At 47.8% G+C, this 56027-nt stretch overlaps 1 protein-coding gene across 1 annotated transcript; it reads left to right on the top strand.

Moving 5' to 3' along the window:
• Nucleotides 1-7972: 7972 nt before the first annotated feature.
• BEND3 (BEN domain containing 3) lies at nucleotides 7973-51398 on the top strand. The gene is made up of 5 exons (XM_025383790.1): nucleotides 7973-8523; nucleotides 16065-16150; nucleotides 24478-24525; nucleotides 25020-25222; nucleotides 49049-51398. Exons 3-5 carry the CDS (start codon nucleotides 24489-24491, stop codon nucleotides 51293-51295), a joined length of 2487 nt encoding a protein of 828 aa, XP_025239575.1. The 5' UTR covers nucleotides 7973-8523; nucleotides 16065-16150; nucleotides 24478-24488; the 3' UTR covers nucleotides 51296-51398.
• Nucleotides 51399-56027: the final 4629 nt, after the last annotated feature.

Below are 56027 nucleotides of genomic sequence, written 5' to 3'. Positions count from 1 at the left end.
TTTTTGAGACGGAGTCTCGCGCTGTCGCCCAGGCTGGAGTGCAGTGGCGCGATCTCGGCTCACTGCAAGCTCCGCCTCCCGGGTTCACGCCATTCTCCTGCCTCAGCCTCCTGAGTAGCTGGGACTACAGGCGCCGCCACCACGCCCGGCTAATTTTTTGTATTTTTTTAGTAGAGACGGGGTTTCACTGTGGTCTCGATCTCCTGACCTTGTGATCCGCCCGCCTCGGCCTCCCAAAGTGCTGGGATTACAGGCGTGAGCCACCGCGCCCGGCCCCAAAAACAATTCTAAAGCCCAATAGCCTTGAGTAAGCCACCCTTTCTTTTTGCCCTAGTTTCCTTAGCGGTAGATCCAGACAGTTGACACCTGCTATTTCTCAGGCCCTCATGTGCAATGATTAGAGGGAAATGCCTACATATATTCATAGCGACCTCTTAAAATACCATGTTGACAGTTCAGCAACTTGAAAAAAAGAGGCTTTGGATTCTGTAACCAAATGCCATATTTACTTTGGGGTCATTTTTACCAGGATTTATTCTCTTCCCTTTTTTTTAAGCCATAAAAAGATGTAGAGAAAGTGAGGGATTGGCGATGTGTGTAAGTCTAGGCTCTCACACCAGCTAAGCATAACTTAGCTCCTCTAGGGGGACTTCTCTTTAGGCCATGGTAATGACTGTTTTTAGTCTGCATGAGGGGAAAGGGCTGCGAAAGCATAGGTGCTCAAACATCACACATATGTATAATGTGAAAAAGTCCCTCTCTTGTCTCTATCTGATATACCTCAGGGGTCACCTCTATTACCTCTGTATTTCCCAGAACATTTTTTTTTCTTTTTGACACAGGGTCTCACTATGTTGCTCAGGCTGGTCTGGAACTCCTGAGCTCAAGTGATCCCTCTGCCTTGGCCTTCCAAAGTACTGGGATTACAGGCTTGAGCCACGACGCCCGGCCTCCCAGACCTTTTCTATTCACAACCCAGATACAGACATGATTTTCTTCTTGACAAAAATGAGATTACACTATATATAAATCTGTTGGCCGGGCATGGTGGTTCACCTGTAATCCCAGCACGTTGGGAGGCCGAGGCGGGCAGATCACGAGGTCAAGAGATCGAGACCACTCTGGCCAAAATGGTAAAAACCCATCTCTATTAAAAATACAAAAATTAGCTGGGCTTGGTAGCATGTGCCTGTAGTTCCAGCTACTTGGGAAGTTGAGGCAGGAGAATCGCTTGAATCCAGGAGGCAGAGGTTGCAGTGAGCCGAGATGGCGCCACTGCACTCCAGCCTGGCGACAGAGCGAGACTCCCTCTCAAAAAAAAAAAAAAAAAAAAAAAAAAACTGTCATTTTCTTCTTTTACTCAACATGTCATCAACATTCTTCCATATCCATAAAAAAGAGCACCTCCCTCTCCTCTTTCTAAAGTTTACAGGCCATGCATGATGGCTCACACCTGTAATCCCAGCACTGTGAGAGGCCAAGGCAAGGAGGATCACTTGAGCCCAGGATTTGAGACCAGCCTGGGCAATACAGCAAGACCCTGTCTCTACAAAAAGGAAAAAAAAAAAAATGAGTCCGGCATGGTGGTTTAGGCCTTGTAGTCTCAGCTGCTTGAGAGGGTGAGGTGGGAAGATGGCTTGAGCTCTGGAGTTTGAGGCTGCAGTGAGCCATGATCACACCACTGCACACTAGCCTGGGTGATAGAGAGACCCTGTATTTTTTTTTTTTTTTTTTTGAGACAGAGTCTCGCTCTGTCGCCCAGGCTGGAGTGCAGTGGCGTGATCTCGGCTCACTGCAGGCTCTGCCTCCTGGGTTCACGCCATTCTCCTGCCTCAGCCTCCCAAGTAGCTGGGACTACAGGCGCCTGCCACCTCGCCCGGCTAATTTTTTGTTATTTTTAGTAGAGACGGGGTTTCACTGCGTTAGCCAGGATGGTCTCGATCTCCTGACCTTGTGATCCACCCGTCTCGGCCTGCCAAAGTGCTGGGATTACAGGCTTGAGCCACCGCGCCCGGCCGACCCTGTATTTTTTTTAAAAAGCTTACATAGTATATCATGGAAGGTATTTTTAACTATTTTCCAAGTTCTCTCCGATTTCTTTGCTATCACAAATGATCCTGCAATGAACATACTTGTCTCTGTAGACTTTTTTTTTTTTTTTTTGAGATGGAGTTTCGCTCTTGCTGCCCAAGCTGGAGTTCAATGGCACGATCTTGGCTCACTGCAACCTCCGCCTCTCGGGTTCAAGCTATTCTCCTGCCTCAGCCTCCCGAGTAGCTGGGATTACAGGCATGTGCCACCATGCCTGGCTAATTTTGTATTTTCAGTAGAGATGGGGTTTCTCCATATTGGTCAGGCTGGTCTCAAACTCCCAACCTCAGATGATCTGCCCGCCTTGGCCTCCCAAAGTGCTGGGAATACAGGTGTGAGCCACCGTGCCCGGCCCAAATAAGACTAATCTTAACATATATCCTATCATTTAGAGTCTTTGTTTTGTTTTTCTGAGATAGGGTCTTTCTCTGTCATCCAGGCTGGAGTGCAGGGGTTCTATCATGGCTCACTGCAGCCTCAAACTCCTGGGCTCAAGCAATCCTCCCTTCTCAGCCTCCCGAGTAGCTAGGCGTATAGGCATGTGCCACCACACCTAATTTTTTGATTTTTTTTTTTTTTTTTTTTGAGACAGAGTCTTGCTCTGGTTGCCCAGGCTGGAGTGCAGTAGTGCGATCTCGGCTCACTGCAACCTCTACCTCCCAGGTTCAAGAGAATTGCCTGCCTCAGCCTCCTAAGTAGCTGGGTTTACAGGCGCCTACCACCCCGCCCGGCTAATTTTTCTATTTTTAGTAGAGATGGGGTTTCACCGTGTTGGCCAGGCTGGTCTTGAACCCCTGACCTCAGGTGATCCACTTGTCTCGGCCTCCCAAAGTGCTGGGGTTACAGGTGTGAGCCACTGCGCCTGGCCATTTTTTGATTTTTTGTAGAGACAGGGTCGCATTATGTTGACCAGGCTGGTCTCAAACTCCCGTGCTCAAGTAGTCCTCTTGCCTGGGACTCCCAAAGTATTGGGATTACAGGCTTAAGCCACCACACTCCACAGCATACAGTAATTTTTAAAACATCGGTCAATTGCAAGAGCAGTATGTGTCTCCTTTTTCTTCATTTTTAATGAGCTCTGATTGGCTGGGAAGCCAGCCAACACTTGCTCCCTGCTTCCTGCCTGTCCCTGCAGCTGTGTGATCAGTTGGGGAAGGCCTAAGTGCAGGCCCTTGGGCACCCCTCTGGGTGCGGGGGCCCTAGTGGCTACAGTGCCTCCAGCCAGCAGCGAGGGCTCAGAATGAGCTACAGTTCAGATTGCCATTTGTTTTCTCAAGGGCTTGAAATTGAGAGTGGGACTGCAGCAGTTTTCACTCTCCCTCATGTTTCTTTTTGCAGAATCCTATTGTGCAAACCAGATATTCAACAAAAATCAGATCCTGATGGCTGTATTGTGTGTTTACAATCTCAAGCTACTATAAATTATTAAATAGTTCTTCTACACATAAGGAAAATGTCCAGCACAAATTATCTGTAACTTTTCATTCAAAACCTCATTTTTTTCATGTTGGGTCATGGTATGCCACTTACCTGCTCCAGATTCCAATAAAGATAGTTGTTGGCCGGGCGTGGTGGCACACGCCTATAATCCCAGCACTTTGGGAGGCCGAGGCGGTTGGATCACAAGGTCAGGAGATCGAGACCATCCTGGCCAACATGGTGAAACCCCGTCTGTACTAAAAATACAAAAATTAGCTGGGCATGGTGGCTCGTGCCTGTAATCCCAGCTACTCGGGAGGCTGAGGCAGGAGAATCCCTTGAACCAGGGAGTCGGAGGTTGCAGTGAGCCGAGATCACACCACTGCACTCCAGCCTGGGTGACAGAGCGAGACTCCACCTCCAAAAAAAAAAAAAAAAGTTGTTTTTTTCAGCACACAGGGGTTAACCATTGAGGCATGTCTTTCTGTAGGTCCTATTTAATAAAGTTAGTACAACCTTTCATGCCCCTCTTTTTGTCACCCTCTTACTTTTCTGTTGTGAGTATTCACAGAATCTGGATCTGCCAGCTACTCTTCTGTTTGAAGTTGAAGACTTGGCAAAATTATACATCCAGCAGGCAAGAAATAAAGTGGAAATGTCTCACAAGTAACAGTGAAATCTGTTGCGTTGTTTTAAGTCTTTATGAAAAAAAGTCCTACTAAATATTGTCTTGGCAACTATAAATATATTTTAGCAATGAAAAGCCTTTAGAGTAACAGTTAAGATATCTGAAACCTAATGTCTGTCTGTCTGCCACTCTTAATTATATATATTTACGTTTTATAGCCCAATCTTCATTAAACGCCATGCAATTTTCCATTTGAGTTTTTACATTTAGTGTCTCAGTGTTTTATATGGTCAAGTAGCCAATTTTCCCCCTGCTACATTTTACTGAGGTACAATTGAAAATGAGTTGACTAGATCAATGGCAGCAGCTCTAATTTGAAATCTTGAAAAATGCATTTTTTATTAAGCAATTTCAAATTGAGCAGACCTCTAAAAAGCGGGTTGTTATTTTTCAGGGTTTTTATACACACATCCGTATGAACCATGAACTGTTACTGCACTTTCAGAACTATTATGTCTTGAAGTTTTCAAAATTATATACAACTATTCCAATACACTTTTCACCTTTATGCATTATTTTCCTTCTCCATATAAAAAAGAAAACCACATAGAAAACCATTTGAAGGTAGGTGATTTCCTTTCTTGGATAGCAATGACTTCTATTTCTATTAATAACTTATTTGAAACAAGCCACTTACTTTGTTAAGTAGATAGATCCATTTATGCAAATATAAGATACATACTTTCACAATAATATTCAAGGTCAGTCTGAGTTTCCTCAAAGTTGTTTTGAAAAGTCAACTGCATGAGTACAATTATTGTATTTGACAGAAATCTTTTGTTTCAAGCAATATGAACAGAGAAATGTTAATTTCTATTGTTTTATTATTTAATTTCTCCTTAAAAACTTAAAAACCTGAGTCACTGTGAAAGATTGGTTAAATATATATCCCCTCACTACATACATTTCATCTAGTCCTCTTTCCAAAAATTTAACAAGGTCGTTTTACATTCTTAAAGCACCACAGCAAAGTGGTTTAAATGCAAAATGTGCTTAAGTGCTACTTAACTATTCCTAACTCTTCTACTGGGAAATCCTAGAAAACAGAACTAATGAAATGCAACTTCTACTTTAAAAATTCTAATTATAACTGTCACATTAAATTGAAGGTGAGAATAAAACTGGTGTATCTGTTAACTAAGTCAAGCGATGTACTGTGCCGTACGTGTTATTTAATGTGCAAGTGTAAAAGTCAAGTTCCCTGCAGAAATCGAAGTGCCTCCCCTCAGTCTTCTGAGAATGTATAAATTAACCATTCTCCCCTAAGCGGTCCTCCTCCCTGCCTCCCTCCGCCCTATTTTAAATGTAGATAGGGCGACCTAAGTCTTTTGAATTTGAAGGGCTGCTATCTCGGCCCCATTCTTTTCATCATCCTGTTTTGAATGACACTGAGCACGTATAGATTCTTCTATAAAAGCACCCCCTGGATGCAGGGCTTGGTTTTTCAGACTGCTGGCTTAATTTTGCATAGCAATTAGTACTGACTTCTCTAAACCAGCAATCCAAATACAACTCGAGAATGTTCCACGTAGTTCCTCAAACTTAACCCTGTGCCTTTTGATTTCAAGCCCGAAGGGGAGGAACTTGCATAATTACTAAATTCCCAATTGGAGTGGTCAGGAGGAGGGTACGGTAATCCCAAACTATACGTTAATTCAAACCCTCGCCGCGACTGGGCAGCAAGGAGCCAACATATGCTTTCTTTAAAAAATCTATTCTACCTATTCACTGCCCGCGCAGGGCCGTGCCACATGGTCCTCCCTTGCAACCAGTCAGCTGTGAGCAGCAGATGGGATCATTTGCATTTTTCTTTTTATACTTTCTTTGATCGGCAAATTAAAGGATTTTTCTTAAATTTACATCCTCATTGTTTGCCTAAAATACAAACGTGGCTAAACTGTTGAATTGGGCTTCCCTGACTCTCACCCAACACCTCCCCCTCCCCCCACCCAGCCACTGAGACTTGAGAAAATACCCGAAGGGTAGATTTCATATTTTATCAACTGGGAATCTACAGTCCAAGAGTTAGGAGTAGACAGAATGAGCCTTTATTGAGTTGGTGACTCGTGTTTTTCTATTTTAGGCGCTCGGCGCAGACAGCCCGTGGGTTTCTGTTTGTGGGGTGTGTGTCTGTGAGCGCGGGCGCTTCCGAAGCTCTCGCTCCGCAGCCTCACCCCCCAGAACTTCGGGTTGCAAGTAGCAGGCAAGATTTTAGCTCCCAGGCTCACAACAGAGGGCGGCCACCGTGCAGGGGGAGTGGCCAGAGCCAGCTTTTCCCAGCGCCAGGGTCGCTCTCCCGCGTCCCGCCGGACTCCATGCCGCCCCGCGGGGCCGCAGAAGCCACCCAGGCCCTCGCACCCCAAGGTCTTTGTGCCGGTCGCGGCGCGGGAAGACCGGCTTCGGGGGCCTGGGCTGCGGCCCAAAAGCCAAAAATGCGGGAGAGGCGTGGGCGCGAGGCGGGAGAAGCTCCGCACAGTCGCCGTCCCGCAAGGGGCAAAAAAGTAGAAAAAGAGGCGTTTGGGGCCAAACTCTCGGGTCTGAGAAACCACGTTTCCGAGGACGGACTCGCGGTGGGAGGACATATGGGGTACAGGGGACATCGTTCGCGGCGCCCGCCCGCCGCGCCGTGGGTGCCCGGCCGCCGCCCCCGCCCCCGCCCCGGGCAGCCAGCGTGGGCCCACGTGGAGCGACTGCGCCCGCCGAGCGCGCCTGGCCGCCTGGGTCCCCGGAGTGCGCGCCCGAGCTCCCCGCCGCGGCCGTTCACGCCCGAGCGCCGCCGCCGCCGGTCCCGCGTGTGCCCCGCTGAGGGGGAGGGGCGGGCCGGGGGTGGGGGCGGAGGGGTTGTGGTTCCACTGCAGCGGGGGCTCCTGTGTCCTTGTGCGGAAATGACACACGGAGTCCCGTCACGTCACGCGAGAGCGCAGCGCACGGACACACACAAAGAGAGGGGAAAATACACGGCGCTCGCCCGCCCGCCGCCCCCAGCGCCTCCCCGGGCCGCCCCGGCCAGGCCCTCCGCGCGCGGCCCCCACTCCCCGGCCCCGCGCCCTGCCCCCACGTGGCGCCCAAACTCGGCGCGGGCCCGCCCGGCAAAGTACAGAACTCGCGTCCCAGGTAAGTGCGGGGCGGATCAAGCCGGCCGCGCGGCGGCGGCAGCGTTGGCGGCTCCGGGGCGAGCAGCCGGGAGAGTGGCTGCAACATCCATGCCGGGGTGGGGGCGGGAGCAGGGGAGGGGACGCGGAGGGGGGCTGCTCGGAGCGCGCCTGCCGGTAGTAGCGCCCACCCCCGCGCGGGCCGAGCCACCGGAGCGGGCGCTGGGCGCCCACGGGCTCGCCGCGCCCATTGTGCTGCGCGCCCCTTTGTGCCCGCTCGGAACGCGGCGACTCCATGGCGTTCCGGGGAGCACGCGCGCCGCGCGGGGACGGGGGGTTCGCGCGGTGGAACCGTCCGCGCCGCCGCCGCCGCCGCCCGCCCCACTCGCGCCGCGCGCCGGCCCCGCACCCCCGCCAGGCGCCGCGATGGAGCGGCCGGGGCGGCCGGAAGGCTCTGCCGGGCTCGCGGCAGCTTGGCGTTGGCGCTCGGCGGGGCTGTGGCGGGGCACTGCTCGGAGTGTGGAAGGGGGTGTCGGAGCTGGAGCAGGGGGCGGGGACTGGAGGGAGATGCCGGGCGGCGAACGGGAGGCCGGGGGAGCCGCCGCTCGGAGGAACGAAGCCTACGGAGGCTGCAAATGGAGTGAGGCCGGCCCGCGGCGGCGGCGGCCGGGAGCGGAGAGGGATGGGCCCCGCCGCCAGGGGGCGCAGCGCTCCCTTCCCGGCCGTTCCACGGCGGTTCGCGGTTCCCGCTGCCCGGGAGCTGGAGGCGGGCCCGGCGCCTTGGGTGTGCACCCGGGCTGGCGCGAGGCCTGGCCGGCCGGCCGCAAAACTAAAGCCTGGGGCGCTCGTGGCTCCTCGTGACCACCCCTTTCCCTTTATGATAAACGTGGTTTCCCACGCATGCTTTGCCCTCGTCTTATCCGTGAGGTGTGCACCACCGATTTGGAGGCCCTTGTGTGCTTGTGTACCTACGTCTCCCTATGTAGATATTTTAAACAAGGTATTTTTACAGAGATAAAAGTTTTATTGATTGCTCAGGTGGTCTACCTGGAAGAATTCTGCGCGTAAAGGCTAACTCGACAAGAGTGCCGGGAGGAACAAGGTTACTCACTAGAGTTGGAAATGTGCAATTCATCTCCTTAAAGTAACTTTTGAATGGTTAAATGCAAATATTAAACATGCCACAGGGCACCGTGGCATAGTGCCAGAAAGCTACGGTTTCAGGAAACTGAGGTAAGGAAGTGAGTCCTTCAGGCTAGCCAGGTATGTAAACGGCCAGGACGGAGGACGTGCTGTTGTTACCCGCTCTCCACTTCCACACTTGAAGTCCGTTTTTCTCTTTTTTTAAAACCATTCATCCTTAGATTTTGGCTTTATACCACAAGAGCCTGTCAAGCTTCCCTCGGTACTGGGACTTGGGCAAGATTTTTTTTTTTTTTTTTTTTTTTTTTTTTTGAGGCGGAGTCTCGCTCTGTCGCCCAGGCTGGAGTGCAGTGGCGCGATCTCGGCTCACTGCAAGCTCCGCCTCCCGGGTTCCCGCCATTCTCCTGCCTCAGCCTCCCAAGTAGCTGGGACTACAGGCGCCGCCACCACGCCCGGCTAATTTTTTTGTATTTTTAGTAGAGACGGGGTTTCATTGTGTTAGCCAGGATGGTCTCGATCTCCTGACCTCGTGATCCGCCCGTCTCGGCCTCCCAAAGTGCTGGGATTACAGGCTTGAGCCACCGCGCCCGGCCAGGGCAAGATTTTTTTATCTCCCTCACAGTTTCACATCCCCAGCCTCTTACCCAGTGGCTCATAACTTAGTAGGCGCTCAGTGCGTATTTCCTAAATGAATGGAGAGAGCCTCTTGGATTCTAGAAGAAAGATGGAGCCAGAGCAGCCAGTTGCTGCTGGTTAGCTGGTGTCTGTGTGGCCCTTGAAATCTGTCACAAAAATCTCCTGTCATGGAAAATGAGTTTTTGTTTGTTTGTTTGTTTTTGAGACAGAGTCTCGCTCTGTCACCCGGGCTGGAGTGCAGTGGCTCTGTCTTGGCTCACTGCAAGCTCCACCTCCAGGGTTCAAGCGATTTTCCTGCCTCAGCCTCCCGAGTAGCTGGGATTACAGGCCATGTGTCACCATGCCTTGCTAATTTTTATATTTGTAGTAGAGACGGAGCTTCACCATGTTGCCCAGGCTAGTTTCCCGACCTCAGGTGATCTGCCTGCCTGACCTCCCAAAGTGTTGGGATCACAGGCATCAGCCACCGTGCCCGGCAGGAACATGGTTTTTTGTTTTTGTTTTTTTTGAGACGAGTCTCGCCCTGTCGCCAGGCTGGAATGCAGTGGTGTGATCTTGGCTCACTGCAACCTCCACCTCCGAGGTTCAAGGGATTCTCCTGCCACAGCCTCCCGAGTAGCTGGGACTACAGGCGTGTGCCACCATGCCTGGCTAATTTTTTTTTTTTTTTTTGAGACGGAGTTGTGCTCTGTCGCCCAGGCTGGAGTGCAGTGGCCGGATCTCAGCTCACTGCAAACTCCGCCTCCCGGGTTTACGCCATTCTCCTGCCTCGGCCTCCCGAGTAGCTGGGACTACAGGCGCCCGCCACCTCGCCCAGCTAGTTTTTTTTGTATTTTTGAGTAGAGACGGGGTTTCACCGTGTTAGCCAGGATGGTCTCGATCTCCTGACCTCGTGATCCGCCCGTCTCGGCCTCCCAAAGTGCTGGGATTACAGGCTTGAGCCACCGCGCCCGGCCTGGCTAATTTTTTGTATTTTTGGTAGAGACGGGGTTTCACCGTGTTAGCCAGGATAGTCTCGATCTCCTGACCTCATGATCTGCTCGCCTCGGCCTCCCAAAGTGTTGGGATTACAGGCGTGAGCCACCTCGCCAGCTTTTTTTTTTTTTTCCTTGAGACAGAGTTTCGCACCTGTTGCCCAGGCTGACGTGTAATGGCCTGATCTTGGCTCACCGCAACTTACGCCTCCTGGGTTCAAGTGATTCTCCTGCCTCAGCCTCCCAAGTAACTAGGATTACAGGCACGCACCACCACGCCGGGCTAGTTTTATAGTTTTAGTAGAGACGGGATTTCTCCATGTTGGTCAGGCTGGTCTCGAACTCCTGATCTGAGGTCATTCGCCAGCCTTAGCCTTCCAAAGTGCTGGGATTACAGCCGTGGGCCACCGCGCCCAGCCTTTTTTTTTTTCTTTTTGTTACCAGCGATGCCATCTTCTTGCTGAAGAACTAATATAACAAAGTTTTATGTGATTCCACCCACCTTCCCCATGCCCAGCAAGTTAGGAACTGGCAGACGAGACAGTCAGCATCCCAACAATTAAAAGGTGCCGTATTGACACATTTTCTTTACATCCTCTCCCTTTGGGTACTTTCTTGGCTCCTAAGCACCCCTGTGTGAGCAAAAGCATAGCAAAATGTCCAATAATTACACAGAGAAAAATTGGAGTGAGTCCTGACGCAGGTTTGATTAGGTGAAAATATCCTATATTAATGTCTCACCTGCTACTTTTTAGCACTGCCTAGAAAGCCCCTGGAAGCAATGAGAAACTAAACAGCATGTTTGTATGAATTGTACTGACACCATGATGAAAAGTTTAAATACCTCAAATTGTATAATGTAGAAACATTAAGTGTGAAGGTCCGCTAGTCAACCAGCAAAAATGATGTGGTGTTTGTATATGGGAGGCTGGGATGTAGTGTTTTTTTCCCTGGTGCTTATTTATTTTATTTTATTTTTTGAGACAGAGTCTCACTCTGTTGCCCAGGCTGGAGTGCAGTGGCACGATCTTGGCTCACCACAACCTCCGTCTCCTGGGTTCAAGTGATTCTCCTGCCTCAGCCTCCCAAGTAACTGGGATTACAGGTGCGTGCCACCACACACGTCTAATTTGGTGATAAGTGATAGATTTTGGTTGCTAACCTAATTGCATTGTTCCCATTTTGGCTAAGGTAAGCTTGGGGAATTAATTGTAAAATTAATCTTTGGAATGGGAAACCTATTCTGTATCCTTTTAGTGGTGTTTATAGGGATGTGTACATATGTTATCTTTCTCTCTTTTTTTTTTTTAAATCTGAGATTGAGTCTCACTCTGTCACCCAGGCTAGAATGCAGTGGCACAACCTCAGCTCAGTGCATCCTCCGCCTCCTGGGTTCAAGTGATTCTTCTGCTTCACCCTCCGAAGTAACTGGGATCACAGGCATGCACTACCATACCAGGCTAATTTTTGTATTTTTAGTAGAGATGGGGTTTCACCATGTTGGCCAGGCTGGTCTCAAACTCCTGACCTTAGGTGATCTGCCCACCTCGGCCTCCCAAAGTGCTGAGATTACAGGCTTGGGCCACCACACCTAGCCTACATGTGTTATCTTTCATAGAACGATACACTCCCAGAGAGTCAATTTTACTCTGGGAATTTTTGAGGCAGGTTCTCTGTCTTTCACCCAACCTGGAGTGCAGTGGCACAGTCTCAACCCATTGCAACCACTGACTCCCAGGCTCAAGCGATCCTCCCACCTCAGCCTTTCAAGTAGCTGGGACTACAGGTATGTGCCACCAAACCTGGCTAATTTTTTATATGTTTAGTAGATATGGGGTTTCACCATGTTGGCCAGGCTGGTCTCAAACTCCTGAGCTCAAGTGATCTACATGTGTCGGCCTCCCAAAGTGCTGGGATTGCAGGTGTGAGCCACCGCCTGACTGGGATAAATTTTTAAAATGAAACTTAAATGGCTGCGCGCAGTGGCTCACACCTGTAATCCCAGCACTTTGGGAGGCCGAGACGGGTGGATCACCTGATGTCAGGAGTTCCAGACCAGCCTGGCCAACATGGTGAAACCCCGTCTCTACTAAAAATGCAAAAATTAGCCAGGTGTGGTGGTGGGTAATCCTACCTACTCGGGAGGCTGAAGCAGGAAAATCGCTTGAACGCGGGAGGAGAAGGCTGCTGTGAATTGACATTGTGCCATACAGCACTCCAGGAGCCTGGTGACAGAGCAAGACTCTGATTTGAAAAGAAAAAGAAATAAAGTCACACCCACAAAAATGTGCTAAAAACTGATTTTTTTGGTGCTTTGTATCACCTTGCTCTGACAGTCTCTTTCCTTCTCCAAATTTGATAATGCTCTTCTCCCGCTTCTGATACATCAGTATTTCTTGCAACATCATTGTTTCAACCCAGAGCTCTTGTGGTTTCTGGGATTAGCTGCCACAAGTTCCCCACACATGCCAAACTAAGAGCTCTCCATGCCAGTGTCAGCCTTCAGAGTGTTAAACATGAGAGGGGCTGTTTTAAGAGTGGCAGTGAATGCTTGGCATGTTAGTCTATAAATTTCGTATGAAAACCACTTCTACAAACTGTTGTTTTAGAGCTGAAGTTTTCTCAGCAGGTCACCTGATACCATGCTGTCCCTCCATTTTTTTGTAAGACAGGGTCTGGCTGTGTTGCCCAGGCTGATCCTGAACTCCTAGGCTCAAGCAATGCTTCCGCCTGAGCCTCTTGAATAGCTGGAACTATGGGTGCACACCACTGTGCCCAGCTTCCTTTTTTTTTTTTGAGTCAGGGTCTCACTCTGTCACCCAGGATGGAGTGCAGTGGCACGATCACAGCTCACTGCAGCTTCAACCTCCTGGGCTCAAATGATCCTTCCACGTCAGCCTCCCAGGTGGCTGGAACTACAGGCCTGTGCCACCACATCTGGCTAATGTTTTTGAGACAGAGTTTTGCCCTTGTTGCCCAGGCTGTAGTGCAATGGCATGATCCCAGCTCACTGCAACCACTGCCTCCCGGGTTCAAGCAATTCTCCTGCCTCAGCCTCCCTAGTAGCTGGGATTTCAGGTGTCCGCCACTACACCTGGCTAATTTTTGTATTTTTAGTAGAGACAGGGTTTCACCATGTTGGCCAGACTGGTCTCGAACTCCTGACTGCAAGTGATCTGCCCTCGTCGGCCTCCCAAAGTGCTGGGGCTATAGGCGTGAGCCACCGTGCCGGCAATTTTTTGCATTTTTTTTATAGAGATGGGATTCACCATATTGCCCAGGCTGGTCTCAAACTCAAGTGTTCCACCTGCCTTTGGCTGAGATTACGGGTGTGAGCTGCTATGCCTGCCCCACCTCGATTTTTTTTTTTTTTTTTTTTTTTTGAGACAGTCTTGCTCTGTCGCCTGGGCTGGAGTGCAGTGGCACTATCTCAGCTCACTGGACCCTCCACCTCCCAGGTTCGAGGATTCTCCTGCCTCAGCCTCCTAAATAGCTGAGATTACAGGCCCACACCACCATACCCAGCTAATTTTTGTATTTTTAGTAGAGACAGGGTTTTGTCATGTTGGCCAGGCTGATCTCTCAACCTCAGCCTCCCAAAGTGATGGGATTACAGGCATGAGCCACTATGCCCAAATCCCCACCTCTCCCCCCACAATTTTTAATCCAAGTTGAAACCTGTATTTAAAGTCAGCCCTCTTGGCTGGGTGTGGTGGCTCATACCTGTAATCCCAGCACTTTAGGAGGCTGAGGTGGTTGGATCTCTTGAGGCCAGGAGTTCGAGACCAGCCTGGCCAACATGGCTGAAACCCCATCTCTACTGAAACATACAAAAATTAACCAGGTGTGGTGGCATATACCTGTATTCCCAGCTACTCGGGAGGCTGAGACAGGAGAATTGCTTGAACCCAGGATGAAGAGTTGCAGAGAGCCGAGATTGCACCGCCGCACTCCAGCCTGGGCAACAGAGATTCTGTCTCAAATCAATCAGCCCTCTCAATTTTTTTTTCTACCTGTGACCACCTCTCCTCTTGTCTGATTTTCAGTTATCTCTGACTAGTGAAACATAGTTGCATCAGTATCAGGGCATTGATTGCTCAATTGAATAAGTTATTTGCTGGCCTTTTCTTGTATGTCCCGGGCTGTTGGTTTGAACGTGGAGCTGACAAAGGGAAGGACCAAGGCTTGCTTAGGATTGGGGGTGCAGTAAACCCTAATTAGCTTGTGTGATCACAAGATAAAACACTTGAAAAAATGGGAAGTGCAGCGGAAACTCAGTTTATACCTCCTAGGAAAATTAGTCACTGTTGTGCAGTCGGTCACATGGTTGGATGCTGGAACGTGCGATCCCTCCTTCCACCTTGAGCCTCAGCTTTTGCATACCAGGTTAATAAGCAGAGTCTCCTGTGAGCCATGTGAGAAGGTAGCCCTCCATGAGGTTGGGGAGAACGTAAGTGGAACTTCTTAGCTGGGGAAGATGGCACATTTACTCAAGACTCAGAAGACGCGAGTGACCAGATTAAGACGCCAAATCACAGGCGCTCAGGCAGGGTTGTGCGGCTGTGCTTGGCTGCATGCTGGAAGATGAGGTTGTGCTCTGACTGAATAAGGAAGGCAGCTACAATTACAGCTTTAGAAAAACTCAGGGGAAAATTGCCCTGGTTTTATGAGGACTGGTATTTTTCAAACTGCACTTGCAGATGTGCCTAAAAATAAAAACAAATTGCGAACATGTCCTGCAAGTCCCTTGGGCAGGATGCCACTGCCAAAGGGGCTGGGTCCTGAGAGCCTTGAGGCTCCCAGCCGGTCCTGTGAACCCAGAGACCCACGGCACTAGAGTAGATGGCATGGGAACATTCTTCCTGTCCTCAGGGAGAGCGTTTTATTTGGTTTCATCCCCCTCCCTCCAGTTTCTGTTTCATTGGAAAGAAAAGTTACTAAACCTTTTTAATCTTTTAAGCCATTTTATTTAATTTGCAGTTCTTAAAAATTCACTATTAAAATATACTTTAGGCTGGGTGGGGGTGGCTCACACCTGTAATCCCAGAACTGTGGGAGGCCGAGGCGGGTGGATCACTTGAGGCCAGGAGTTCAAGGCCAGCCTGGCCAACATGGTAAAACCCCGTCTCTACTGAAAATATAAGAATTAATCAGGCATGGTGGCGCATGCCTGTAATCCCAGCTACTTGGGAGGCTGAGGCAGGAGAATCGCTTGAACCCAGGAGGGAAAGCTTGCAGTGAGCTGAGATCATGCCACTGCACTCCAGCCTAGGTGACAGAATGAGACTTTGTCTCAAAAAAATAAAAAAATAAAATGCACTTTAAACATCTTTTTCTTAAAAAAAAAAAAGAAGCAGCAGCAGCTTTATAATAGGTAACATTCAGTGCTATGTGTCGGACACTTTCTCCTTTGTAATTTTCACAAAAACTTGATGAGGTGAGGTAGATGTGTCCAGCTCCTATTACAGGAGCTGGAGCACAGGAGTTCAAGGCTACAGTGAGCTCTGATCATACTACTGCACTCTGCCTGGGTAACAGAGCAAGACCCCCATCTCTGGGGGGGATAAAAAAATGAAAAACCTGGATTAAAAGCCAGGGTTTCATGCAGTTCCATCTGACTCCAAAGTTTAGTGGACAATTCCATTTTTAGGGGGGTCACCTGCACTAGTTCCTGCCTTGGTCACAGGCTGGCCCATCTGGCTAGGTGACTTGCTCATGCACCTGCACCCCGCTCACAGTTAGCAGGAAGAGGGAAAGAAAGCCGGGAGATCATGGCCCATTCCTCAGTCCCAGCTTCTTTGGAAGGCTGAAATGAAGCTCTCACGCCGGGAAGACCCTTCCTGCTCCTTGGTCTTGGCGGCATCCCTCGGCCGGCACAAATGCACCGTGCCCTCACCCGCCACCCCGTTCCCTATCTGCACAAGAAGCAGTGCTCGTGGGGACTGTGTGCGTTGACATATGTAACATTTAGAATGCGAAGCCTGTGCCACACGAATACTAACTACCGTCGCCGTCTTCTAGGTTTAATTTTTAGAAGTCAGTGTCACCTGTAGCAGAGAGGTTCCTTGAAATCAAATCAGACATATGGCAATTGTGAAAAGACTGAAGTAAGGTTTAGGTCTTGGTTAAATTTTTAAAATCCTTGAGTTTGTTTTGTTAATGACTGAGCATATTCTCTCCACTTTACCTTCTGTGTGTGGTAGGGGCCACACAGCCACCATCCCCATTGTCTCAGATTCCAATCACATTCCTGTTCTGGGGCCCACATTCTCTAGGGAATCTTCTGGTAGCGTTTGCTTCAGTTTACATCTGGAAACAGCTCTTAGGGGACAAGGGGTATTTGCCCCTGAGTGACATGAGGTCAGGGCTGCTGGGGCCAGGTCTTCCCGGACTGGCACCTCAGCCCAGTGGCGAGGACATCTCTGATCTAGCAGGGTAAAATCCGGAGTCAGCTGGCTGGAATTTGAACCTCCAGGTTGCAGGAAGCCCAAGTACTTCCCATTTTTGAGCCTGCCGCTTGTCCTGTGTGACTCCCTGGCCCACAGGCCTCTGGCAGCTCTGATTAGGCTTACGCTGCTGTCACAAAAGACCAGGTCTGTCTGCTCTCTCCACAGCAACCAACTGTTCAAAGAACTTGATAGAAAGGTACCCCGGGCCACTCCCAGCCGCCTGTGGGTGCACTAGAGAATGTCCTTATGGAAATCTGTGGGCTTGGCAGGGAAAAGGCCAGTGAGCCTGATCAACTGCCCCCTGCTTAGATGACCATGTCATCTTCTATCCCAGTTCTCTGTTTTTTTTGTTTTTTTGTTTTTTTTTTTTGAGACAGAGTCTTTCTCTGCCGCCCAGATTGGAGTGCAGTGGCGCGATCTTGGCTCACTGCAACCTCCGCCTCCCAGGTTCAAGCGATTCTCCTGCCTCAGCCTCCTAAGTAGCTGGGACTACAGGTGGGTGCCTCCATGCCCAGCTAATTTTTGTATTTTTAGTAGAGATGGGGTTTCACCATGTTGGCCAGGATGGTCTCCATCTCTTGACCTCATGATCCGCCTGGCTCGGCCTCCCAAAGTGCTGGAATTACAAGTGTGAGCCACTGCGCCCAGCCGACAGGGGGCTATTTAACCAAATATCCTTTTGTGCTTGCTGATTTTTGTTCTGTGTGGATGTACAGTCGGCCCCGCCACATCTACAGGTTCATCCAACTGCAGGTAGAAAATATTCCAGAAGCTGGAGCTGGACACAGTGGCTCACGCCTCTAATCCCAGCACTTTGGGAGGTCGAGGTGGGTTAATTGCTTGAGCCCCAGAGTCTGAGAGCAGCTTGGGCAACGTAGGGAGGCCTGTCTCTACCAAATAAAAAATTAGCCATGTGTGGTGGCACATGCCTGTGGTCCCAGCTACTTGGGAGGCTGAGGTGGGAGGATGGCTTGAGTCCAGGAGGTTAAGGCTATAGTAAGCCACGATCATAGCACTGCACTCCAGCCTAGGTGACAGAACCCATCTTAAAAAAAAAAAAAAAAAAAAAAAAAATCCAAAAGAAAAACCAGTAAAAAATTACACCAAGAAAAAGCTATACACTATAACCACTATTTACATACCACTTACACTGCATTATTATAAGTAATCTGGAGATGATTTAAAGTATACAGGAGGATGTACATAGGTTACATGCAAATATTACGCTATTTTTTTTTAAATCAGGGACTTGAATATCTGCGGATTTGGGTGTCATTGGGAGTCTTGGAACCAACCCCCTGAGGATACTAAGGCATGACTATATTACCTGATAAAAAATGGGGAAAAGCCACATAATGTATCTTCCCTCTTAAAATGAACTCTAAAAAGGTGAAGTGTCCTATAATGTGTAACTCTTTCCAGCTTTTCCATCTCTTTGTGATGTGGTTCTTCCTAAGCAGCAACGAATGGTTCTCACTTCTCTGCCTTTTCCTTGCCTTTCTTCACAGCCTTTCTTCCCTCCTCAGTGTCCCTTCCATTCAAGGCAGGTGCATGCTGGTAGTCAGGATTCAGATTCATCAGGATTGCAGCATGAAGCATAGAAGTAGCCCTAAGCCCTGCAAGTTACTAGATTTATGTAGCCAATTTAAACAACTTATGCATTGTAATTTGATATTTGAGTGGCTAAAGCATCTTGTTATTTCTGAACATTTGGGATTATCCTCCTTTTTGTGCTTTTTATAAACTGAAGGCTTTTCTGATGACCTTCTAATCTTTCCTCACCCATGTGCCCTGAATGGAAGATTGAACAGTGCCTATCTCTCTCTGCAGGACAGAGACTACTAGGCATTTAAATAAAATTATATATATATTCCTGTGAGCTCTGCAACATTTAAAACCTTTTTGTACCAATGACAGTCATTTTGCCTGGGGCTTCCTAGGCTATTTGTTTAAGAAAAACACAGAAGCATTTTCACTTATTAAATTAACCACCAGAGATTGGTCTTGTTTGGGAGTTGCTCTCTCACGTCTTGAAACCTGTGGCATTTTAACTCCAGGCAGCTGCAAACTGCATGGGTCTCATGGACACACGTCTCCTTCTTTTGTTTAAATTTTCCCTTGGCTTGGTCAGGGCTTCTCTCTTTTTCCTTTTTCTTCTTTCTTTTTCATTTGTTTCTGTTTTTTCTTTTCTTTCTTTCTTTTTTTTTTTGAGACAGAGCCTTACTCTGTTGCCCAGGCTGGAGTGCAGTGGCGTGATCTCGGCTCACTGCAAGCTCCGCCTCCTGGGTTCACACCATTCTCCTGCCTCAGCCTCCTGAGTAGCTGGGACTACAGGCGCCACCACCACGCCCGGCTAATTTTTTTTTTTTTTTTTGAAAGTAGAGACGGGTTTCACTGTGTTAGCCAGGATGTTCTGGATCTCCTGACCTCGTGATCCACCTGCCTTGGGTTCCCAAAGTGCTGGGATTACAGATGTGAGCCACTGCACCCGGCCTTCTCTTTTTCCTTTCTGTTTTTCTTTTTCTTTTTTTTGGGGGACGGAGTTTCGCTCTTATTGCCCAGGCCTCCTGGGTTCAAGCGATTCTCCTGCCTCAGCCTCCTGAGTGGCTGGGATTACAGGCGCGCACCACCACGCCCGGCTAATTTTGTGTTTTTAGGAGAGATGTGGTTTCTCCGTGTTGGTCAGTCTGGTCTTCAATTCCCATCCTCAGGTGATCCACCTGCCTTGGCCTCCTAAAGTGCTGGGATTACAGGTGTGAGACACCGTGCCTGGCCTCTTTTTCTTTTTCTTTTTTCCTAGGCTTAGCTCAGCTGTCTGAGGGACGTAGAACAGACATCCCTTGGGGAGAAAGTTGATTTTGGGGAATGTGCAGATGTGTTGACTGTCCCGTAATTTGAGGTCTCTGGTGGGAGGCATGAGAGCGTTTTGAAAGTGAGAGAATGTCAGAATGAGAAGTTCTCCAGAGTCCAGGAGGCAAAGGGAATGCTCACAGCAGCCTTTAGGAGGCAGGTGCTGCGGTAGTTGGATAGTTGTGGCAGCACCTACATAGCCTGTAGTCAGGCAGGCGAGAGGAATGTCTGTGGCATGCTAGGCATCTGGGTGCTGGGTGTCCACCCAGGAGAAGCAGAGCTTGTGACCCTCATCTGGGCAGGTGACCAGGAAATGGAGGTAGCAGTGTGCTCCCCATCCCCTTTCTGCCCAGCTGTGACGTTGTTGATGTGCTGTCCCTGCGTCAGCTGGGGATGAAGGGAGTGGCTACGCGTCCCTCTTGTAGAAGCTTTTCTGTAATGTGGGGTGGAGTCTGTTCTACCCTCGGAGCAGACTGGCTTTCCAGAGTGCTAAGGGAGGCAGAAGGAGACTTGGTTTCCTGGTGCTGTTGGATAGAGGGACTCAAGTCTGGAAACAGGCCCATGGTTCATCAGAAGAAGCTTAACAAAAGAGTGAAGACTCTATTATTTCCTCCCTGGCTGGCTGAGGGAAGGCACAGAAAGACTGGATTTGAATCCAGGTTCTGCCACTGAGCGATGTGACACTGGAGGAGTTACCTGTCCTGGGTTTCTCTATGTGTTGAAATTGGAACTAAAATAGCTCCGGGTGAGGCACAGGCACACATGCAGTGGCCAGCCCAGTGCCTGGCGTGAAGTTGGTGAGCTGCAGATGTTACAGGGGATGCTCACCTCACTCCCACGGTGCAAGCCAGGGGCAGGTGCGAGGTTTCCAGGCCTTGCAAAAGGGAAATTCCCCAGCTTCTTAATAAGGGAGGCTGATTTGCTAGCCTGGAGGGAAGGGGCCCACCATGCTGTGTTCTGGGCTACTTCTGGGCTAACCTAGCATCTGTCACTGGTCTATAAATGGACACGGAAGTGTTTTCCAAAGCACAGGCACTCGGTGTCTTGAATGCCCAGGCAGCCGCATCAGCACCCCTTCCTCCCACCTCAGCTGCATGAGCCCTCTGGGGTCTCTGCCCACTGCAGGTGGCTGAGATTGTGCTCTTCCTTCATCACTTTCTAGGGGCTCAGAATTCAGAGGCCAAATTGCCTGCTGTAGGGTCACATGGTGGTGGTTCTGAAAATAGCCTCCTTCCAACCCCACTGGAAACAAGGAAAAATAAAAAAAAAACAGAAAGTAGGCTTTCTGCTCACCACGCCGCATTCCCAGCAGGCTCCATGCGGCAGCCTGGACTCCCGCCCTGCACTGCTCCCTATGTGATGGGCCTGCCAGAGACACATGGTTGGGCGAATATAATGGCAGATAAATATACTGCCCTTCTCACCACCCGTGGCCCTGTCTGCTGCGTTCTTTCATCGAAGCCTGTTTTGTTTTGTTCTAGTATTTGCCCAACCTTTTAATGCTTTCCGCTTACCACAATCTTTGACTCTTTGCAATTTTTCTTTCACCGTGACCCTTTTCCTCCCCAGATAAACCAACCGCCGTCCCCTCCCTCTCTGCCTTGCCAAATGTAATTTGTTTTATACAGTATGCCCATCTCTGACAGCCATCGTTTCTCCCCATCTGTTCTGCATCTCAGAACTCCCCTTGATTGGCAGGAATGGGTTATGTGACCATGGCATTTTCCAAGGGCAGGGGCATTCAGGTGACCTGCAGTGTGCTTCCTTGAGAGACCTCCTACCAGGCTGGGAATCCGGTCTTGAATTTCTGCCTGGCATTGTCCAGCCTTCCTAGCCCTAGCTCAGAGACACCCAGCTCAGATGATGGTGATCCAAAGCGAGGTATAGTTCCTTTAAATACAGTGGAAAAATTTAAAATTTTCCACTAAAATTTGCCTCCGGTAAAATAGTTCTCAGACTCTTGAAGTTGACTTATTATTTGTTTTCTATCAATATCACACTGTATGTAATGTTTTTTCAGGTAGGAGAGGCTTGGTGAGTAGGAATTATTTTCAGTTTCAAATAAATCTCATTTTGCTTTTCTCATTCCTCTGAAAATTAGCAATACAGGGATGTAAAGAATTGTGCCTGTCTTGCACTATTGTGCACTGTTCTTGCACTGAGAATAGTACTTCACATCATAAGCACTGTATGTGTTGCCATTATTAGTAACCTTTGCAGTGATGATTATGCTCATGGATCACCCAGACACACTCTCCCTCTTGCTGCCATCCCCGCCCCATTCACCCGTCTAAAACAGGTACTGTATGTCAAACACGCACCATTCTGTGGCTACTCTTTGAATGGTTCACTGAACATTTTAGATGGCTTTACAGAGTTTCTTTCTTTCTTTTTTTTTTTGAGACAGAGTCACTCAGTCGCCCAGGCTGGAGTATAGTGGCACGATCTTGGCTCACTGTAACCTCTGCCTCTCGGGTTCAAGCAATTCTTCTGCCTCAGCCTCCCAAGTAGCTGGGACTATAGGTGTGCGCCGCTGTGCCTAGCTAATTTTTGTATTTTTAGTAGAGATGGGATTTCACCATGTTGGTCAGGCTGGTGTTGAACTTCTGACCCCAGGTGATCTGCCCGCCTTGGCCTCCCAAAGTGCTGGGATTATAGGCATGAGCCACCGTTCCCGGCCAGAAATTTCTTAAGAGATACTTCTTGGTCCTGCTCTCCAGTCATCCTCAACCAAAATGAGAACTCCGTGTTTGTAGTCAGCTTAATCAGTTGTGGGGATCACAACTCCCCAGTGTCAACATTAAAGGTTGCAATGTATATTCTTCTCCAAATGTTACTACCTTTGTATCTTGTACTATTTATGTACATGCTGTCATGGTATTCAGGGGATCTCAGAGACTTAGTGATAATTTTGTTTGTTTTGTTTTAGTGGTACTTTGCCTCATGGTGTCAGTTCCATTCCAGTTGGGGCAGTGGGAGCAGGGGCAGGTTCTGCTTCAGATCCTGCAGCCTGGAACAAAGCACTGTCCCCCTTTCTTGCTTAATTCCCTCACCTGGTCTGTTTGGGCCAGACTGTGTGGAGCTCCAAAGCCCTACACTTAAAAATCCACAGCACCGCCGGGTGCAGTGGCTCACACCTCAAATCCCAGCACTTTGGGAGGCTGAGGTGGGCGGATCACGAGGTCAGGAGACTGAGACCATCCTGACTAACATGATGAAACCCTGTCTCTCCTAAAAATACTAAACATTTGCTGGGAGCGGTGGCATGCGCCTGTAGTCCCATCTACTTGGGAGGTTGAGGCAGGAGAAGCACTTGAACCTGGGAGGCGGAGGTTGCAGTGAGCTGAGATCACGCCACTGCACTCCAGTCTGGGCAACAGAGCAAGACTGTCTCAAAAAAACAAATAAAAAAAATCCACAGCACCTTTTTCTCTTTGTTGCTTCTGAAGGAAGGGCTATACTAACACTATCTACTAAGAAATATAATGTGACCCACATATGTAATTTAAAATTTTCTAGTAGCCACATTTTTTTTTTTTTTTTTTTTTTGTGAGACGGAGTCTCGCTCTGTCGCCCGGGCTGGAGTGCAGTGGCCGGATCTCAGCTCACTGCAAGCTCCGCCTCCCGGGTTTACGCCATTCTCCTGCCTCAGCCTCCCAAGTAACTGGGACTACAGGCGCCCGCCATCTCGCCCGGCTAGTTTTTTGTATTTTTTAGTAGAGACGGGGTTTCACCATGTTCGCCAGGATGGTCTCGATCTTCTGACCTCGTGATCCACCCGTCTCGGCCTCCCAAAGTGCTGGGATTACAGGCTTGAGCCACCGCGCCCGGCCTAGTAGCCACATTTTAAAAAGCAGATAAAATTAGTTTTAATACAGTATTGTATTGGCCAGGCACGGTGGCTCACACCTGTAATCCTAGCACTTTGAGAGACTGTGGTGGGTGGATCACGAGGTCAAAGAGATCAAGACCATCCTGGCCAACATGGTGAAACCCCGTCTCTACTAAATATACAAAAAATTAGCTGGGCATGGTGGCGCATGCCTGTAGTCCCAGCTACCCGGGAGGCTGAGGCAGGAGAATCACTTGAACCCAGGAGGCGGAGGTTGCAGTGAGCCAAGATCACGCCACTACACTCCAGCCTGGTGGCAGAGCAAGACTGTTTCATAAATAAATAAATGAAATAAAGTATTGTGTTTAGCCCAGTAAGTCCAAAATATTATTTCAACATATAATCAATATAAAACAATTATTAGGTCTGGGCACAGTGGCTCACACATGTAATCCCAGCACTTTGGGAGGCCAAGGTGGAAGGATCGCTTGAGGAGTTCAAGATCAGCCTGGTCAATATAGTGAAACCCCATCTCTACAAAAAATGTCTTTAAATTAACTGTGTGTGGCGGCATGTGATCCCTGTAGTGCTAGCCATTCCAGAGACTGAGGCAGGAGGATTGCTTGAAGCCAGGAATCAGAGGCTGCAATGAGCCATGATAGTGCTACTGTACTCCAGCCAGGGTAACAAGAGTGAGACCTTTCCTCTAAAAAACAAAAAAGAATTATTAGTGAGATATTTTGCATTTCTGTTACTAAGCTAAGTCTGAGATTTGGTGTGTATTTTACACTTACAGCACATCTCCCTTGGACTAGCCACATTTTGAGTCCTCAGTAGCCAGTTGTGGCTAGTAGCCACCTTCATGTCATGGGCAGCACAGTTCTGTTGATGACCTGAAGTCGTAAGATTTCAGGATCCGTAACCCCCATCCTTCAGCCTCTTTGTTTCGTGGCTGGAATTTATAAGCATGGACTTAAAAGAGATAATTAAAATTGGAGTCTTTTTTAAGACTTGATTTGTTCATGTAATGTTCCCATGGCTCAGTAAGTGGCTGTCAGTGGATGCTATAAGACATGTTCTGCTCACATAAAGTCTTGGAGAAGAGCTCCCAGCAGGGATGCACAAGGTCTGGCTGCTCTGAGTGTCTGCAGAGAAAATTAGGAGGACACATGCTTCCACAGTGCTGTGCTGCTCTGTTACCTAGAGCCGGGGTTGGGAGGGTAAGAGGATTTTCTGTGGGTAGAGAAAATAAAGAAATAAATCGAGCAATAAGTCAATACATTGTCTTTGTCTTTTTATTTAGTGGACTAGAAGATGAACTCAACTGAATTCACCGAAGATGTAGAAGAAGGTAAAAAAAAAATGCCCTTTTTAGAAAATGTTTTTAACTGAATACTTTTGATTAGGTCATACATTCACATGGTCCAAAAATATACAAAGTTATATAGTGAAAAGTCCCCTCCACCCTCACACTTGTTACCCAGTTCCCATCCCCCTCCACCCACACACTTGTTATAAGCACCTTGTGTCTCTTTTTAAAAGTTACTTTTTTAAAGCACAAAAAGATAATATTTTAGTTCTCTGCTTCCACTGCCTTCCCTCCCCAAAAATATGTTTAAACCAATTTGAACTAAATGCTCTTGGAACATGGCTTTATTGTATAGCACTAGCGCAGTGAGATAAAGATTGCATTGTTGGAAAGCACAGGTTTGTTATGACTAGACATCATTATCTGAGGGCTGGTGTCAAAGAGCGGCCCACAGATACCCTGCTGCTCGGAGAACCCTGCTGATTTCTGAGCAGCCCTGGTTTTTCCCACTGAGCCCTATTTCTTCTCTGACACAGTTCTAAAAAGTATCACTGTGAAAGTGGAGACGGAGGCCGAAGATGCTGCTCTGGACTGCTCCGTGAATTCCAGGACTTCGGAGAAGCACTCTGTGGACAGCGTCCTCGCTGCCCTGCAGGACTCCAGCAAACGAAAGCAGCTGGTCAGCGATGGCCTGCTAGACTCTGTCCCCGGCGTGAAGAGGAGGCGGCTGATCCCCGAGGTGAGGGCCCGGCCACTGTCACTCTTTGCTTGAGCGCTAACCCTCTCTGATTCCATGCTGAATCTCCCTCTTCTTTTGGCATCCCAGCAACTGCTGAACCCTTGGGCATGGGAAGGTTTCATTTAAGCTGTCCCATCTCTGGCTTCAGTTTCTCGAAGGTGTCTGTCTTTAACTGGAATTCTTGTTTGTGTTTGGATTCCTGGTGGGTAAAGGGAGCCTTCACATTGCAGCTGCTTTTGCGTTATTTTGCTGTGCTTTGTGGGGGAAAGCAGGAGCTTGCTGATAGAGAGGACGGTTAATGTAAGCCTACCACACTTGACATAGTAGCTGATTCTTGCAAAAGTGGGGCATTAGCTGGAGGTCAGGTCTTTTCCTAAATTAAATCGATCATTCATTTATTTAAATAGAGACTGGATCTCACTATATTGCCCAGGCTGATCTTGAACTACTGGCCTTGAGTGATCCTCCTGACTTGGCCTCCCAAAGTGCTGGAATTACAGGTGTGAGCCATAGTGCACGGCCAACTCTTTGTTTAATTGGTTTGTTTTAATTCTCCCCTGTTGGATGTTAGGGCAGATCCAAACAAATTGGGAAGTTATACATGTTAGGGATTTGGTTAGGCTTTAATTTGCATAATGATGAGACTAAAATTTTAACCAAGATTTAAATACACATGTTTATAGTGAGGCCCGACATTCCACATCATGCAACATTGAGTGATAGGTTTGTTGGGTTTTTTTTTGTTTTTTTCTTTTTGTTTTGTTTTTTTGAGATGGAGTTTTGCTCTTCTTGCCCAGGCTGGAGTACAGTGGCATGGTCTCAGCTCACTGCAACCTCTGCCTCCTGGGTTCAAGTGATTCTCCTGCCTCAGCCTCCCGAGAAGCTGAGATTACAGGCATGCGCCACCACGCCCAGCTAATTTTGTATTTTTAGTAGAGATGGGGTTTCTCCATGTTGGCCAAGCTGGTCTTCGAACTCCCGACCTCAGGTGATCTGCCCGCCTTGGCCTCCCAAAGTGCTGGTATTACAGGCATGAGCCACTGTGCCTGGCGATGAGTGATACTTTTATATACTATCTTATTTATTCAGGTTTTTGGTTTTTTTGTTTGTTTGTTTGTTTGTTTTTTGTGCTAACTCTTTATTCTGGTCTGAATGGCTTTTCTTTTTTAAACGACTTTGTTTCTCTAATTTATTTGGGTTAAAAAAATTTTTTTTTTTTTTTTTTTTTTTTTTTTGAGACGGAGTCTCGCTCTGCCGCCCAGGCTGGAGTGCAGTGGCCGGATCTCAGCTCACTGCAAGCTCCGCCTCCCGGGTTCACGCCATTCTCCTGCCTCAGCCTCCCGAGTAGCTGGGACTACAGGCGCCCGCCACCTCGCCCGGCTAGTTTTCTGTATTTTTTAGTAGAGACGGGGTTTCACCGTGTCGGCCAGGATGGTCTCGATCTCCTGACCTCGTGATCCACCCATCTCGGCCTCCCAAAGTGCTGGGATTACAGGCTTGAGCCACCGTGCCCGGCCTTTTTTTTTTCTTTGAGATGGAGTTTCACTCTTGTTGGCCAGGCTGAAGTGCAATGGTGCGATCTTGGCTCACCGCAACCTCCGCCTCCCGGGTTCACGTGATTCTCCTGACTCAGCCTCCCGAGTAGCTGGGATTACAAGTGTGCGCCAAGACACCCGGCTAATTTTTGTATTTTTAGTAGAGATGGGGTTTCTTCATTTTGGTCAGCTGGTCTTCAACTCCCAACCTTAGGTGATCCGCCTGCCTCAGCCTCCCAAAGTGCTGGGATTACAGGTGTGAGCCACCACACCGGGCCCAAAACAACTTTATTAAGATATAATTCACATACTATGCCTTTCACCAATTTAAGTTACATAGTTTAATGTGTGGGTTTATTTATTTATTTATTTTATCTGAGACGGAGTCTTACTCTGTCACCCAGGCTGGAATGCAGTGGCGTAGTCTCAGCTCACTGCAACGTCTGCCTCCTGTGCTCAAGCGATTCTCCCGCCTCAGCCTCCTGAGCAGCTGGGATTACACGTGTGGACCACCACGCCTGGCTAATTTTTTATTTTTTGTAGAGATGGGGTTTCACCATATTGGTCCAGGCTGGTCTCGAACTCCTGACCTCGAACTCCTGACCTCTGCTGGCCTTGGCCTCCCAAAGTGCTGGGATTACAGGTGTGAGCCACCGCGCTCAGCACTAGTTTAATGGTGTTTAGTATATTCACAGACTTACGCAATTTTAGGACATTTTTATAACCTTACAAACAGTCCCTGCCCATTAGCAGTAGCTCCTCATTCCCTACTTTTCCAGCTCCTGACAATCAGTAATGTACTTTCTAAGGATTTGCCTATTGTGGGCACTTCATTTTTATTTTTAACTGATTGATTGATTGATGGATGGATGGAGTTTTGCTGTGTGGCGCAGGCTTGGAGTAAAGTGGCATGAGCTCAACTCACTGCAACCTCTGCCTCCTTGGTTAAGCGATTCTCCTGCCTCAGCCTCCCGAGTTGCTGGGATTACAGGTGGGCACCACCACACCTGGCTTATTTTTGTATTTTTAGTAGAGATAGGGTTTCACTATGTTGGGCAGGCTGACCTCAAACTCCTGACTTCAAGTAATTCACCTGCCTTGGCCTTCCAAAGTGCTGGGATTACAGGCGTGAGTCACTACGCCCGGCCAATTCTAGGCATTTCATGTAATGTAATCATATATTCTGTGGCCATTTGTGTCTGACTTCTTTTTTTTTTTTTTTGACGGAGTCTTGCTCTGTCGCCCAGTCTGGAGTGCAATGGCACGATCTCGGCTCACTGCAAGCTCCACCTCCTGGACCCACGCCATTCTCCTGCCTCAGCCTCCTGAGTAGCTGGGACCACAGGCGCCCGCCACCACGCCCGGCTAATTTTTTGTATTTTTGGTAGAGATGGGGTTTCATCGTGTTAGCCAGGATGGTCTCGATCTCCTGACCTTGTGATCCACCTGCCTCAGCCTCCCAAAGTGCTGGGATTACAGGTGTGAGCCACCGCGCCCAGCTGTGTCTGACTTCTTAGCATATGTTTTCAAGGTTCATTATCTATGTATCAGTACTTCATTTCTTTTTGTTTTAACAGACTTTATTTTATAGAGCAGTTTTAGGTTCACAGAAAAATTGAGCAAAAGATACAGATTTCCCATGTACTTCCTTACCCCTACATGTGTATAACCTCCCCCATTGTCAACATTCTATACCAGATTGATACATTTGTTACAGCTGATGATTTCCCATTGACACATTATCGCCCAAAGTCAATAGTTTATATTAGGGCTCACTCTTGCTGTTGTATTGTCTGTGGGTTTGGACAAATGTATATACCATTTGTAGTGTCATACAGAGTAGTTTCGGTGTCCCAAAAATCTGTTATGCTCTGTCTGTTCATCCTTCCCTCCCACATAACCCCCAGCAACCACTGATCTCTTTACTATCTCCATACTTTTACCTTGTCCAGAATGTCATGAAGTTGGAGTCATACAATATGTAGCCTTTTTAGATTGGTTTGTTACACTTAGCAATATGCATTTGAGTTTCCTCCATGTCTTTTCATGGCTTGATAGCTCATTTTCTTTTAGCACTGAATTATATTCCATTGCCTGGATGTATCAGAGTTTATTTATTCATTTACCTACTAAAGGACATCTTGGATGCTTAGATGCTTCCAAGTTTTGGCAATTATGAATAATGCTGCTATAAACATCCATGTATAGGTTTTCTTGTGGACATAAGTTTTTAGCTCCTTTGGATAAACACCAAGGAGTGTGATTATGTTTAGTTTGGTAAAAAACTACCAAACTGCCTTCCAAAGTGGCTGGACCATTTTACAGTCCAACTAACAAGTTCCTCTTGTTCCACATCCTTGAAAGCACTTGCTGTTGTGAGTGTTCTGGGTTTTGGCCAGTCTAATAGGTATGTGGTAGTATCTTGGCTTTTTGTTTGTTTGTTTGTTTGTTTAGTTTAAAAAAAAATTTTTTTTGTAGAGATGGGGGTGGTCTCACCATGTTGCCCAGGCTATTCTCAACCTCCTGGCCTCAAGCGATCCCCTTGCCTCAGCCTCCTAAAGTGTTGGGATTACAGGCATGAGCCACTGTGCCCAGTGGTTGTGTTTTTATGTTGTTGTTGTTGTTGTTGTTGTCGTTTGAGACACTGTCTCTCCTGCCAGAGTGGAGTGTAAAAGCAGTGGCACAGCTAGGTGTGGTGGTTTGCACCTGTAATCCCTGCACCTTAGGAGGCTGAGGTGGGTGGATTGCTCGAGTCCAGGAGTTCCAGACCAGCCTGGGCAATGTGGCAAAACCATGTCTCTACAAAATAATTAACCAGGCGTGGTGGCACACACCTGTAGTCCCAGCTACTCGGGAGGCTGCAGTGGGAGGATCGCCTGAGCCTGGGAGGTCAGGGCTGCCGTGAGCCATGGTTGTGTCACTGCAATCCAGCCTGGGTGACAGAGTGAGACCCTGTCTCCAAAAAAAAAAAAAAAAGCAGTGACACAGCTCACTAATCGCAAACTCCTGGGCTCAAGGGATCCTCCTCTTTCAGACTCCCAAGTAGCTGGGAGTACAGGCATGCCAGCACCATGCCTGGCTAATTGTTAAATTTTTTGTAGAGATGGAGGTTTTTGGTCGTTTTATTTATTTATTTTTGAGACGGAGTTTTGCTCTTATTGCCCAAGCTGGAATGCCATGGTGCGATCTCGGCTCACCTCAACCTCCGCCTGCCGCGTTCAAGCGATTCTCCTGCTTCAGCCTCCAGAGTAACTGGAATTACAGGCACGCATCACCACACCTGGCTACTTTTGTGTTTTTAGCAGAGACGGGGTTTCTCTGTGTTGGTCAGGCTGGTCTTGAACTCCCAACCTCAGGTGATCCGCCCCCCTCAGACTCCAAAGTGCTGGGATTACAAGCATGAGCCACCACACCCGGCTGTTGTTCTCTTAATTTGTGCTTCCCTGACAACATATGATGTGGAGAATCTTTTTATATGCTTATTTGCCAGCAGTATAGCTTTTTTGGTGAAGTGGCTATTAAGATTTTGGCCCATTTTAATTTTTATTTTATAGAGATAGCATCTTGCTATGTTGTCCGGGCTCAAGCTCCTGGGCTCAAGTAACCCTCTGGTCTCAAGCCTTTGAAAGTGCTGAGATTACAGGCTTGAGCCACCACACCTGGCTGGCCCATTTTTAAATTGGGTTTTGTTCTTATTGTTGAATTTTAAGAGTTCTTTGTATATTTTGATTAACAGTCCTTGATCGGGTATGTCTTTTGCAAATATTTTCTCCCAGCCTGTGGCTTGTCTTTTCATTCTTTTTGACAGTATCTTGTGGAGCAGAAATGTTTCCTTTTAATGAAGTCCAGTTTATTAATTCTTTCATAGACTATGGCTTTGCTGTCATATCTAAAAAGTTACTGCCAAACCCAAGGTCATCTAGATTTTCTCTGATGTTATCTTCTAGGTGTTTTATAGTTTTTCATTTTACATTTAGGTTTGTGATCCATTCTGAGTTGATTTTTGTAAGGGTGTAAGGACTATGTCTAGATTGACATATTTGCATGTGGATGTCCAGTCTGGTCCACTAACATGTTGAAAAGACCGTCTGTGTTCCATCGTATTGCTTCCGTTGACTGTCTTTATGCAGTTCTACTTCCGGGCTCTCTGTTCTGTTCCGTTGATCCATTTATTCTTGCCCCAGTACCACCCTGTCTTGACTACTGTAGCTTTTTGGTAAATGTTGAAGTCAGATAGTACAGTATCCGTCTTTTCACTGTGTTCTTTTCTTTCACTATTATGTTGGCTATTCTGGGCTTTTGTCTGTCCATGTAAATTTTAGAATTAGTTTATTGATATCAGCAAAATAGCTTGCTGGGACTTTGATTTGGATCATATTGAATCTATAGGTCAAAGTGAGAAGAACTGACATCTCAAATACTGAGTCTGCCTCTCTATGAGCATGGAATGTCTCTCCGTTTATTTAATTTTTTAATTACTTTCATCAGTTTTGTACTTTCCCTCATATATATCTTGTATACATATGTATTTTGTTAGGTTTATAAGTAAGTATTTCATGTTTTTGGAGACCTGATATAAATGGTATTGTGTTTTTAATTTTAAATTCTACTTGTTTATTGCTGGTGTACAGGAAATAAAATTGACTTTTGTATGGTAACCTTGTATACTACAAGCTTCCTATAATTGCTTATTAGTTCCAGTTGGTTTTTGGTTGATTCTTTTGAATGTTCTACACAGACAATCATGTCATATGCAAAGAAAGACAGTTTTATTTCTTCCTTCCCAATCAGTATACCTTTTACTTCATTTTCTTTTCTTATTGCATTAGCTAAGACCTCCAGTACAATATTGAAAAGGAATGAGGAGAGGGAGACAGCCTTGCTTTGTGCCTGATCTTAATGGGAAACCTTCTGGTTTCTAGCCATTAAGTACGATATTAGCTGTGGGATTTTTGTAGATGTTCTTTTTCAAGATGAGGAAGTTTCCCTCTAGTCCTAATTTACTGAGAGTTTTTGTTATGAATGGTGTGGATTTTGTGAAGTGCTTTTTCTATATTTATTGACATGATCATGTCTTACCCTATTGCTGTGGTGGATTACATTAACTGATTTTTAAATGATGAACCCCTTTGCATGTCTAGGATAAATCTAAGTTGGTCATGGTGTGTAAAATCAGTTTTTTTTTGGAGATGGAGTCTCACTCTGTTGCCTAGGCTGGAGTGCAGTGGTGCAATCTTGGCTGCCTGCAAGCTCCGCCTCCCAGGTTCAAGCAGTTCTCCTGCCTCAGCCTCCCAAGTAGCTGAGACTACAGGCACCCACTACCACACCCGGCTAATTTTTTGTATTTTAGTAGAGATGGGTTTCACCATGTTGCCCAGGCTGATCTCCAACTCCTGAGCTCAGGCGGTCCGCCCACCTCTGCCTCCCAAAGTGCTAGGATTGCAGGCATGAGCCACCATGCCTGGCCTCAATTTTTTTAAACATGAGGCTGGCCACGTGGGAGACAGACTTATTACTCAAATCAGTCTCCTGCTAATGTTTTACTGAGGGTTTTGCATCTGTGTTCATGAGAAATATCTGTAGCTTTTTTTCTTGTGATGTCTTTGTCTGGTTTGGTATTAAGGAAATGCTGGCCTCATAGAATGAGTTAGGAAGTAGTTTCTCTGCTTCTGTTTTCTGAGACTGTAGAGAAATTATATCATTTTTCCCTTAAATGTTTGGTAAAATTCACCTTTGAACCCGTTTGGGCCTGGTACTTTGTATTCTAGAGGGCTATTAGTTACTGATTCAGTTTCTTTAATAGATAAAGCCCTATTCGGAATGTCTCTTCTTCCGTGAGTTCTAGAAGATTGTGTCTTTTAAGGAATTAGTGTCTTTCTTCTAGGTTATCAAATTTGCAGACATAGAGTTGGTCATAGTGTTCCTTTATCATCCTTTCAATGCCGATGGGGTCTGTAGTGGGATCTCTCATTTCTGATATTATTAATTTGTGTCCTCTTTCTCCCTCTAAGTTAGCCTGCTAGAGGTATATGGATTTTACTGATCTTTTCAGAGAAACAGATTTTGGTTTCATTGATTTTTTTTTATCTGTTGATTTCCCGTTGCAGTTTCATTGATTTCTTTTTTTTTTTTTTGAGACGGAGTCTCGCTCTGTCGCCCAGGCTGGAGTGCAGTGGCCGGATCTCAGCTCACTGCAAGCTCCGCCTCCCGGGTTCACGCCATTCTCCGGCCTCAGCCTCCCGAGTAGCTGGGACTACAGGCGCCCGCCACCTCGCCCGGCTAGTTTTTTGTATTTCTTAATAGAGACGGGGTTTCACCGTGTTAGCCAGGATGGTCTCGATCTCCTGACCTCGTGATCCGCCCGTCTCGGCCTCCCAAAGTGCTGGGATTACAGGCTTGAGCCACCGCGCCCGGCCTAGTTTCATTGATTTCTACACTAATTTTTATTGTTTCTTTTCTTCTGCTTACTTTGGATTTAATTTGCTTTTCTAGTTTTCTCAGGTAAAAGCTTAGATGATTTTTAGATCTTTTCTATTATATGCTTTCAATACTATAAATTTTCCTCTAACCACTCTTTTTGCTGCATTTCACAAATTTTGGTAAATTGAGTTTTCATTTTCTTTCTTTTCTTTTTTTGAGATGGAGTCTCACTCTGTCGCCCAGGCAGGAGTGCAGTGGTGTGATCTTGGCTCACTGTAACCTCTGCCTTCCAGGTTCAAGCAATTACCCTGCCTCAGCCGACTGAGTAGCTGGGATTACAGGCGCCCACCACCATGCTTGGCTAATTTTTGTATTTTTAATAGAGACGGGGTTTTGCCATGTTGGCCAGGCTGATCTCGAACTCCTGACTTCAGGTGATCCACTGCCTCTGCCTTCCAAAATGCTGGGATTACAGGCATGAGCCATTGTACCTGGCCTAATTCTGTTTTTTTTAGCATGTTAATTATACTTTTTTCTTAAATTTTTTTTCTTTTTTTTTAATGGTTGCCCTAAAGTTTGCAACATATATTTACAACTAGTCCATGTTCAAATAACTTACCACTTCAGGAGTGGTGTGAGTACCTTATAATGAAAGAGTCCAAATTCCTCCCTCTTCTCCCTTGTATTATTGCTGTCATTCATTTATATATAAGTGCATGTACACGCGCGTGCGAGCATATATAGTTGACTGCATTGTGGCTGTTGTTATTTTGAACAAAGAGTTCTCAAAGTAACAAATATAAAGTTTTTATTTTACCTTCAGTTATTCCTTCCCTGATGCACTTTCTTTCTTTATGTAGATTCATGTTTCTGACCTCCGTCATTTTCTTGCTCTCTGAAGAAGTCCTTTGAACATTTCTGGCAACAAACTCCCTAATTTATTTTATTTATTTATTTATTTGAGACAGAGCCTTGCTCTGTCGCCCAAACTGGAGTACAGTGGCACGATCTTGGCTGAATGCAACCTCCACCTCCCAGGTTCAAGTGATTCTCGTGCCTCAGCCTCCCCAGAAGCTGAAATTACAGGCATGTGCTACCACACCCAGCTAAGTTTTGTATTTTTATTAGAGACAGGGTTTCTTCATGTTGGCCAGGATGGTCTCGAACTCCTGACCTCAAGCAATCTGCCTGCCTTGGCCTCCCAAAGTGCTGGGATTACAAACATGAGCCAGCACACCTGGCCTCTGTAATATAATTTAAAATCAGGTAATGTGATTCCTTCAATTGTGTTCTAGGATAGCTTTGGATATTCTGGGTCTTTGGTGGTTCCATATAAGTGTTAGGATTATTTTTTCTGTTTCTGTGAAGAATATCATTGGAATTTTGATAGGGATCGTATTAAATCTGTAATTGGTAGCCAGGCGCAGTGGCTCACGCCTGTAATCCCAGCACTTTGGGAGGCTGAGGTGAGTGAATCATTTGAGGTCAGGAGTTCGAGACCAGCCTGGCCAACATGGTGAAACCCCGTTTCTACTAAAAATACAAAAATTAGCCGTGCACAGTAGCATGTGCCTGTAGTCCCAGCTACTCAGGAGGCTGAGGCAGGAGAATCACTTGAACCCAGGAGGCGGAGGTCACAGTCAGCCGAGATCATGCCGCTGCGCTTTATCCGGGGTGACAGAGCGAGGCTGTCTCTCAAAAAAAATAAAATTTTTTTTTTGAGACGGAGTCTCACTCTGTGGCCCAGGCTGGAGTGCAGTGGCACAATCTCAGCTCACTGCAAGCTCCACCTCCCGGGTTCATGCCATTCTCCCGCCTCAGCCTCCCGAGTAGCTGGGACTACAGGCACCCGCCACCACGCCGGCTAATTTGTTTTTGTATTTTTAGTAAAGACGGGGTTTCACTGTGTTAGCCAGGATGGTCTCGATCTCCTGACATCGTGATCCACCCACCTCGGCCTCCCAAAGTGCTGGGATTACAGGCGTGAGAAAAAAAATAAAATCTTTAGTTGGCTTTTGGTAGTGTGGATAATATTTCACTTTAACAGTATTGATTTTTCAAATCATGAATGTGGAATATCATTCCTTTTTTTGTGTCTTCTTCAGTTTCTCACATGAATGTTTTACCATTTTCATTGTAGAGCTATTTCACTTTTTTTTTTTTTTTTTTGAGACAGAGTCTTGCTCTTTTGCCCAAGCTGATGTGCAATCCCAGCACTTTGGGAGGCTGAGGCGGGAAGATCGCTTGAGCCCAGAGTTTAAGACCAGCCTGGGCAACATAGCAAGACCCTGTCTCTAAAAAAAAAGTATTTTCATTTGTGTGTCCCTTGACCATCTGTTTTTTTTTTTTTTTTTTTTTTTTTGAGATGGAATCTTGCTCTGTCACCCAGGCTGGAATGTGCAGTGGCACGATCTCAGCTCACTGCAACCTCCACCTCCCAGATTCAAGCAATTCTCCTGCCTCAGCCTCCTGAGAGCTGGGGTTACAGGTGCGTGCCACCATGCCCAGCTAATTTTTGTATGTTTAGTAGAGATGGGGTTTCACCATGTTGGTCGGGCTGGTCTCAAACTCCTGACCTCATGATCCGCCCGCCTCGGCCTCCCAAAGCACTTGCACCAGCTGACCATCTATTCTTGCATGTTGTCTACTTTAGCCATTAGAGTCCTTGGCATATTAATCATAGTTGTTTCACATTCTCTGTTTGATAATTCCAGCATCCCTACCACCTGTGAGTCTGGTTTGGTCTTAGTATGCCTTGTAGTTTTTTCTTTTCCCTGTTTTTTTTTTTTTTTGAGATAGAGTCTCGCTTTCTTACCCAGGCTGGAGTGCAATGGTGCTGTCTCTGCTCACTGCAACCTCCATCTCCCAGATTCAAGTGATTCTCCTGCGTCAGCGTCCCAAGTAGTTACGATTACAGGCATTCGCTGATTTTTGTATTTTTAGTAGAGACGGGGTTTTGCCATGTTGACCAGGCTGGTCTCAAACTCCTGACCTCAAGTGATCCACTCGCCTCGCCTCTGAAAGTGCTGGGATTACTGGCCCAGCCTTGTAGGTTTTTTTTTCTTTCTTGTTTTTTGTTTTTTGAGACGGAGTCTTGCTCTGTCACCCAGGCCGGAGTACAGCGGTGTGATCTCGGCCCACTGCAACCTCTGCCTCCTGGGTTCAAGCAATTCTCCTGCCTCAGCCTCCCTAGTAGCTGTGGCTACAGGCGCACACCACCATGCCCAGCTAATTTTTGTAGTTTTAGTAGAGACAGGGTTTTACTGTGTTGACCAGGATGGTTTCAATCTCTTGACCTTGTGATCCGCCCACCTTGGCCTCCCAAAGTGCTGGGATTACAGGCGAGAGCCACTGTGCCCAGCCAGTTTTTTCTTAATAAGCCGACATGGTATTCTGAGTACAAGGAAGTCCTGTGAATAGTCCTTCAGTAATGTTGGAGGAGAGGAAGGAAGGGAGAGAGCAGCATTCTCCAGTCCTGGATTTGGTCTCCGTTTTTTTTTTTTTTTTTAGACGGAGTCTTGCTCTGTCTCCAGGCTGGAGTGCAGTGCAGTGATGTGATCTCGGCTCACTGCAACCTCCGCCTCCCGGATTCAAGCAATTCTCCTGCCTCAGCCTCCCAAGTAGCTAGGACTACAAGTGTGCGCCACCATGCACAGCTAGTTTTTGTATTTTTAGTAGAGAGAGAGTTTCAGCATGTTGGCCAGGATGGTCTCCATCTCTTGACCTCGTGATCTGCCCGCCTCAGCCTCCCGGGGTGCTGGCATTACCAGCGTGCGCCTGGCCAGGTCTGTCTTTTAGCAGCCCTGCATCTCTGGACTGCGAACTTCACTTGGACTTCTTTGTTCTTCCGTTCCTCCCTTAAGTGGGACAGGATGAGTCAAGTGGGCTGATGTTAGGTGTTTCTTTTCCTTCAGGTAGAAGGCTGGAGCTGGAGTTGGGTATCTCCCTTCCTGTCAGTTAGGCTCTGATAAAACCCCTGGAGGTTTAGCTCACGTTAAATAGTTCTCCCAAGGGCAAGCCTTAAGAAAAGAGAAGGCGGCCTGGCACCGTGGCTCACGCCTGTAATCCCAGCACTTTGAGATGCCCAGGCGGGTGGATCACGAGGTCAGGAGCTCTAGACCATCCTGGCTAACACAGTGAAACCCTGTCTCTACTAAAAATACAAAAATAATTAGCCGGGCATGGTGGCGGGCGCCTATAGTCCCAGCTACTCGGGAGGCTGAGGCAGGAGAATGGCGTGAACCCGGGAGGCGGAGCCTGCAGTGAGCCAAGATCATGCCACTGCACTCCAGCCTGGGCGACAGAGCAAGACTCTGTCTCAAAAAAAAAAAAAAGAAAAAAGAAAAGAGAATGCTCTGATATTTTAAATTGGTTCCCTTTCCTCTCCACCTGCCGGAAGTAAAAGGGAATTTTTCTCTAATATTCACTGTGAGAACCTGGTAGGGTTCTTGGAGGTAGTGTGTCCAGAATTTATTCCTTCTGGTGGGTTCTTGGTCTCGCTGACTTCAGGAATGAAGCTGCGGACACTTGCGGTGAGTGTTACAGCTCTTAAAGATGGTGTGTCCAGAGTTTGTTCCTTCAGATGCTCAGACGTGTCGGGAGTTTATTCCTTCTGGTGGGTTTGTGGGTTCATGGCCTCACTGACTTCACAAGTGAAGCTGCAGACCTTCACAGTGAGTACAGCATTTAAAGGTGGCACGTACAGAGTTGTTTGTTCCTCCTGGTGGGTTCATGGTCTCGCTGACTTCAGGAATGAAGCCGCAGACCCTTTTGGTGAGTGTTACAGCTCATAAAGGTAGTGCGGACCCAAAGAGTGAGCAGCAGCAAGGTTTATTGTGAAGAGCAAAATAATAAAGCTTCCACAGCATGGAAGAGGACTCGAGTGGGTTGCTGCTGCTGGCTCGGGTGGCCACCTTTTATTCCCTTATTTGGCCCTGCCCACATCCTGCTGATTGGTCCATTTTACAGAGCGCTGATTGGTCCATTTTACAGAGTGCTGGTTGGTGCATTTATAATCCTTTAGCTAGACAGAGCGCTGATTGGTGCATTTTTATAGAATGCTGATTGGTGCATTTACAATCCTTTAGCTAGACACAGAGCACTGATTGGTGCATTTTTACGGAGTGCTGATTGGTGCACTTTTACAGAGTGCTGATTGGTGTGTTTACAATCCTTTAGCTAGACACAGAGTGCTGATTGGTGTGTTTGTACAGAGTGGTGGTTGGTGCATTTACAATCCTTTAGCTAGACACGGTGCTGATTGGTGTGTTTATAATCCTCTAGCTAGACAGAAAAGTTCTCCAAGTCCCCACCCGACCCAGAAGCCCAGCTGGCTTCACCTCTCAGTGGAACCCACAAAAGTGTGGGACCCGTGCTGATTGGGTGCCCCTGGAGATTTTAACTCTCAGACTTGTCCACACTGTGTCTCCAGCGGCTCCTCAGTTGCAGTTCGGGTTTCCCTGCCCTCGCCCTGGTTCCTGTGGAAGTCTGCTCTCGGGTGTCTGCTGTGGTAAGCTGGGAGTCTCTGTATTCACCCGTCTGTTTCGCCAAGTCTGGGGGCAGTGGTTTGCCCTGTGACCTTACCAGTCTTATGGGTCTAAGAAAACGTGTTGATTTTTTCAGTTTGTTCAGCTTTTTCCTTGTAGTTAGGATGGAGGGCTGACTTTCAGGCTCCTTCCATGCTGGACCAGAAACCTGAAGCCCTTCATCTTCTTTCATGGCCAAATAATATTCCATTTATAGATTTTTTTTTTTTTTTCAAGATAGGGTCTCGCTGTGTTGCCAAGTCTGGTCTCAAACTCTTGGCCTCAAGGGATCTCCCGCCTCAGCCTCCCAGAGTGTTGGGATTACAGGCATGAGCCACGGAGCCCAGCCTCACCACCTTTTGTTTATCCATTCATCAGCTGACAGACATTTTGAGTTGCTTCTAGTTTTTGAGTATCATAATTAATAGTTAAATGAGACATTTAAAAAAAAATCTATAATGTCCAGGAAAAAATGTTGATTTTTTTTTTTTTTTTTTTTTTTAAAAATATCTATGAGTATTTTTTTTGAGGCACGGTCTTGCTCTGTCACCCAGGGTGAGTGCAGTGGTGTGACCATGGCTCACTGCAGCCTCAACCCCCTGGGCTCAGTGGATCTTCCCACCTCAGTCTCCCAAATATCTGGGACTGCAGGAACGCACCACCACACCCAGGTAATTTTGTTTTCTGGGGTCATTTTTTTTGTAGAGTTGGGGTTTGGCCATGTTGCCCAGGCTGGTCTGGAACTCCTGGGCTCAAGCATTCGTCCCGCCTCAGCCTCCCAAAGTGCCGGGATTACAGGCGTGAACCATCGTGCCTGGCTGATAATTTTTAATAAAGGAATAATTAGAAATATTCTACCCTCGACTCTGGCTGCCTAACCCTGCCACTTGCTGCATACCTTGTGATCTGGGCAAGTTTCATGCATGGATGGCAGTTTCTAGTGCAGTAAGTAATAACTAGATGAAAACCCACAAATCTGATCTGTGATCTGCTGTGGCAGATGAAAGCTACAAGACAGCTAGTGGAATAGCTTAACCATACTTTATTATTCTTTTCCTTTGTGATTGACATTTAGATGTTTTCCAATTTTATATTATTCCAAGTAATGCCGGGAAAACATCCCCATACATCAACACAGTGACTGTATAAGTGTTGCTGTAGGTTAGATTCCTAGAGGTTACGCTGGAAGTGATGAGAAGTTTGACAAGCAGTATGTTAATTTCCCAAAGGAACCCCCAGAAATATTTTTCTCTGTGTCACATTACATTTCTGTTTGTGATCACCTAAAGGAACACCCAAAAATATTTTTCTGTGTCACATTACATTTCTGCTTGTGATCAGTTCTGCAAACTCACTTCAAGTTTTCAAGTAAAGCCAGAGTTGAGGACATGGAAGACAAAGTTTAGCGTATCAGTTCACTTGTGCTATGTTATGTTACGTAGCACAGAACTACTCCAGAACCTAGTAGTTTAAAGCAACCACTAGGCTGCACGTGGTTGCTCACGCCTGTAATCCCAGCACTTCGGGAGGCTGAGGCAGGCGGATCACCTGAGGTCAGGAGATCCAGACCAGCCTGGCCAACATGGCAAAACCCATGTCTGCTAAAAACACAAAAATTAGCCCGGTGTGGTGGTGCATGCCTGTAATCCCAGCTACTTGGGAGGCTGAGGCAGGAGAATCGCTTGAACCCAGGAAGCAGAGGTTGTAGTGAGCCAAGATCACACCACTACACTCCAGCCTGGGTGACAGAGCGAGACTCCTGAGACTTCATCTCAAAAAAAAAAAAGCAATCACTATTTTATTTTTTCATGATTCTCTGGACCAGCTGGTGGTTCTGATTTGGCCCTCATCCTGCTGCCCCGGCCAAACTCCACGTTGTTCTGCCGGTCAGTGACCTGCCGTCATGCTTGTGCCTGTCGGTGTGCCCCCGACGTCCTGTCAACGTCCACCCAGTTGTCTGTTCTTCCACCCATGTGTTTCTGTAGACGTCCAGCTGCTTGTACCTTCTTCCACTGATCCCCTCCTCTCAACATCCAACCATTTGTGTGCCTGCCTGCTAGGGTCTTGGGGATTTCTATAGGCACAGGATAGAAACGGGGGCATGGCAGGCCAGGGTGGTCTCGGAAAATGCAACATTTGGGTGTGAAGGCAGGAGTGCCTGTCCTCACCTAGGTCCGTGGGCACAGGCCTGAGGGTGGAGCCCTAGCCAGGGACGTGCCCTTCTCTACCCAGCACTTCCATAGCCCCCTCCCATATCACTACCAGCATGCTAAAATACAAGAACAAGCAAGAGAGTCGGATCAGACTAGGGGCAGATCACCAAGACTCAGGTTCTTCTACCGTCGCAAGGGGTGACACTGCCCGCCTCGCTGGGCTGTTGTGAATCACTGAGATCGCCCACATGAGGACACAGCACGGGGCATGCTCCACGTCAGCCTTCAGAAATGTTTATTTACTGGGCCAGGCACAGTGGCTCATGCCTGTAATCCCAGCACTTTGAGAGGCCGAAGTGGGCGGTCACAAGGTCAGGAGATCGAGACCATCCTGGCTAACACAGTGAAATTCCGTCTCTACTAAAAAATACAAAAAATTAGCCAGGCGTGGTGGCGGGTGCCTGTAGTCCCAGCTACTCGGGAGCCTGAGGCAGGACAATGGTGTGAACCCGGGAGGCGAAGCTTGCAGTGAGCCGAGATCACGCCACTGCATTCCAGCCTGGGTGACAGAGCAAGACTCTGTCTACAAAAAAAAAAAAAAAAAAAAAAAAAAAAGAAATGTTTGTTTACTGCCTCTGAGCTCCCATCTCCAGCCCTCAACCCCATGACCAGCATTCAGCTGCTTCTTTCTACATTTATCAGAACGAAATCAGCATGGCACCATCAAGGGAGGTCACCTGATGCCCTTGAGGACACCCAGGCCTGGGCACCATCTACTCAGGACATAAACCATCTCCTGTCTTCTCTCCCCTGCCCCAAGGAAAGGGCAGGAGGGCAAAGTGGGGAGCCCTGATGCACGTCACAGGCAGGCATCTATCAATGTTGACAGCTTGTTTTATGAGTGACATTTAGTACAATGCTTAGAAGAAAAAAACCTCCCTCAAAAAGTCTAACAAAGGGCCGTATAAAGATTTATTTGGCACCTCTGTTGGAGAGGGCTTCGTAGCCAAATATAGCAGATGTGGGAGGTGTGAAGCCAAAGTTTTTATTGGTAATCATCTTTTTGTTCACAGAAGTGGGGCAGTGTTCAAGAGCCGTATGCCAGGCAGAGGTTAGCTTTGTTCTCCCGGGGTTTTTTGTTTATTTTTTTTAAATTCTAAAATGTCATTGTGGTTTGTTTTTCATTTAGAAAATGGAAATGCCATCTCATGCAGTGCAAATGCATGGAACACCTCGTGAGTGTCAGTTACTGTGGTGTGAGCTGAGGATTCTTAAGTCTCTCAACAAGTATTGCAGATAGGTACATTCCCGTTTTAATGAGGCTCAGAGAAGTTAGCACTACCAAGCCTGCGTGATTCCGAACTGGGCACTCAAACATCATGTTGGTGGGATACTGGGATATTTGTAAGATGCATGAGAGGGCTTAGGTGCACTCGTGTCTTGCTAGGTCTTCTGGTCTTCCTCTTTTCCCTTCATTATAGTTGCTTTATCTCCCCCAGAATCTTGTTTCTTCAGCCATCTTAGCACGTCCTTCACCCTTACCATATAGTGTTGGCAGCAGAAGGATGACCCACAGAGGAAGAGCCACGGGAGCAGAGACTGTGTCTGGCTTGATCCTGGGAGGTCACTGTATTGATGCTGAACTTAGTGAGGGTTACCACTGGGTTGCCTGAGGAGGGTGAACCGGCCCAGGTTAGAACTCCCCTGGTCATCAGTAGTGGGATCATGCCTGTAAACACAGGCAACTTAGTGCAACCCTGTCTCTTATTTAATTAAAAAAAAAAATTGTTTTGGCCGAGTGTGGTGGCTCACACCTGTAATTCCAACACTTTGGGAAGCCAAGGTGGGCAGATTGCTGGAGCTCAAGCCTTCTAGACCAGCCTGGACAACATGGCGAGCACATTTAAAATAGGATTTTGTGCAGAAAGAGATCATTAGAAACTCATATACTGTGCAACAAGAGGACATGTTCTAGAGGGAGACCTGCCCTAGTTAATACCCAGGACAGAAAATAAGTGCAGGGTCTCTACTAAAAATACAAAAAAAAAAAAAAATTAACTGACCATGGTGGTGTGCGCCTGTGGTCCCAACTACTCGGAAGGCTGTGGTGGGAGGATAACTTAACCCCGGGGGGTTGGGGGGCGGTGGTGAAGCTTGCAGTGAGCCAAGATCACACCACTTCACTCCATCCTGGGCAACAAGAGTGAGATCCTGTCTCAAAAAAAAAAATTCGATGATGATGATGAAAATAATTCTGTTGAAAATGAAAGTGGTAAGCATCATTCTTGCGACTGTGATTCCAGGAGGGAGATGCCAACCCCAGTCCCCCTGACTACTGTTTCACATAGCCTCCCTGCTTCCCCAAGCCCTGCTGCTTTCTGTGTGTTCCAGTGTGCTGCCTCTCAGGGCACTTTTGAGCCACTTATTCATTAACTAAATTCAGTGACCGCTCTTGGATTTGGGGTCCTGATGAAGACGTCTAGTACTTGGAGCATCTCCAGGGTGACCCACTCCCTGGGATGTCACTGGGCATGGACACCTGGAATCTCCCTTAAATAGTCTGTTTACTCCTCACTTGCAACCCAACATCAGCTTCTTTTTGTTCAGTCAGATTCTCCAGCTGAGAGATCTGGGCATTCTCTCTGGGTTCTATGGATGCCGGTGGTTGAATGAAACGCCCTGATCAAGATCCAGGCTAGACGCTGGCATTGCGCAGCCTGAGCTGTACAGCAGAGTTCCCATATGGTTGGAAGACGAGCCTCAGAGAATTGGAAACGTGTCAGCCAGTCCTACCCCATGCCAAGTAGCACAGATTTAAAGATTTCTTGATACTCCTAGACAGCTGAGCCGAGATTTTATCATCAGCCACAAATGCAGCCAGCCCATTGCCGCCTTGGCAGCGTTTGTGGAATTAATTGGAGCACTGAGCTGACAGGACACCAGTGTGGGAATATCTAAGAACCTTCTCTTCAGTGCTTGTGTTGTGTTCTGTGTTGAATTGTGTACCCAAGGTTTCTGGGAGTGAATATTGCCCTCTGCTGGGACACTAACATTTTTTATTCAAGCAGTGTAGCCAAAAATGTTTCTATTGATGGCAGTGTTTCTAACATGCTTGGTGGAAACGGAAATGTTTGTATTAATGAGGCTGAATATTGAGAGTTATGGGGGGTTTCCCAGTTTCAACGTACTCTTGCCTCCCGCCTGCTGGAGGAATGTGGGGGAGTCAAATCTTGTGTGTGTTGTTGGTATTCAAATAATTCACCAGAAACTTCCCTGTACTCATTTCTCCCCTGGGTATTAATTAGGGCAAGTCTCCCTCTAGAACATGTACTCTTGTTGCATGCTATATAAGTTTCTGATGATCTCTTTCTATAGGAAATTCTATTTTAAATGTGCTAATGGAACCTTGTTTTAAAGGAAAGCCTCCTTTTCTAAAATCACTCCTAATATAGTATATGATTTGTAATTGTTAGTACTTCAAACCCAAATTTCTCTCTATTGGTAAACCTTATAGTAATCTTATAGTCTATGGGACCTCTAAAGTTATTTTAGTGTAATAGAACTTAATGGTGAATAAATTGCCAAAACTTTTACTTTAAATTCTACAGGAATTAGCAAGTAAGGCACTTTGAGTTTGTTAGGGCAGTGGTTTGCCACAGTGACCCACGGTTATAAATCACCTTATAGATCAATACAACTTACATGTATGAATTTGTAAATAAATATGTAGACATACACATAGTAATGAAACAAAACTCCTAAATTGATTTACTTTGTGCAGTACACTTTGATATTTTTCTATTCTTTTTGCTTTCTTATTTCCTCATTCCCTCCCTCTTTTTTTTTTTATTTTTTATTTTTTATTTTTTTTGAGACAGGGTCTCACTCTGTTGCCCAAGCCGTGGTGCAGTGGTGCAATCACAGCTCAGTGCAACCTCTACCTCCAAGACTCAAGTGACCCTCCCACCTAAGCCTCCCTAGTGACTAATCCGTCCCTCTTCTTTTTTTTTTTTGAGATGCTCTGTCACCCAGGCTGGAGTGCGGTGGTGCCATCATGCTCACTGTGATCTCCGCCTCCCAGGTTCAAGCGATTCTCCTGCCTCAGCCTCCCGAGTTGCTGGGACTGCAGGCGTGTGCTACCACTCCCGGCTAATTTTTTGTATTTTTAGTAGAGATGGGGTTTCACTGCGTTAGCCAGAATGGTCTCAATCTCCTGACCTCGTGATCTGCTCGCCTCGGCCTCTCAAAGTGCTGGGATTACAGGCGTGAGCCACCGCGCCCTGCCCCTCCCTCTTCTTATGTTGGTCACGATCCACCAGAATCAGTTATCATCTGCTAACCTACAATTTGAAACACTGCACTGGGGTAAAGGGTGTCAGTTATCTCCACCCCTTCCTTTCTGGTGTGTGTATATGTTTTCTTTTCTTTCTTTTTAAACAAATAATGCCAGATAGCAGAACAGAAGAAACATAAAGGGCTTAAATTCCCAGCCTTTAGGACAAACAGACTCTAAGACGTACCTTCCATGCGTGACTTACCCTGAGGCACCGTGGGAAAGTCCTTCTCAGTGTACGGGTTGAGAGTATCATTACAACTCCCTTAATAAAAGTCCCCTACAGAACTACCTCTGCCATGGCTTGGGAATAGCATTATGTAATAATACATCATATTGTAATAATAAATTTTTATTTATTTATTTTTGAGACAGAGTCTCACTCTGTTGCCCAGGCTGGAGTGCTGTGGCACCATCTTGGCTCACTGCAACCTCGGCTCACTGCAACCTCGGCTCACTGCAACCTCCACCTCCCAGGTTCAAGCAGTTCTCCTGCCTCAGCCTCCCACGTAGCTAGGATTACAGGCATGTGCCACCACACCCAACTGATTTTGTATTTTTAGTTGAGATGGGGTTTCACCATGTTGGCCAGGCTAGTTTCAAACTCCTGACCTCAAGTGATCCAACCACCTCGGCCTCCCAAACTGCTGGGATTACAGGCATGAGCTACCGCGCCTGGCCATAAATATTAAGCACTTACTGTGATTCAGACAGACTCAGTGCTGTATGTGCACTGTCTCGTTAAATCTTCACAACCACCCTGTGGGACAGGTACCATGATTTACCCTGAGTTATACACAGGAAGGTGAGGCTTATAAGGTTACAAACAAGGATGCCTGCTGATTGAGCTGAGTTCTTAGCCGTACCTTCATACCTCTTTGCCACTGCTCTTATCAGAACAGCTTCCTTTTCCTTTTTTTTCTCTTTTTTTTTCTTTCTGAGACAGGGTCTTGCTCTGTTGCTCAGGCTGGAGTGCAATGGTGTGATCTCAGCTCACGAAGCCTCAACCTCCCAGGCTGAAGCAATCCTGCTACCTTAGCCTCCCGAGTAGCTGAGACTACAGGCACACACCACCACTCCCAGCTTATTTTTGTAGAGATGGAGTTTCATTATGTTGCCCAGGCTGGTCTTGAACTCCTGGGCTTGAGATCCCCTGCCTCAGCCTCCCAGACTACTGGGATTACAGGTGTGAGCCACTGCACCTGGCCTCACTTTTCTTAAGCATGTATTTGAGAATGGTGGAACACTTTGCCCTGCTTTATCCACATGTGTGGTTGACATAAATTCATTGACCTCTTTTGTACCCTGGGCACTTTGCCAGGCACTGGGGATAGACTCAGGAACAACATGGTCCCATCCCACAACCATCATGCAGTTTGATGGGGATGGGGACAGCTCAGCAAGGAGACCCCAGAGGGAGTGGGGCAGGTGGCAGGCCTCCCCTGACAGGCTGCCTCCACTCTGGTATGTCCTTGATCCTCTGCTCCTGGGGAGTGCTGTAGAGGGGAGGGGTGGGGAGTGGGGCCCACGAGGGCCCGTTGCCACTGACCATTTGCTCATATATATATATGAGAGTGTGTGTGTGTGTGTGTGTGTGTGTATATATATATACACACACGCAAACCCCGAAGGCAGTATTGGCCAGCTCTGTGATAACTAACGTACTTACGAGTCCCTTTATAAGGTCACTAAAGGAGTAGTTTTTCTTTTGCACGGTTGTCCTCATGGAGGCACAAGAGAAGAATTAACATTTCTCTAATATGAGTCAGATTATTCTGTTATCCAAAAGAGAGAGTCTAGGAAGTAATTCATTAATTATTATTGAGATGGGGTCTCACTCTGTCACCCACGCTGGGGTGCAGTGGCAAGATCTTAGCTCACTGCAGCCTCCATCTCCCAGGCTCAGGTTATCCTCCTACTTCAGCCCCCCGAGTAACTGGGACTACAGGTGCACACTACCGCGCCTGGCTAATTTTCTTGTATTTTTTTTAGTAGAAACAGTGTTTCACCATGTTGCCCAGGCTGGCAGAACTTCTGCGCTCAGGAGATCCACCCATCTGGGCCTCCCAAAGTGCTGGAATTACAGGCGTGAGCCACCACGCCCAGCCGTTCATTCATTAAATGAAAAAGAACACATGGAAGGTTCAGAAGGATGACAGTTTTCTGTTTATTTGGAGTCCTGGTTTCTATTCCCCCTGTATCTACCTATTCTCAGCCTCATATTGCTCACTTGCTGTATGAAGCCTCACTTCTTGAGGTTGTCTCTTTTCCCTACATTGGCTGAGGCTGCAGAGAAAAACACCTCATGCCCTGTTTTATGCTGGCATTAGTGACCTGAAAACTTTCTAATAACCCTTATCTGCCCAGATGAGATCAGCTGAGAGCAAACACTGACTGCCAGGCCCTGGCTATTCAGAGAGGATGGACAGCAGCCACAGCACCCAGGAACTTGTTAGAGATGCAGGCCCAGGGTTCACACTCTGCATTCCAGCAAGACCCCAGGTGATTCAGTGTGTACACTAGAGCTTAAGCGCTGGGCTAGGCCGGTCCCAGCCACCTGTACTCTTCCCAGGCGTGGAGAGAAGCACCCCAGGATGCCGTGTGTTCTTGTCCATTCCCAGTTGCCCAAGGCACATGCCTGTCAGGGGGAGCAAAAGCTCCCTGCTCCCCCAACACCCACCAGTGCTCACTGACTAGCTCATCTGCTTTCCTAAAACTCAAATATACATTTCCATAAGTGTCTGGGCCAAATTCAACATTTGTCAAAAACAGGCTTATTAGGTTATGGCTGAAATACAATGAATGATACATATTTAAGGTATACAATTTGATACGTTTTGACACGTGTCTACCAGTGAACCCATAGCCACAGTCATGATGATAAACATCCGTCAACCCACTGACGTTCTCTGTGTCATTCTCCGTGTCCCATCGAATTTTCCCTGCCATCCCTAGGCAATGACTGTCTGCCTTCTGTCATTATAGGCAAGCTTGTGTTTTCTAGAATTGTATATACACAAATTGAATCATACACTATGGCCTCTTTTTTTGTGATTTATTTTGAGATTTATCATGAGTACTTTGTGTACTGTATCAATAATTAATATCTTGTTGCTGAGTAATATTCCATTGTATGAATATAACACAGTTTATATACTTGTTGATTTTTCAGAAACGGGGGGTTGTTTCTACTGTCTCACAGTTGCATAGGCCAGAGAGTTCTGGGCCGGTCTTTTCTGGTCTAAGATGTGATTTCAGGCAATGATGGAGTTGGCATCAGACAGCTGCTCTCCACAGCGCAGTTCTCATGTGCCCCTACCATGCATCTCAGAGGAGCCTTCCTGAGAAGGCATGCCTGCTCTCCCAAAGGCTGCAGGCTGAAAGGACACACTGCTGCCTTTGGGAGCTACCATAGGTAGGAATCTCTGTCCCTTCCTGAGAGCAGACCAAGGCATGTGTCCATGAGGTGACCTGTCTGTGGCCAGGAGCTGCACAAGCCCGTCACCTTCCTGTGCTCTCCCTCGTGTTTCTTGCAGAGTTCTTACCTGGTATTGCCAACGTCAGTGTCAGCCCTCTGATGGGCAGGAAGTCCAGTGCTGGTGTCCTGCAAGAGCATAAAGCCTCCCTGGGCCCAGCCAGTCTTTTCTCGGGGAGTGGGGAGAGCAGCGGGTTTGGGGTGGTGGAGATGCAGGTTTGTATCAGTGCATCCTTGGATGACGGAGTGATTCTGGGTGAGGAATCAGTTTCTCACATGCTCCCAAGGTTGACCTTGGCCCCTCCGTGTGCCACGCAGACGCTTGTTTAGTGTCATAAACCACAGCACCCTCCTAACACTCTGGGAAATGATTTTTGTTTTGCAGGCTCTCCTAGCAGGCATGCGGAACCGTGAGAACAGCTCGCCCTGCCAAGGCAATGGCGAGCAGGCCAGCAGGGGCAGGAGCCTGGGCTCTGTGTGGCCAGGAGAGGAGGAGCCCTGCAATGATGCCACTACCCCTTCCTACAAGAAGCCTCTGTATGGCATCTCGCACAAGATCATGGAGAAGAAGAATCCTCCCTCAGGGGACCTGCTAAACGTGTACGAGCTCTTCGAGAAGGCAAACGCCAGCAACAGTCCCTCGTCGCTGCGGCTCCTGAATGAGCCACAGAAGCGGGACTCTGGCAGCACCGGGGCAGGCACTGACAGTGACCCCAACATCTACTTCCTGATCCAGAAAATGTTCTACATGCTCAACACCCTCACGTCCAACATGTCCCAGCTGCACAGCAAGGTGGACCTGCTGTCCCTGGAGGTGAGTCGCATCAAGAAGCAGGTGAGCCCCACTGAGATGGTGGCCAAATTCCAGCCGCCCCCTGAGTATCAGCTCACAGCTGCGGAACTCAAGCAGATCGTGGACCAGAGCCTGTCGGGGGGGGACCTGGCCTGCCGCCTGCTGGTGCAGCTCTTCCCCGAGCTCTTCAGCGACGTGGACTTCTCCCGAGGCTGCAGTGCCTGCGGCTTTGCGGCCAAGCGCAAGCTGGAGTCGCTGCACCTGCAGCTCATCCGCAACTACGTGGAGGTCTACTACCCCTCGGTGAAGGACACGGCCGTGTGGCAGGCCGAGTGCCTGCCCCAGCTGAACGACTTCTTCAGCCGCTTCTGGGCCCAGCGGGAAATGGAGGACAGCCAGCCCAGTGGCCAGGTCGCCAGCTTCTTTGAGGCAGAGCAGGTGGACCCCGGCCACTTCCTGGACAACAAAGACCAGGAGGAGGCCCTGTCTCTGGACCGGAGCAGCACCATCGCCTCAGACCACGTGGTGGACACGCAGGACCTCACCGAGTTTCTGGATGAAGCCTCCTCACCAGGCGAGTTTGCCGTCTTCCTCCTCCACCGGCTCTTCCCCGAGCTTTTCGACCACCGCAAGCTGGGTGAACAGTACAGCTGCTACGGGGATGGTGGAAAGCAGGAGCTGGACCCCCAGCGGCTCCAGATCATCCGCAACTACACGGAGATCTACTTCCCCGACATGCAGGAGGAGGAGGCCTGGCTGCAGCAGTGCGCTCAGCGCATCAACGATGAGCTCGAGGCCCTAGGGCTGGACGCGGGCAGTGAAGGTGACGCCCCGCGCGATGACTGCTACGACTCCTCCAGTCTGCCCGACGACATCTCAGTGGTCAAGGTGGAGGACAGCTTCGAGGGTGAGCGGCCGGGGCGCCGCTCCAAGAAGATCTGGCTGGTGCCCATCGACTTCGACAAGTTAGAGATCCCCCAGCCCGACTTCGAGGTGCCCGGCGCCGACTGCCTGCTCAGCAAGGAGCAGCTGCGCAGCATCTACGAGAGCAGCCTGTCCATTGGCAACTTCGCCTCGCGCCTGCTGGTGCACCTGTTCCCCGAGCTGTTCACCCACGAGAACCTGCGCAAGCAGTACAACTGCAGCGGCTCCCTGGGCAAGAAGCAGCTGGACCCGTCCCGCATCAAGCTCATCCGCCACTACGTGCAGCTGCTCTACCCGCGCGCCAAAAATGACCGCGTCTGGACCCTGGAGTTCGTGGGCAAACTGGATGAGCGCTGCCGGCGCCGGGACACGGAGCAGAGGCGCTCCTACCAGCAGCAGCGCAAGGTCCACGTGCCAGGCCCTGAGTGCAGAGACCTGACCAGCTATGCAATCAACCCGGAGAGGTTCCGGGAGGAGTTTGAGGGGCCCCCCCTACCCCCCGAGAGGAGCAGCAAGGACTTTTGCAAGATCCCCTTGGACGAACTGGTGGTCCCCTCGCCTGACTTCCCGGTGCCTTCTCCCTACCTGCTGTCTGACAAGGAGGTGCGTGAGATCGTGCAGCAGAGCCTCTCCGTGGGCAACTTTGCCGCCCGGCTCCTCGTCCGCCTGTTTCCCGAACTCTTCACCGCGGAGAACCTCCGGCTGCAGTACAACCATTCCGGGGCTTGCAACAAGAAGCAGCTGGACCCCACCCGACTGCGGCTCATCCGCCACTACGTGGAAGCCGTCTACCCGGTGGAGAAGATGGAGGAGGTGTGGCACTACGAATGTATCCCCAGCATCGATGAGAGGTGCCGCCGCCCCAACAGGAAAAAATGCGACATCCTCAAGAAAGCGAAGAAAGTGGAGAAGTGAAGGCCTGTGGCCTGCCCAGAGATTCGGGGTCACCAGAGGCTGAGCGATGGGCACCCTTGGGACTGAGCAATACTTGGGAGCACGCCTATGGCATCCACAGACAGGCACCTTATGTCCGTGGGGAGTGGCTTACTACATTTGCACACGTAAACACCCGCCCAGCCGCAAGAAAGAAGCCTTGAGTTTGGTCTCTTGTACTTACAACTTCTGTCCTGTGTGCCCCGGCGGGGCAGCCTGAGTGGGGAGAGTAAGCTGTGAGGGCAGGGACCAGAGGGTAGGGGCCCTCTCTCCCTGGTTGTGCCCTCCCCAGCCCCTTACAGCTTAAAATGCAAACCCAGCAACTCTTTTGCCCCTCTTCCCATATTTTACATCTTCCATTTTTACCCATTTTTTTAATTAAAAAGAAACCCTTAAAAAAATAATTGGGCTCTTTGGGGGCCATTTTACTTAGAAAAAAACCTCTTTAAAAGTGCCATGTTCGTGCACAGTGGCTAATCATAGCTTCAGGTGGCATGGATACTGATTTTACTGACCTTGTCTTTTACATCTGATTTTGGAAGAGTCAAGATGCCCCTTGGATGGCAGTAGAGGGGCTGGAATAGTACGAAGTCCTTTACGACCATGTGCAAGTTTTCCCTTCTGCTGTGGTGCCTGGGAAGGCTTCCGTTCAGCTTGGCCTGTGCTTCAGGCGTGTTGGTAGAATGTTGTGTCACTCTGTAGGCGAGAACACTGGATGATGATGATATGAATGTAGACAGCCGTGGAAACACGTTTGCAGTGTCTCCATCTGAGCCGTGTCCTTCCACTGCCCCCATTCCCTCTCCATACGTGGTTGCTGGTTGGAGGGAGTAGACGTGTTTCCTTGGAAAACAGTGCAGGGGCTTTTGGCTTCTTGTTAGATTTAAGGGTGGGCCTCTGAGCTCACCATGAACTGTTTACTTTTCTGTGTGTGTGTTTGTACAAAATCCAGGTACCAGGAGCTCTGTGGTGACTTCCCCAGACCTCAGCGTTAGCTCCTCCAGGCAGCACTACATCCTCGCTCCTCAGGGCGGGCCCAGCTCTGGGCCCCTCTTGGGGATACCAGGCATTGGAAGGACACAGGCCGTCTCAGATGGGGCACACATGTCCCTTCCCAGGGTCCACTCAGAACTTTCCTCTTGGACTCTCTAGAAGGTCCTGCTGTCCTATACCTGGCTACCCCCTGCCTTGGGGGGCACATGTCTTCGTTCCCTCCTGACTGGGAATGTCAGGCTCCTGCAGGCCAGCTGCACGCTCTCCAGGAGCACCAACTGGGAAGTTCCCCGACAGGTAAAATCCTTCAAAATGATCCTTTTACCTACCTAACTCTGGGGGCCAAATGCCTAAGAGGGAAAGGAAACAGTCAAATGCAAACAATACGTCATACCAGAGTCCTGGAAAATTAATTAAATCACACAGGGTAGTCGTAGAACCCCTGTGGGATGGCTTAATATTTTGCTACTTTAAAATGCAGAGATAGCTGATAAGGACTTCAGTTCCACTGGCTGTATGACATAGTTTTGCCTGTGACCAGGAGCATTTTTTAAAATACAGAATTTTAAGCAATGTTAAGTTGCTGATCTAACTAGTAAATGTGCTCCTAAGTGTCATTTACAGATTATTTCTGTTGCGACTACAAACAGATTTAGAAAGGCACAAGGACTGAAGACTCTCTGTCACACACAGCTACTCATGCACACACGCACTGCTTACTAAAAGCTGAAGTGAGATGAAGGGGGCCTACACGAATAACAAGTTCAACTTCTTTGTGCCTGGAAAGGAGGGACTGGAGCAGCCAGGAGACTCACTTTCCCCCCTCGCTTGGGCCCTTCTCTATGCCTTAGTCTCTCCAGCACGTGCACACAGCATGCACACACACGCACCCTACCCAAAGACAGCTGTGGCCCTCTCCCACCATCTCCCCCACCCACCGCTGGTTGTTGGGCGCTGGAGTGGGGAGGTCCCATGGAATTTGTTCTGGTTTCTAGGATGTAAACAAGAGGACTCCAAGCCATGAATTGCCCTGCTTTCTAGAGGGTGGAATGTTGACCCTGCAACTTTAGAAGCACAATCATTTATTAATAATTTTTTTGAAACTCCCATCTACCCGTGTTAGAGAAATCAATAGGTTCTAGGAATTAAATATGTCTCTTTGTAACCCAGAGCATGTTCAATTTTTAGAAACCATATTTCAGTGATTTTCTTAATATATTTCATGTGTAGGGCATCTTCCCCCAGAATCTTACAGTCCCTTTCTGTGAAGAGAAGTGGACACACCTGGGAACCCTTCCCATCTCTCTGGATGTGGTCAGGAAACGCCTGCAGGTCCTTGCCCTGTCTGTATGGTGTCCTCACTTCTCCATCCATACAGATGACTCCAGTGGGCATTTTTTTATTTTAAATTTTTTACATGAAGCAATAGAAGTACAAAATACTTATTTTTTCAAAATTTAATGTGTTCCATGAAACCTGTTGGCAATCCTTTTCCTTCCCCCACCCGCCCCTTCTAAATTCTTTGGTTTTTAGTTGTTTGTATTTTGGATTTTTTTTTTTTTTTTTCTTGGCCTTGTATCCCAAGGACTAAAAAATTAGCACAGACACGTTTTGATGTTGAATGAACTAGTAAGTCACAGTAGGTGGTAGTCTTCATCAGTTTCTCTAAGTTTTTAAAGAATGTATGAAGATAGTCATGAATGTATTGAGTGTTCGCATCCTGCTTCAGTTCACCTTGGCTGTGTCTACATGACAACAAATGTTCGACAGGGAATAAAGTCGTGTCTGGTGTCATTTGCGCTAGCGTGCCCCTCCCCTTTCAGTGTTGGCTCCAAACCTTCCTTTCCTTTTATGTTTGTGGGGAGGGGGAACCACATCAGCAGCAACCATCAACCAACCAGCCAATGGGATCTACTTAGTGGTGAATGGATTGACTATTTAGTTGGTAAAAGTCACTGGTCTGACCACACCACAGTATGACCACTGGGTTCATTTAGAGATGGCCTCCGTTTCCAACGTTCCCCCCAAATGTTTGCTTCTTGCCCAGTCGAGAGGGGATCTCAAGACTCCCGAGTGGAGGTCGTGAGCTTGCACCCTGCCTGGCTGTGTAGATAGACTGTACAGATATATGAAGTGGGGGTGGGGGCCGAGGGGCTATTACTGCTGTTTGGAAATGCTTGCCTCTCGTAGATCCAGCCTTAATGTTTTTCTGACATCCTAGTAATAGCAGACCCTGCACAAAGTGGATATCAGAGTTAATACTGTGAGGAGCAAAATAATGAGAATAGTTTTACCAAAGATAATGAAATCTCGCATCATGTCTGCATTTTACCATAGATTGGAGTGCATCCTTAGGAAACTGAATGTAACAAAAACCCAGGACATTTTTGGAAATTGTATGCTCTCTAGCAACTTTGTGTGAATTTTTATACAAACACTGTTTTATGAGTTATATAAAATGTTATAAAAATAGAAAAACATGGTCTCGTAACATGTTATTTTCTTAGAGCACTGGTCTCTCAGACATGTCTTGGTGTATTTGTCTTTCTGCGTGGCCTCCTCACCCGCCTCCCGGGGAGAACGTGACTGTTCCGGGGGATTTCAGCTTCCGGGGCTTCCATACGCTAGGTGTCAGTGGTACAGCTCACAGGATTTCAGTTTGGCCACAGCTGAATGAATTAGAAATTGCCAGATAAATCCTCCAAACCATTCCTCCACAAACCACTTCCTGGCCATTCACTGGGAGGCTCATTTGACCTTTTTCAACCTTTCCTGGTCAGGTGCCAGGCCAGTCCTGCAAAGCCAACAGAGTTTCATTTTCATTTAACCCCCCCTCCTTTTTTTTTTTTTTTTTTTTTTTTTTTTACTTTGGATCCAATGGGTTTTAGTTCCCCCCCACCCCAGCCCTGCTAGAGTGTAGTGGTATAGTCGTGGCTCACTGCAGCCTTGACTTCCTGGGCTCAAGTGATTTTCCTGCCATAGCCTCCTAAGTAGCTGAGACTACAGGCCCACACTACCATGCCTGGCTGGTTTTATTATGGTAGAGATGTGACGTCACCATGTTACCCAGACTGGTTTCAAACCACTGGCCTCAAGTAATCCTCCTACCTCAGCCCCCAAAAGTATTGAGATTACAGGTGTGAGCCACTGTGCCTGGCCTCATGTATTATTTGTAAAAAAGGATGTATGTTTTCCCTCACCTTCTCTTCTCTTTGGCTAATTATAAATCATTAATATTTTATAGTAATAATTAGACCAGGCGCGTTGGCTAATACCTGTAATCCTAACACTTTGGGAGGCCAAGGCGGGTGGATCACCTGAGGTCAGGAGTTTGAGACCAGCCAGGCCAACATGGTGAAATGCTGTCTCTACTAAAACTATAAAAATTAGCCACGTGTGGTGGCGCATGCCTGTGATCTCAGCTACTCAAGAGGCTGAGGTGGGAGAATCGCTTGGATGCGGGAGGTGAAGTTGCAGTGAGCTGAGATCATGCCACTGCACTCCAGCCTGGGCAACAGAAACTTGTCTCAAGAAAAAAAAAATATATATATATATATACACACACACACACACACACACACATATATATATATATACTGTCTCAAGATGTCAGAGAAACCTCTTTGGCCCAGGGATCACAAGATATAAAGTAGTTTGTGGCTCATGATTGAAACACTACAGTGAATGTTTGCTTATTTGATAACCCTGAAATCTATACAAG

The sequence above is a fragment of the Theropithecus gelada genome, chromosome 4 (genome assembly GCF_003255815.1).
Source record: "Theropithecus gelada isolate Dixy chromosome 4, Tgel_1.0, whole genome shotgun sequence".
NCBI classification, from domain to species: domain Eukaryota; kingdom Metazoa; phylum Chordata; class Mammalia; order Primates; family Cercopithecidae; genus Theropithecus; species Theropithecus gelada.
Note: the sequence above shows the minus strand (reverse complement) of the source record. Positions and strands in the feature narration are given on the sequence as shown.

Excerpts from the sequence above, each read along its gene's own strand:
- BEND3 (XM_025383790.1), top strand. The coding sequence starts at position 24,489 with ATGAACTCAACTGAATTCACCGAAGATGTAGAAGAAG. Across the intron at positions 24,526-25,019 it reads CACCGAAGATGTAGAAGAAG|TTCTAAAAAGTATCACTGTG; the intron begins GTAAAAAAAAAA and ends TCTCTGACACAG. Across the intron at positions 25,223-49,048 it reads GGAGGCGGCTGATCCCCGAG|GCTCTCCTAGCAGGCATGCG; the intron begins GTGAGGGCCCGG and ends TTTGTTTTGCAG.